The sequence below is a fragment of the Coenobita brevimanus genome, chromosome 46, assembly GCF_032717465.1.
Source record: "Coenobita brevimanus isolate Jiangsu-jjx chromosome 46, ASM3271746v2, whole genome shotgun sequence".
Lineage (NCBI taxonomy): Eukaryota > Metazoa > Arthropoda > Malacostraca > Decapoda > Coenobitidae > Coenobita > Coenobita brevimanus.
In genome coordinates this window covers 40,971,369-41,043,457 of record NC_136999.1, presented here as the reverse complement: position 1 = coordinate 41,043,457, position 72,089 = coordinate 40,971,369, and the positions used below count along the sequence as shown (strand labels likewise).

General features: G+C 41.9%; 1 protein-coding gene across 1 annotated transcript; it reads right to left on the bottom strand.

Moving 5' to 3' along the window:
* Positions 1-26,468: 26,468 nt before the first annotated feature.
* On the bottom strand, positions 26,469-48,680 carry LOC145398704 (glutamate receptor U1-like). The gene is made up of 4 exons (XM_080271506.1): positions 48,536-48,680; positions 46,260-46,350; positions 26,842-27,033; positions 26,469-26,510 (listed from the first exon to the last, which is right to left on the bottom strand). The coding sequence occupies exons 1-4, from the start codon at positions 48,631-48,633 to the stop codon at positions 26,469-26,471; spliced, it is 423 nt and encodes a 140-aa protein (XP_080127632.1). The 5' UTR covers positions 48,634-48,680.
* Positions 48,681-72,089: the final 23,409 nt, after the last annotated feature.

Genomic DNA, 72,089 nt, shown 5'->3' with positions numbered 1-72,089 from the left:
TTTGGCAATATGCTAATGATGGCATAGATACAGGAACTTGACATGAAGGAAGTTATATAATTCGCACTAGGTCCCTTGCCATGGTCGCTTGCTACAGCTGATGGCCTGCAAGGAAAACGGCCAAGTCTGTGCTTTCCAAGGAGTTACAAAAATGTATCTGCACAAGAAGTGATTCTCCATCATCTGCTTGCATAGTAGATGGAATGCCTGTTGTTCACATGATAAAAGGAGAGAAAATCTTTGGAGACATTGCATCTTTGGTTTTGTCAAAGGCCCTTCAAGAAGCATCAAACAGTGACTGATTAGATATTGTCTTTGATGCTTATAATGAAAACTCTATCAAAAATGCTGAGAGACAGTTACACCAATCTACATTAAGTAGCATAGAATGCAAAAACCATCAGTCCAAACAGCTTGTGGTACAATGGAGAAAATCTTACCTCCACAAGCAACAACACTTCTCTCATTCAGTTACTTGCCTTTGAATGGAAGCAGGAGAAACATGTCAACAGACTAAATGGCAAAATATTATTTGTCACATGCAATGATATCTGTCATCGCATAAGCGCCCAAAGTTGTGACAATGTGGCAGAGCTAAAGACAACCCAAGAAGAAGCTGACACATGTATCCTTTTACACTCAGCTCATGCAGCGACCTGTTGTTTCAAGACTTTTTTTTTTTTTTTTACGGCCTATCGACCATTGGGGCCGAAGCCCCTGGTCATTAAGGCCATATATATATGTATATACATTTACACATATATACATATATAGATACAAACATATATATCTATATATATATATACACACACACACACACTCACATCCATGCATATAAACATACACACCTTCATGCACACGTGCATATACAGGGTGATTCATAATTACGTGCATTAAATTGGAGGACGACCTCCTTGGATAATTTGAAACAACAATGTCTCTATGGTATAATGTCGAATTATACATAGTTTAGCTATTTCAGTACATTTAAGATGTTGTATTGATGAGCATGGAAGGTGAAGGGAAACCCACGTTGAATTTTGTACATGTGTCCATACAGATCTCGACAGTGTATTCGCCTTTGTGAGCTGCCCTTTGCTCCAGGCTAAAGAAAATGTTCAAAGTGGCTCACATGTGCCTCTAAGCAAGCCTGCACACGTCATACCATGCATTGCCTGACACATTGCAAAATGCCTGAGCTGTGTTTAATATGCTCGCACCCATCACGGACACGTCGCCACAAGTCCTCTCGTTAGCACCTCTGTCTCATACACTAGCATCTTTAAATGACCCCAGAGGTAGAAGTCCATAGGGTTCAGATCTGGATTGCGGGGTGGCCAGGGAATAGGGCTAGCATGTCCTATCCACCTGTTGGGGTAGGCAGTATCCAGATATTCCCCTGATGGTCGGGCAAAATGGGCTGGTGCTCCATCATGCATGAACCACATGCGACGTCGTACATCCAGTGGCACATCTTCAAATAGCACTGGCAGTGTCTCCTCAAGACACGTCACCTGTCAGCCGCTGTGGTAACAGATAGGGGCTGATAATGTAATCCCAGATAATGCCAGCCCATACGTTAATGAAAAATCTCACATGGTGTACCCTGCATACTGTTGTTTGAGGGATAGCGCCCCCCCATGTAGTATGTGTGTTGTGTGTATTAAAGATACCATCATGTGCAAATGTAACCTCATCTGTGAATAAAACAATACTGGTGTACTGAGGATCCCCAGCATGCTGTCATAAGTACCACTGACAGAATGCTATCCGTGCTGGATGATCATCAAGCTGCAACCCTTGCACCTTCTGGTGATGATATGGGTACTGGTGGTTTCTGTTCAAACACCTCAAGACTTTCGACTGAGACACACCCAATAGAGCTGCAAGCACTCATGTACTTGTATGTGGATTTGCCTGTACCAGGTCCAGGATTTCCTCATCTGTGGGTTCCATGTGTCGAGGTCTCCCACCATCCACTGCAATCTGATGGAAAGATCCCCCTTTCCCTCAACCTCCGATCAATAGCTGTGCATGTTCGGGGGTTTGGGTGCTGTTGGTTCGGATGCCATTCCACATAGTCATGCAGCCTGTGCAGCATTTCCACCAGCTGCCCCTAACATGAGGTGCATATCAGCATATTCGGCATCTGAGTACTCGCACATCCCTATGGTGGTGTCCACTCCGATCCAGCACCTGAACGTGACCTAGACACGTAAGAGAACAAACAGTACCGTAGTAGATACAATGAAGACGTGCCAATGTTAGGCAATACTACGTTACATTCTCATGTAAGTACCGACTAACGTAACATGTCTACAACAGGCACGTATGTAAAATGCATAAATCACACATTCGACAATGTAATCAGTAAATACCTGTAGTGCGCCATATCTCCCACACAGTAGCGATATGTCCGGCCTGCGCTGCTGCTATGATGCAAGTGTTGTGGGGTGCAAACAAGCCAGGCCAATTAACCTCCCCTTCCCCACCCCATCCTCATACTACCCTCCCGAACCCCACCCTGACCGTAACTACCTTTACCTCATGCGGTTGTACACAGTCCTTGTAACATAAGAGCTGTTTGTTCGTCTGCAGCATGCTGTACTCAAGACGTGTGGACAATATCTATGGAAGTCTATCCGGGTTGCCCATCACCCACCCTCATCAATACAACATCTTAAATGTACTGTAATAGCCAAACTATGTACAATTCGACATTTTAACATATAGACATTGTTGTTTAAAATTATCCAAGGAGGTCGTCCTCCAGTTTAATGTACGTAATTATGAATCACCCTGTATCCATATATATATATATATATATATATATATATATATATATATATATATATATATATATATATATATATAATCTCATCTCATCACCTGTTTGAGTGTCCACTGCAAGACCAACCTATCCCAACCGAACCGGGGACGATACAGCCAATGTATTTCTACCAAGTGTAAGAGTATTGTAGTGTTGGAGTGGCTTTGGATGCGTGTGTAGTCTATGAACTAAGTGTTATCGGCCCGTGCAAGCCGACTGGGTGCAAGCATACTTGATAGTATGAGACACTGGTTCAACCACAGCACCCCTGATGTCCACCAATGCAGCACGTGACCAGAAGAATGCTCCCAAAATTTATTATCCCTGCGGGGCGCGAACCCTCGTTCTTCAGTGTAAGAAAACGCACACTTTACAACTGTACCACGGAGGCTCCATATATATATATATATATATATATATATATATATATATATATATATATATATATATATATATATATATATATATATATATATATATATATACATATATACATACATATATATATATATATATATATATATATATATATCTCTATCTATATACCTAGGCTGCTTCCCCCAAGGAAAGGGAGGTAGCCGAGACAGGACGACTCACTCTCCATTTACTCATCCATTCAAACACATTCATTTGCATCTTAGCCCCAAAGGGGAGAACGGACAGATCCTCATATATATATATATTCCATTATATTCCATTATATATATAGTTTTTAACCTTACATTATTTATAAGCAATAATGCCTTATCTAATGACCCTAAAACTAATCACTTAACAGACAAATTGCTAACCTATACTAAATCCAAAAGTCACAAAAAACTAAGCCTACACTAATGGTAAAAACACCTTGACCAAGAGAACACCATCGACTGCAGATGTATAATGCCTTCCTACATTACATACCTGCACTCATCACCTGGTGACTGTCAGTCGAGGCGCAAACTAATATAGGGGACATCAATATATGAAAGGCAACCAGACAAGTCAAGAACATTTCCATATACGTCACCTGTCGGCCTTAGTTAGAACAAGTTAAACAAAATGGTATAATGTATTTCCATAATACATGCAAAAAGTGAAGTACCTCACCCAACAGACCACAATCGACTGCAAGTGCCCAATACCTTTCTGTATTGCACACTAGCACTCATCAGCTGGTGACTGTCAGTCGAGGAACGGGGTTTAATGTAGGGGACATCAATATTAGAAATAGATCAGTGGGAGGAGGAACTATTCCAAATATATCAACTGTCAACCCTAATTAATAGTACAATATATACATAGTTAAAGTCGATAAAAACCATAACCATACAGTAAAAATGTCACATCACTCTGATCACTCCGGTCTTTCTCAAGAAAGCCATCAATTTATCTGTCATAACAATGTCCTCATAACCCAGGATTGTGGAAAAGGTGAAAGGGACACCTGCTGCGCTGCAGTAATTTATAAGTGAAGTGCGTTCACGAATTAATCACCGATACTGCAGGATGATATGACTAACAGATTACACCGCATTACAGACGTAACAGTGCGGTGGGAATCGTTTTTCCATATAAGGTTTCATATGCGTTAATATGGTGGCATTAAGCCGTAAACGTGCCAACACTTTTTCTTCAAGGCAACTGGGGGGTTGGCAGTGTCCCAGTCGCCCAGGTATGGCTTACATGTTGGAGTATTTAGGCTGGTCCACTGACCTTGCCACAGAAGATTAATTGATTTCTTTCCTAGAGAGAGACTCGACCGTAGATCATGAGGAACATCCCAAGTCTTCTCGAGCTCTAGAGCCGACTTTGCAAGTAAGTCAGCCTGCTCATTGCTGTAGACAGGACAATGACCAGGCACCCAGATCAGTGTGAATGACTTCTTGCATCAATGTAACTGATTAACGATGCGGCCCTGGATCTCGTGCGAGTCCGTAGTGCAAGATGCAATTGCCTGAAGGGTTAATTTTGAATCTGAAAATATGACAAATGAGTCATGCCAAGAATTTAGAGCATAGTCTATGGCTCTGTCAATAACAAATAGTTCAGAGGTAAACACAGATGTATGAGTTGGCAACTGATACCTGAGGGCACATTCAGTCGACCACACAGTAGCACCCACACATTCACTCGACCTGAAGCCATCGGTGTACAATTGGTGGGACCCCAAGTGACGAGCGATGATATTACGAAACAAGTGGTGGACATCCGCCTCCGGCACCTTGGTCTTAGGTGATGGGAGCCATGATACACCAACAGTAAAGCCGGGTGGCTCCAAGACACTATATTTTTAAACACCAACTTGTCACAGTCACTGAGGTCCACACCAAGCTCCTGAATCAGTAACCGGAGGGGAACGGCAAGTGGCCGACGCACTCCCCACATAAGATGGTGGTATTGACGCAGGGGGGTACAGGCCACATTGCTGATATTATTTTTCCTTGATGTTCTTAAGCCATATGAAAATGCCAGATGGTCAGAGCGAATACAAAGGGGAGGCACATTCGCCTCCACTTCCATATGAACGACACAGGTACACTGGACGGCTCCAAGACACATTCACAAACATTTATTCAGCAACACATCCAATCTTTACAACGTGGCATCGGATGCCAAGCCATACACCTGTGCACCATAGTTTAGCTCTGATTGAATAAGGGACTTATACACCATTAATAAAGATTTTCTGTCGGAACTCCATGTAGTACCCACTAGGTTCTTGAGGACATTTAACGGTTTATCACAACAAGCAAGCAAATTATTGACATGAATTTTAAAGTTCAAAAGATGATCAAAATGTATTCTCAAAAACTTGACAGAATTTTGAAAAGGTACTGCCTGATTATCCAATGTCAAGCACAAATTAGGTACATTACGATTAGTGAAAACTACAGTGGCACACTTATGGATGGCAGAATATCATTGATTATAATACTAAATAAAGTGGGACTAAGCACACTTCCCCGTGGCACCCCGTTTTCATGGATAAATATATCCTATGTTACGTTATGAGGCAATTTCACAAAGTCCTGTCCCTCAAAAAATTAGAACTAAAAATAGGCATATTTCCTCTTAAACCATAAGCATAGAGCTTCATTAGTATACCGTGTCGCCACGTCATGTCGTATGCTTTATGGATGTCCAAGAACACCCCTATCATGAATTCTTTATTGGCAAATGCCTCTGCAATACAATGCTCCAGCTTTATTAAATGATCTAGTGAACTTCTGTATTTACGGAAGCCACACTGTTGATCATTTAACAAATTCTTCGACTCTAAAACAAAAAGAAACCTATTATTAACCATTCGGTCCATGACCTTACATAGACAAGAAGTTAACATAATAGGTCGAAATAAAATGGGATTCATAGGACGACCAGCCTCTTTGGGTATTGGTATGATGTGCACAAAGTGCCATGAGTTTGGGAACGTTCGAGAAGCCCAATTCTCATTGTATAATGCTAACATCTTAATCAGGTTGTCCTGATTAAGATGCTGGATCATACCATCTGTGATGGTGTCATGTCCAGGACTGGTGTCTTTACAGGATCTAAGGGCTAGGATTAGTTCATCAAGCATAAACTTTTGGTTGTGCGGGAAGTCTGCGTCTTCTGTGGCAAAGTCTAATATCTGTAGCTCAACCATGCGTTTATGATGTTGGAAACGTGGGTCATAATTGGCTGAGCTACTTACATGAGAAAAACTCCTGGCAAGGATGTTAGCAACGTCCATGGGATCGTCATAGATGGTGCTGTTCACCTGCAGGGTGGTCACAGGGATGTTTGGGCGTTTATTATTTAATATTTTAATAGTGGACCAGACTTTAGTGAATGGAGTTGATCAATTCACTGTGGACACAAAGGACCACCAGGAGTCACGTTTCGCCCTTCTGATTATTCTCCTTGCCTCAGCCCTTGCCTGTATGTATGAAATAAAATTTTCCTCCATAGGCTTACTATCAAATATCCTGTATCTCCTACTGCGTTTCCTTAATGCTTGTCGGCAATCCGGCGTCCAACAATGTGCTCTATGCCTCGCATGAGCTGTACAAGTCTTGGGAGTAGCAGCCTCAGTCGTGTGTATTATGGAATTACCTACATTTTTTACTTTAACATGGTAATGGCAACATGGAATGTAAGAGGTGCGAATGATGAGGTGAAAGAGAGAGAGATTGTCCATGTGCTTGAGGGTGCAAAAGTGGATGTATGTGGAATAACTGAAACAAAATGGAGAGGAGAAAGTGTGAGGGAATGGGAGTATGGATGGGGTATATGTCCAGGAGTAGGTGAGAATGAGAGGGCAAAAGAAGGAGTATGTATAGTTGTGAGTAAAAGATGGAAGAAGAGCATAAGAGAGTATGGATCAGTTGGGTCAAGGATTGTGTGGGTAAGGTTGAAAGTTGGAATACAAATGTGGGCGATTGTGTGTGTGTGTATGCACCAACGCAAGATCGTGCAAGCAGAGTGAGAGAAGAGTTCTGGACAAATGTGGAAGTGTGCATCGAAAAGTTTGGAAGGAATGAGATGGTTTTTGATCGGTGATATGAATGGTAAAGTAGGGAATGTGAAGGTGGATGGAATAGTTGGTGAGTGGGATATGCCTGCTGAGATAGATGAGAATGGCAGTGAATTAGTGGACATTTGTGCTGGGAGGGGGTTGGTGATAGCCAATACTCTTCAGGCATAAAATGATCCACAGGTATACATAGCGAGTGATGAGAAGGATGGGTGGTGAACTGAATGAAAGGAAGGCAATGATTGATTATGTGTGTGTGCATGAAAGGATGCAAAGATGTGTAGTGGATGCAAGAGCTTATAGAGGCTGGGGGAGTAGACTTTCTGACCACTACTTGGTGGTAGCCAGAATCAAGATCCAAATAAGATTTAGAAATAGAAGGGAAGGACGGGAAGAAGGAGTATTTGCAAGGAGGGTGGAAAGGTTACAAGAGGAGAAAAAGGCAGAGTATAAGAGAGAAGTGGAGGAACGATTGGGCAAATATGAATTGGAGCAGATGGGGGACGTGGAAGGTGTGTGCAGGATATTTACAGAAGAAATATGTGCAGCGTGTGATGTGGTGTGTGGGAGGAAAGAAGACGGAGGGGTGTGCAAGGAACAGCGTGGTGGACTGATGAGGTGAGACAGGCTGTGGCACAAAAGAAGAAAGTATACAATGAATGGATGAGGAATAGGGTCGTGGAAGAAGTTGAGAGGTGGAAGAGAGAGTTATATGTAGAAAGAAAGAGAGAGGTGAAAAGATTAGTACGAGAGAGTAAGAAGAGAGTGGATGAGGAATTTGGAAGGAATTTGAGTGTAAAATGGAGGGACTGTAAGAAAATGTTCTGGAAAGAGGTGAAGAGAGTAAGACAGGGTGGAAGTTAGGTTAGCAGGAGAGTGAAAGTTAAAAATGGTAGATTACTAGTGGAGAAGGGAGAAAAATTGAGGAGATGGAGAGAACACATTAAGGAATTGTTGAACATACAGGATGGAAGTAATGAGAGTATAAGTGGCTGGGGAATGGCTGGAAGAAGGAGGGAGGTGTGAAGACAGGAAGAAATCAGTAGGACAGAAGCTGTGGAAGCAGTGAAGAAAGTTAAATTGGGGGAAAGCCCCAGGAATTAATGGAGTGTGTGGTGAAATGCTGAAGCATGGGGGAGAGATAGTTGTAGCATGGATGTGGAAGATGTGCAGATTGGCCTGGGAGGAAGGTAGAGTCCCGGAGGATTGGAAGTCAGGTATAATTATTCCCTTGTACAAAGGAAAAAGGAAAAAAAGAAATGTGTGGTAATCATAGGGGCATTTGTCTTCTTAGTATAATAGGAAAAGTGTATGGTAGGATACTTATTGACAGAGTTAGAGAAAGAATAGAGGAATTAGTTGGAGAAGAACAGGGAGGCTTTAGGAAGCGAAGAGGTTGTGTAGATCAGATATTCATTCTTAGATCTTTAGTGGAAAATTTTCTAGAGCAGGGAAAGAAGTTGTATGCAGCTTTCATGGATTTGGAGAAAGCATATGACAGGGTCGATAGACAAGGATTGTGGAAAGTATTAAGAATATATGGAGTAGATGGGAAGCTGTTGAATGCTGTGAAGAGTATGTATGATGGTGCTAAGCTGCAGTGCGTGTGGATGGTGAACTGGGTGAATTTTTCTCTTTGAAGGTTGGGTTGAAACAGGGATGTGCCATGTCTCCATGGTTGTTTAATCTGTACATGGATGGGGTAATAAAAGAGGTACAAGGTAGGGTAGTAGATGTTGGAGTGGCCCTGGTGAGAGAGGGTAGTTTGGAAACTCCCTGTACTGTTGTTTGCAGATGATACTGTGTTGTTGAGTGAAGACGAAGGGGAGCTGTAAGGCTTGTTGAATGAGTTTGGGAGAGTGTGTAAGAAACGGAATCTAAAGCTGAATGTAAGGAAGAGTAAAGTGATGGTCTTTGAGAGAGGTGAAGTCAGTGAATGTACAGCGAGGTTGGATGGTGAGGAATTGGAAAATGTGAGTACGTTTAAGTACTTGGGTAGTGTGATGAGTAAGGATGGAAGTTTGGAGGATGAAGTGCTTGAAAGGGCACAACAAGAAAGAAAGGTTGCTGGTTCCTTGAAAGCAGTGATAAGAAACAGGGAAGTGAGCATGGAAGTGAAGTGTTACTACATGACAGTATTGTGATGCCAACTCTAACGTATGGAAGTAAAGCTTGGACATTACTGGAAGGACATAAGTCAAGAGTGAGAGCAGTGGAAATGAATTATTTAAGAGGAGCCTATGGAGTCACATGGAGAGACAGGCTGACAAATGAGGATATAATGGAGCGTTGAGGTGTGGATGTGATAGGAAGTGTTATGAAGAACACACTGAGGTAGTTTGGCCATGTGGAGAGGATGGAGGGTGAAAGACTGACGAAGAGAGTGTATGTGAGTGAGGTGGAGGGGGGAAGAGGGAGGGGGAGACCGAGGATGAGATGGAGGGATGGGGTGGAGAGGTATATGAGAGAGGGGGGTGTGAGTTGGGAGCAGGGCAGTGAAATGGCGGGGGACAGGGCGACGTGCAGACGATTTGTTTGTGGCCACCCCAAACGGGGTTGAGGCGTCTGGCAATAGAAAGATAGATAGATCTATGGTCTCTCCAGATATATCTAAATTGGCGATCCTTGAGAAGGATCCCCAATCTGTTTTCTTATAGTTAAATTTTGGAGGTAGAGGGTCTGAAACAATGTCGCATTTATAAGAAAGACAGATGGGTAAATGATCACTTCCCAAGGAGTCGTCTTAAGGAAACCACAAGAAATCTTGATGTAGACGTTGGGAGGCCAGAGATAAGTCAATGGCTGAAAAGTTACCTGTACGATCATCTACACAAGTCGCTCTACCATCGATCAGAAGACAGAGGTTGGACTGTAGTATTAGGTCGGCTACTTGCTCTACATGACCATCGATCCTCAAGCTGCCCCACTGATAGTGATGGGCGTTAAAGTCACCCAAGACTAACTTGTTCCCCGGGAGATGTTCAAATAGTGAGTTCAAAGCATCATTATCAATGGGGCCATGTGGTGAACGTTACAGAGAGCAAATAGACGGATACGTGTTATTAAATTTTATCCTGCACATGACAGCTTCCAGAGTAGAATTTAAAATCACTTCTGTTTGTGGGTATGATTTGTGTGTTTATATGGCAGCTCCGTGACCTTCATATCTTCTATACGAGTGGTAGTGTTTGAGCTGAGGAGGATCAGGATAATCCACCAAGCACATCTCCTGTAAACAAGTAATGTCTGGCCTGAGTATAGAAAGCAAGATTGCTATATTATATAGCTAATTACCAAGAGTCCCACAGTTTCATTGTAACACAGTGAATGCGACGGTTTAAGATCTGTGTCGGAGGCCAGTGTGCTTTGTCTTTTTATGCCACCCGCCAGCAGGCGAGCGACTATCGGGGGACCTATCCCGGTGCTTATTGACCTCCATATTTTCATTAATAACTAGGCTCCCAGATTCCACTGAGGAAGAGCTTCCCTCGCTGGGCCAGGAGCAGGAAGAACATGAGGACGTGACTTTTTGGTGAGGGTGGTCATATTAATCTTAATAGACTTGTCTGACTTCGGTTTAGGCCCGACTGATGGAAAGGCAGCAGCAGCCTGAGAATGTGTTGAATCCTTAGGGATGTCAGTGAAAGAGTTGAAGCAGACAGGAGGCTGAGATGGAGAAGTACAGTGAGTGGCAGGAGAGAGGAGGACAAGGTCAGTTTGCATCTCGAAAGAGCACATCACAGGACGAGGCATTACCGCCGAAGCATAGGACATATTCGGCGTGGGAGTTGCATGCAACTCCTTCACCTTTTTCCTAGCTTTGTAGTAGGAAATACTCTCAGTTGCCTTCACAGTCCAGACCTCCTTCTCCTCCTTCCACTTGGGACAGTCCATGGAGGAAGTGGAGTGAGTACCCTTGCAGTGAAAGCAGCATACTGTCTCGGATGTGCAACGTTCTGCATCATGACACCTGGTTTGCACACTTGCCGCACACTGGCTGGGAAGCCCAACAAGTCTTATCACTATGCCCATACAGCTGGATTTTCAAGCATCGTAGAGGGTTAGGGATGCACGGCCTTACCTGAACAATATCGTATCCAACTTTGACATGACTAGGATGAGAAACTTTGCCAAACGTTAAGATAATAGTTGCCGTCTTCGTCCTTGTGCCTTCCAAGTAACGAGTAATGAATCTAGCATCAATTACGTCTTGCTGCGCCAATTCACGTTCGATTTCGTCCTCGCTCATCACCATGAGATTCCTGCAAGTGACAACACCCTTGCATGAATTCACAGAGACTGGGATTTTAGGCTCGACATCGTAACTGTGGAATTTATAGAGTTTCAGCAAATCTTTCACCTGTGATGAGTTAACAGTTTTGACCAGATCTCCGTTCGCAAGTTTTTTTACTTGTTCCACCTCTCCCACATAGTTGTCAATCACGTTCTTGATAAAGAAGGGATTGAGACTGGACAGTGGAGTGGAACCAAGAGCACGAATTGTCACATAGGTGGCATTCCCTACGGCAACATCAAGTGGGGATCGAGTCTGGCATCCGTCAGTCTGGGGGCTGCCAGTCCAGTCAATCCTGTTGTTGGCAGGAGCGGAGGCAGCAGGGGCGTCCGCCATAATAACCACTTCCCCCTCACGAGGAAAGTGGGAAGAAAGAGAAAAACGAGAAAGGGACAGAGTATCCAGAGAAGACACACCTAGTCTGAGATTCCCCTCTCAAACCACTCTCGGGAGGTCGTGCCTGTGTGTAACTCACACCCCAGAGCGATCAGTGGGGGGTAGACTCCAGAGGCGAGTAAGCCAAGGCAATCTCAGGAAACAGATATAGACAACTATATCTCTAAAGGGCTGGGAGGAAAATTAGGACTAGCTAATCTAACTTTTATTAGCCCTATGTACAAAATTAATGCTGGTGAGGCAGCCCTGCAAAGTTAGAGGAGAAAGCAGATGAAAAAACTCAGCACCCTCCGCAACCATGCATAAAAGTCTTCAAGACAATTATCATCGTTTCAGATTATACAGATGTGTTCCTTTTGCTGCTAGCCTTCGACAAAGACATTCCTATCTCACTTTATTGGAAAAGTGGAACCCAGGCTAGAGTGAAAAACACAGAGGTACAGAAAATCTCTAGGATTCTAGGTGAATCTGCTTGTGAGGCAATTATTGGAATGGAAAATTTTACCAGATGTGACTCAGTCAGCACATTTGCTGGAGGTGAGAAGCTGAGTGCCTTTAAAATGCTGAAAGATGACATTCAGCTACAGAAAATATTCTGTGATCATGGGAAATAATGGACTGTATCCGAATCTCTGAGAGACAGGCTAGTTTCATTCATCTGTAGGCTATATCACAAATTGCAACGGAAATAGTTAATGAACTGCGCTATAGGCTGTTTGGATCCAAAAAAGGACATAATGAGCAACACCGTCTACCATCCCCCAGTAATGTTTTGCAAAACACATTTTTCATGCAAATTTTCAGACAGCTATCTGGAGATGTCCGGGACAATACCCACAAGTACCAACACCCAGTTCATATGGCTGGGAGGTGAAAATCATCTGAGAACAAGAAAAACTCACAGTAATTGTCTTGCAAAGCACCCAGTTGTAGCTGTTGAAGTGTTCGGAACTCTGCAGATTTAACATGTGAGAAAAAGCCAACTGATGAAGGTGCTGACAGAAAAGATGAATGTGATAATGCTTATGATGATGATGATTATGAAGAGGATGACTAGAAAAAACTGTTGATCATCAACATTCTCCAGATATTAGTCTTTCCAACAATGAGTGTATTCCCAAAATCCAATAATTTCAACAGGATTTATGTCTTCATTTTCAACAGAATATGTTTGTATCATAAAGAAAAAAGAAACTGTATACTTTGTTTTATATTCTATCACCATTGTATCAATTCATCAGACTGTGGTAAATATTTACAGATTGATTTGACGTAATTCTGTGCATTAGGGGTATCTCCGTTGATGAGCTTTGTTGAAGGTAAAATACCGATTCCAAATTGCTATCACGCAAAAATGTGATCATCAGATATCTATCTTTCAGAATATGCCTATTAGAATTGGCCACCTTGAATGGTACCGATTGCTCTAAGTTGGGGTACTTGGTTCATGGGCAACTTTCAGACCTCATTTTCTTAGATACCACCAATTGCCAATACTTGCTGGGGCCATCAGTTGTCTTCCACTGTCACTCCAGTAGTCTGTTGTGCAAATGAAGAAGGTCCCACTGACTCCAGTAGCTTTTAGTCGCAGGGCTGAATCAGGAAATCTCTTCTCAAGATGGTCGCACTGTACTCCGTTGCAGCTACTCTAGCACTAGATGTAAATATGTATCATCAATCTGCATCCTCTTCAGGTCTTCTTCGGCTGACACTGGCTCTTTCACTGCAGTGCGGTTGCATTTTTTGCTAAGATCTTCATTACTACTACACTGCTCGCAAACTGGGTCTCCAGTCCAATGACTCAGGCTGTTAGCTTTGTCATGTACCCACCCAGGATGGGTGCTGCAATTCATAGTTGTACTGGTCCAGTTTCTCGGGCCAACTTGCCACTTGTCTTCCTGCAGCCTTCTTATCCTCCTTTTTCTTCTCTGGACATTCAGAACTGAAGTGTCCCACTTCACCTCATGCTGAAAAACTTTTTGTTACAATTGCAGATTTCTTTGCACTGTTCCGTAACTGTTCTTGGTCCTTCTTCAGTTTGTAATAATCCTCCTTCCTATGTCCTGAGCTTTCACAGAACTATCAACCTCCTCTGGTCTTCTGTTCCCTCCTCCACTTGTAGCAGTGGAGGAGGGAACATCTATTCTGGCCTCGTGCAACCAGCAACTTCCACCAATTTCATCACTTCACATACCTGCCCCTTTCTTGCCTTGCATCCTGCACTACATCCTACCTGCAAACTGGATGTACTGGACCTGATGTAGGACTCAAATTACAGAGCCCTGGCTAGTGCTTCTTGCATGCTTCTTGGTAGGGGTTGCTTTACTTGCACTTTCAACTCTGCGCAATCCACACCATCGATGAACTGGTCCCTCAGAAGAATAGCCACAAGGTTAGGTGCAGCTCCAGGGTATGCCTTGTGTGCCATACTCTCCAGATAATGAGCAAGCTGCTGATGGGATTCTCCTTGAGCCTTTACACGGGTGCAAAATCTTGTTCTGTATACCTCAGTCTGGTACATGGACCTGTATCTGTGCTCCAGCACTTCTAATTGGAACTGATATCTGTTCCCATCCCCCACTGATATCTGGCCAAGAATCGCCTTTGTCGCACCCTTGAGGCATTTAGGAAGCTTCTTTGCCCTCAACCTATCATCTCAACCATTCGGATCAGCAAGTAACTCAAACTGCACATGGTAGGCATCCCAAGATAGTTCACAATCATATTCCTGAGGTTTCTTTTTAATTGGATCCCCATTATAGTCATCCATTTCACTGGTTTGGGGCCTAAAAACTGGGGCCTCATAATTACAGCAAGTCCAGGACTCAAAACTCCTACATTCTGATTATACATCTCTGTAATGCTACCTTTAGGTGCTTCGGATCATCAAGATTCCCCATACACTGTCCATTTCTTTATTTGCTTCCTGTACACTATGCTGAGGTTCAGCAGTACAAGATTTCTCTATGGCTTCATTTCTTTCACAAATTAACTTCAACTGGTCATCTAAAAGCTGTCACGCTTTTGCTGCTGAAACTATGGGTATACTTCCTCCTTCAACTGTTGCTGTTTTTCCTTTACTTCCCCCTTGAAAGCGTCATGCTGTCCCTGCATCCTCAGTTGTAACTCCTCCTGTTGCTCATGTAATGACTCTTGAAGCCTTTCATATCATTTCTGTTTTTCACTTTTGCCTGTAGTTGTTCTCTGAGTTCTTTCCTGAGCTCTTTCTGTTCTTCATTTTGTGCCTGTGGCTGTTCACTTTGTGCTTGTAGTTGTTCACAGAGTTCTTTCTTTCCTTCAATTTGTGTTTGTAGTAACTTCATGGCTGCAGCCGGAGATGCCTCCTCCTGCTTAGCATGGCTTGTTGTCTGCACTCCTTCTGGCTCCATGTCGAAGATTTGACTCTCTGCAGCAATTTTCTATCTCAACTCCTGACACCACTTGTTATATCCTCGTCCCACACTGCCACAGGCTCCAACAGCAGTAGTTCAGTATAGGAAGGACACTGTCCAGTCAATCGTTCTTTGTAGGGTTAACCTTTCAATGTACACAAGATAAACTCAAGTGTCGAACCAACACAGGCTTCTGACATTCATTGTCTTTATTACGTGCTGCTGTTACAAGGTGGAGTGATAATGTTTTTGTCTGCCTCTGTGTGTGTGTGTGTGTGTGTGTGTGTGTGTGTGTGTGTGTGTGTGTGTGTGTGTGTGTGTGTGTTCCCATTATAGCTTGAGCCATCAACACAAAACCTTCATGGTATCAAGATATAGCCAAAATCTTGGCTAAGTTCGAAAATGCACACTCGGAGTCAAGGTCAAGGTCACGAAAATGGCTGCTAAAGGTAAACTAGTTTTTATCGCCCACCAATAGCACCTTTATGTCTCATGAACGGCTTGAGCTATCAACATACAACCTTCAGGGTATCAAGATATGGCCAAAATCTTGGACAGTTTCGAAAATGGGCACTCGGGGTCAATGTCAGGGTCACTAAAATGGCTACCAATGTCAACTAATTTTTATCACCTGCCTTTATCACCATTATACCTAATGAACAGATTGAGCTATCGACATGAAACCCTCAGGGTATCAAGATATGGCCAAGACCTTGGACGAGTTCGAAAATGGGTACTTGGGGTCAAGGTCAGGGTCACCAAAATGGCTGCCGAAGGTCAACTGTTTTTTATTGCCCACCTTTAGCACCATTATATCTCATGAACGGCTTGAGTTATGAGCATGAAACCTTCAGGGTATCAAGATATGGTCAAACTCTTGGGCTTAGCGAAGATCATATTCTGGCAGGCAATTAGCATTCGGCTCCCACATGCTTTTCTTTCAGTTTCCAAGGAATTACCATGTGTGCTTCACAGCTCCAGAGCTACTGTACACCAACTTCACAAGACCACAAGTAAAACTGACTGAACTTCCTTTATTCTCTTCCTCATCCTTTTATAACCTTCTTCGCTACTCAATTGTTCTAGGTGCTCCAAGCGACAACAGTTCCATGTTGGAGACATCCAAAATATTTCAGAGCTCTCATACATTACATAGCACTTAAAAGTACATCATCATACAAACTGAAATTAAATTACATAATTTAACAAACAATCATCCAAGTACAACATTATAGAGAAAAAAATAATGCATAACCTTATAAAATAGCTCTGCTTTCAACAGCAGGCTACCTGGCAACTCTGCCTGGCAGCTCGATATGCACGAACCATCGGGAGCTTTCTAGTGTCACCTACCTAGCAGTCCTGCTTCTTAACCCTCCACGTCACGACGAAGTATGGATACGTCACCACGTTTTGTCACGCTGACACCTGACGATGTACCCATACGTTTTGCAATTGCAAGGTCCGTTATTTGCACATTTTAAAATCTTGCACGTGATTTTTGGTATGTAGGCGCAGGACACCTTCCACAATCCGCCACCAGGGGGGGACACTCCCGACCCCGCGTGACCCGTTCGCTCCCATGTCTCAGTCACTCACCTGTTAGCAGTGACCCTGAATAGACATGGTGCACCGAGTTCTCTTTGACATTGATTTTCAAGCTGCTCTGGATGCCTTCATAGGTGACAGTGATTCCCCACTTGATGACAACGTGGCAGACAAGGATTACGTGCTTCATGAGGACGAAACAAGCAGCAGTGATGAGGAAGTACCGTCTCCAAGGAAGCGGCATTACATGACGTATCATAAAGCTAGATTAGGCCTGCCTGGACCAAAACCACGTGCACACACCTCTCTCCAGCCCCGAGAGGAAAGGGAGGGCGAGGAAGAGGACGAGGACGAGAACGGAGCCATGGGATGTGGTGCTACCTCGTGGCTCGGGAGAGAAAGGATTTTGCCACAGGGAGCTGAAGAGACGGCGAGGAGGAGAATCAGGCATGGGCCTAGTGTTTTGTACGGGGAAGGCGGGAGTAGTGTGGTGGTAATGAGTGGTGAAAGTGAAAGTGGTGCGGCGGGAGTGAGCGGTGAAAGTGAAAGTCGTGGTGTGAGGGAGGCAGCGTGAGCACGTGGTGTGAGGTAGCGGAGAGGCAAGGAGAGCTGCTCCCTAGCACATGTTTCACCCCACAATATTCCCGCTCTTCCTCCCCACAGCCCCGTGATGTGGGGAAAGGACGGAAAGGGAAGGGAAAGTGGAAAGGAAAAGGGAGAGGGAAAAGGAGTGCGAGTGGGGAAGGGCGCCGCTCTCCATCTACCCAACCTCCTCCATCACCCTCTCCTCCCCACCCCGACGAAGGTGACGATGGGGACGAGGCTGGAGACGGTAGTGTGTCATGGGACTGGGAAGATGGGAGTAATTTCACTCCCATCATTCACTAAGGAGTGGCGGTCTGGCTGCATGGCTCCAGGAATCCATGCCAGCTCCACCAGGGTGGATTACTTCCACCTGTTCTTTGGGGAGGAGTTTGTCGAGCAGATTGTGGAATAGAGTAACACCTTTGCAAGCAGCCAGCACCGTGAAAGCAAGCGTGAAGGTAGGAGAAGCAGACACTCCCTCCAGTATGATTACCCAGTTAACATAAGTGAGATGTTTATCTTTCTAGCCCTGGTTCTTTTGATGGGTATTGTACGGAAAAGACAAATTCCGGCATACTGGTCTACGGACCCTATAACCAGCACACCTTTCTTTGGGAAAGTATTGGGCCGGAATCGATTTCAGCAAATTCTCAGCCGCCTCCGCCTTTATGATGCCGATGACCCTGCTAATGCTAAAACACGGATAGAATGAGGAAAATAAGGCTTGTATTTGATCATCTGTGGGAAAAGTTCCGCTCATCCTTCTATCCTTATCGAGACCTTGTCATAGATGAGAGTCTTGTGTTGTGGTGAGGCAATATTTCTTTTCGCCAGTACATACCCAGCAAGAAACACCGTTTTGGGTTCAAGATCTTTGTAATGTGTGACCGTAAGACTGGTTATGTGCAAGTCATAGCCTTGTACACGGGCGCACAGACAGACATAATAGAAGATTGAAGTATTGGACTCTCAGGGGTCATGGTAAAGACAATGATAGAGGAGCACCTTCATCGTGGTCACGTGCTGTGCCTGGACAACTGGTACACTAGTCCCCTTCTCACACGGTACATACACCTGCATGACACCGGAGTCTGTGGTACAGTAAAGACAAACTGTCGGCATATGGTCAAGGTTGGGAGGAAACTTAACAAGAATGAGGTGGTTTTTTTCAAGGCAAATAACACCCTCACCTCCCTGTGGAACCATAACAGGGAAGTTTCCTCCTATTGACGGTACACCGCCCCCTCACGCACCGCACAGACTCTGTGGATTACTGCAGTGAGAGGAGGCACCATGTCTGGAAACCTAAGCCGGTATTGGGCTACAATATCAACATGAGGCAAATGGATCAGTCCGACTCCATGATTTTCAGTGTGGAGTGTGCCATGACCACGATGAAGTGGTACAATAAGCTCTTCTTCCACTTGCTTGGTATCACGGTCCTGAACTGCCACTACCTCCATGCCTTAACAACAGGAACCTCAGAGACCTTCGAGGGGTTTGTGAGGGAGCTGTCCCGCGAAATCATCGCAAAATATGCAGAGGACAGGCCCCACCACTGCCACCGCCCCGCCACTGCTGCACAGACTCCTCTACGCCTCATCACATGCCACTTCCCCAGCACCATACCTCCTCAACCGAACCGCCCTAGACCCCAGCAGCAGTGTCACGTCTGTAGTAGTTACCGAGTGAGAGAAACCACATAACCCCTAATGTGCGGCCATCGACAGCCGACCCCCCCCGGGTGGCGGCATTCGATCGCGGTCTGAGTACCTGTAGAATAATATTAGCCAAAAATCAGAGATTAACCCTAGAACATTATACTTGGTATGGCAGATAGTACTTACATTCAGCTTTCTCCAGAGACAGGTGTTGAGCCTTCATGGACTACCCAAGGACTTGTGGAGACTTGCAAAGTTGGGTAACAAAATCTTCACTTTCACACCTCCAGCAACCTGGTTTCCCCTCTACCACAGCCTCATTCTGTCACAGTTAACTTTATACTGCAACGTACAGGTAGTTTGGAATCCATATTTGTACAATAAGCACTAAAAATAAGGCTAAAATCAACGAAGCGTACGGCCGACATGCAGTGCGGTGGCGGTCTTCCCGTCACTGAACAAACATTTCCATTTTCACAGCTAAAATCACGTATACTACATTATTTTCAATCATATTACTTCCCAAAAGATCACCGCAGTGCACTTTTTATTCTGCCTTATGCCCGTCACTTTATTCTCGTTCCTGTCGGCCGCTCGCACTGACTCGGAAGAGCTAGAACTCGCCATAATGTCACTTTGAAAGCCTGCGGTAAACTGACGCTAAACATGGGCAAACCGTGCGAAAAAAAGCTAGTGTTACAACTGGGGAAACAAGCGTTTCCTATTAGCATAAACTGCTTGTGAGAGGAGAGCGCAGATTTACAGTTCTGAGCAGTCAGAGCGCTGCCATGTATCACAGCCAGGCTCGCCGGGCCGTGGTGGGGGGGGAGGGGGGAAAAACGCGATACTTGGCAACAACGGAGGTCAGTAGTACAAAGGTAAAGTATGCTAATTGTAGCTAAAGGGTGGTGGTACTGATAGACAATACCAGCTGGAACATCCTTGCCCGCGTTTATTCAAAATTTACTCGAATCGCAAACGTGACGCTCCGCCGTTATGTCCTTTTTGGCAAGCGGTGCAAACATGACGCCCCGCGTTTTAGGGGTTAAAGAAAAGACAGGAGGTACGAGTGTGTGGACTGCAACATTGGCTTGTGCGTTGAGCCTTGCTTCAAAGAATACCACACGTTAGTGCATTACTGATACTGTGTGTGCTTGCTATATGACGCTCTAAGTGCTGTAAATATGCGATAATCTGACACTCACTATAATAGTAAGGTCTGCAAGTGATAACAGTAATATTAGGTGAAAACTGGTATAGTGTAAGTGGAAATGTATAATATAAGTGGAAAAATAAATTGTAAGTTGAAACAGTAGTCATCGCGAGATTGCTGAATATGTAAATATGAGATAATTTGACGCTCACTATAATAGTAATGCCTGTAAATATGTGATAACAATTACATAAAGTGGCAACGGGTGTAATGTTAGTTGGAAAATATAATGTAAGAAAAAAAATAGAATATAAGTTGAAACAACAGTAGCTGGTGTGCTCACTATGTAACTATGCGCTAACATTACACTAAATATAATCTTAAGGCCTGAAAATATGCAATAACAGCTATATAAAGTGGAAACGGGTACAGTGTTAGTGGGAAAGTGTTATGTAAGTGGAAAAATAGAATGTAAGTTGAAACAACGGGCACAGCTGGAGCGCTCACTGTGTAACTATATGCTAATATTACGCTGAATACAATCGTAAGGGCTGAAAATATGTGATAACAGTTATATAAAGTTGAAACTGGTATAATGTTGTTGGAAAACTATTATGCAATTTGAGAAAATGAAATGTATGTTGAAAGAACAATGTTAGCGAATCATCACTGACAAATTGGGACGATTTAGCAAGGTTTGCCCAATGGAACAATGCTTATTTCACCTTCATTTTTGTATAAAAACCAATATACTCTTGTACTACATGTTTTATTGTTTGTAATAAATAAATATCTACAGTACATATTCTGAATGGTTTCCCGTACTTAGCCCTACCATAGAAAACGTGACAGCCGCAGAGCACCTCCATAGAACACGGTACCAGGTGTAACGAAGGTATACCAGTGTAGGCCACTTATAGATCCCAGTGACCATTTTCTTGGTGATTTTCTATTGTTTCTCACCAAAAGCAGAGCTTTGAGCAAAAAAAAAAAATAATTTTCCAAATCTGCCAGGATTCGGGGGGGGGGGGGTCAGTGGTGGAAAATCTACTGGGATGCGGCGGGTTAGAAACATGTTTAGAGTGTTTTTTCACAGTGGAAATTTTTAATAGAGACCGCATATACAGGAAATTGTAAATGAACGAACGAACGCATTTTAGCCCTGCACTCCAACAGGATCACGGAAAATTATTGTTCTGAAGTTGAAAAGAGAGAGAGAGAGAGAGAGAGAGAGTTAAGAACTAAAATGCTTTCAAATGTTCACAGTAGTAGTTTATTTTGTTCACACACAGTCATACAGATCGAACTTTGAATTTGCCCTGCGACCTTGACTTCTGACTGCTTGTTCTCAAAACCGAATTCTTTCGTTCTTACCTGACCCTTAATACTTCGATTGTGTTTAGTTTCAATCAGACCAGACATGTTTTAGCTGGCCTTTATTTGTAACCTTGGCACTCACCCTTTCCCTGCGACTGAGACGTTTGACATATTATTAATCTATTGATTTTTTCTCCTTATCTGCAAGCATGCCACAGAAATTCGATAAAAGGCTGATTATGTTGACTTTGCTCTGCGACCTTGGCCTTTGACTGATTGTTATAAAAATTAAATCATTTCATTCTTGAATTTCCCCAACCCCTCCTCCAAGTTCGGTCTGAGTAAAAACTGGCTAAGGTGATTTTGCCAACATTTAACATAGCCCTGTGACCTTGACATTTGATCTAGCGTACAGGAAAAAAATATAATAAAATATAGGTGTCCTCGAGAGCTGTCCCTAAACGCTTCCACAAAGTTTGGTGTAAACTAAAAACTGTTTGATATGTATTGTTTACACACACACACACACACACACACACACACACACACACACACACACACACACACACACACACACACACACACACACACACACACACACTCGCGTGCGAGCGGTTTAAGTCATAACACCCTCTCTCACTCTGTGAACATGGGTGCAGTGAGTCCAAACCTGTCAGAGAGAAATCTGCAGCCATGAAATTCCAGAAGTTGGTATCGAGATCAAAGACGACATGAGTACCAGGCCTCGCCAACCTGTTCAGGTCTGCAATTAATTTGCTATACGTGGAGGTGGTCACTCGCTCTGTGTCAAATAGGTCAGCAAGCTCACGGTACACCCCAGATTCCACAGTCTGAAGAGAAATAAACCTCAGAGCAGAACAGAAATTAGATTGTTTATTAATCAAACCATATCACTGTTGTCTATAATTCCAGTATATCGTGTAAGATGTTGCACTTTATCGCACTTAAGCTTTTTGTGTAATTAATGATTATGGGACGCACAATTTTGCTAAGCAGAGCACTGTTTACACTGACAAAGCTAAAGTAACTCAACAGATCTAGTCTGTTAACCATTTGTGTGCTTGGTGACTACAAGGTAGTTGAAAATGACGTCACTAATAAATTTGGTAGTTTTAGCACAAATCGCGTTTGGAACAGAAAATTATCATATGGAAATAACGTTGACAGTGCCCAGGTACTCTCCTGTCTCAGCTCCGCTGTTCACCAAATGTTCACTTGATCTTATCTATACCTCTACTTCCCACAGTCATTTTATCATCGCCACTTTGAAAACGTCTGTGGTACATGCAGGTCACTCAGTCGGCAAACACATTTGTTAATACGTTTATTGCGTTGTGCGTATTTCCCTCAAAGTGTTTGTCTCTGAAATATGCTGCATAAAATTCAGCAGAACAACAAGCCTTCTAGATTTTACTTACTTATCCTATCCCGTGATTAGTTAATGAATAAAGCTGCCGTGCTGTACTATGCTTATAACATAAAATGTTCAAATGCAATTTTGGGTTAATATTAGCATGCTTAAGCGAGCGCCTAAAAAAATGTTTATTTTTCTTAGTTTAATTCCGTTATTTTTCCTGTACTTACAGAACTATAAATCTTTCATCTTAATGTGGCCCAAATATTCTTCTTTTTGCAGCTTCTTTCATATCACACACTTTAGTAGCAGAGAGAAGCAGGTCTAGTACATTCTGTCCCTTGCCCATCTTCGTGGCCACATCATAATATAGATTTAATTTGTGTTACAACGAGACACTGGAGATGGAGAGATGACAGTTTTAGGTCATAATAGAGGAATATTAATTCAGGCAATCTTTACTTTTACAGCTCCTTCTCTTCGGCGGATTTCCTCCTCATCATCACCTTGTTTCTATCCCGTGTGGGATGCTTTGATGCCACAAAAAAAAAAAAAAAAAAAAAAAAAAAAACACGTTTTCAGCAACCTTCAACATTAAATAAACGATTCACAGGATAAAAAAAAAGCTGGTGAAAAAGAAAAAAAAGAAAAAAACAGTGGAGAACGTAAAGCAAATACTTAACAGGATCTCTATCAGTCTGTCCATCGATGTCAGCACACTGAAATCCCGGAGAGGGATGGTAACAAATGAATCGCCTCTGTCCCTCTGTCCTCTGCCACTCATACACCCCCTCTCGTGTACCGTTCCACTCCTCTTACTACTCTATCTCATCACAAATAATACATATGTATGTATGTATATACTTTTTGTATGTGCACGCGTTTAGGCACAGGCATAACAACCCGTTCCGTGAGGCCCAGCAGTCCTCCCACGTATCATACATACACTTCCACGTCACCACTTCGGCGCTAAGCACCCATCGTTGATACTGAATACATAGTAGGGCTGTCTCTTACAGGACTGGTGTAGTGGTATTAGCGTTTTTTTTTTTTTCTTTTACTTGGCGAGTCTTATGGTAGACCAGTAAAGTCTGCTTAGCGAAAATACAAAACGAGTATGGTTCTACGATCTTTCCTTGGCACTGCTTCATGATTAGCATCATATCTTAATGTTAACCTATTGTTGTAACTCAATAATTAAGGTAGGAAAAGAGGAATTTTAGGCCAAGTTAAAGTAAAAAAGAGTATAGATGTTATTGATATTGCTCTTCCAGTCCCATGCTCATCCGGTGTGGGATCTTCAAACAAGCTTGCCATCGCCTCCCTGTCATAGTTTATAATTGTTTTCGCAAGAAAGTTAAGGAAAAAAGTGTGCAGAATGTTTTGAAGTCTCGAAATAATCCTACAAAAAAGCAAATCTTAGTTACTAGAGGAACAATTGCCATAGCTTGTTACTGTTTCTTCAGGAAGCAAACGGAAAGGAACAGTCTTGTCACATCTCTAATTCTTCCTAGAAATAGAAATCAAAGTTACGACACCAAATCGGTCGTGAATACGCTCGAGTATCTAAGCCCTGGACGTAAACTAAGTGTGGACTACAAAAACCTTCCACTTTACCCTTTTTACTCTAACTTGGGCTAAAACTTAAATCTCTCCATCTTGGATACTGACTTCTAACAATAGATTAACACTTGAACATGATGCTAGTCACAAAAAAGTGCATGGAACGGATTTAAAGGTGAAACATTGTTTTATTCCGCAACTGAGCTACGTAGAATAAACTGTAAAAGAACGGAATTCTTGACCAGGATAAGATAAAGGATAATAGACTCCATACATAAGAACTGGGTTTTCACAAGGCCTTTTTTCGTAGAGGGTTCAAACATTATGGAACCGCAAGAAAAACACTGGAAGATCACAAACGGCATTATGGTCAGTTAAGTCGGCAGATGCTTATTTTGCCTACTGAAAGGGATGGAGGGGGGGAGGGAAACAGGGAGGGCACTGGATATGAAAACAAGTCCTAATAAACAAATATGATAAGTAACATTGAAATACTACTTTCCCATTCCATAAATTATACATTGAAGAAGTCCAGTGAACAGGTCTGCAATACTAACTTCTGATTTTTTTTTTTTTTCTGTGAGTGCATATATTGATTTTCGCCGTGTCAGTATAGAGGTGGTCTACTGTCCCAGTGGAAGCGGGTACTAATCCCGGCTGGGACAGGGAACGATTTAAAGGATTTAAATTTCGCTAAGCAGACTTTAGTGATCTACCATAAGACTCGCCAAGTAAAAAAAAAAAAAAAAAAAAAAAAAAAACGCCAATACCACTACACCAGTCCTGTAAGAAACAGGCCTACTATGTGTTCCGTATCGACGGTGGGTGCTTAGCGCCGAAGTGGTTGCGTGGAAGTGTATGATACGTGGGAGGACTGCCGGGCCTCACAGAACGGGCTGTTATGCCTGCGCCCAGACTCGTGCACATACAAAGAGTATAAACACACATACATACATACATGCATACATTTTGTGATGAGATAGAGTAGTAGGAGGAGTGGTACGGTATATGAGAGAGGGGTGTGTGAGTGGCAGAGGACAGAGTGACAGAGGCGATTCATTTGTTACCATCCCTCTCCGGGATTTCAGTGTGCTGACATCGATGGACAGACTGATAGAGATCCTGGTAAGTATTTGCTTTACGTTCTCCACTGTTTTTGTGGTTTTCTCTTTTTCACCAGCTTGTTTTTATCCTGTGAATGGTTGATTTATCGTTGAAGGTTGCTGAAAACGTGTTTTTTTTGTGTGTGTGTGTCAGATATTAGGTTAGCCTCATCTAACCTAACCAGTGAGTTTATTGCGTATTCATACTGCACTACTTCGCCTTGCACAACAAATGTCACCCATCCCTCACCAAAAACACTTCGTCCCCTTTATCTTTTGCAGGGACTGATGTGGTCTGTTTAATATCTAAAAACGCGTTTCCGACAATCTACGGCATCAAATCATCCCACACAGCATAAAAACAAGGTGATGATCAGGAGGAAACCCGCTGAAGAGAAGGAGCCCAAAAGTAAAATTTGCCTGAATTAATTTTCTCTACTTTGGCCTAAAACTGTCATCTCTCCATCTCCAGTTCTCCACTGATTAGTTGTAACAATAAATTAAAGCTGCATTATGATGCTGGTCAAGAAGTGCTAGGGACAGAATGTACTAGACCTGCTTCTCTCTGCTACTAAACTGTGTGATGTAAGCTAAAGAAAGGAGACTATTTGAACTAAGATAAGGTAAAAGGACTATTACAGTGTCAATATCTATAGTTTAACTGTTGACTGTAAATAAAATGGAGTGGTCCTTACTTTAAATAATAGCATTTCTGGGACGTAAGCCATGATAAGTATTTTGATATTAGGATCGTTAATGACATCTCTGAGGGTCTGGTAGGGATGACTGATGTGTCTGACAGCCAGAAGAGACATGAGGTTACCAACGTAGCTTTGTGTTAACACCAACATCATCAGCATCCACACCCCTTGCACCACGCGTTCCCACCACCACCACCACCCAGACGGGTTAAGCACATCTGTTTAAAACAAAAGCGATTAATTCAATGATGTCTAAAGGAGGCATAGTAAAAAAAAAAGGGGGGGGGGGAAGTTTCAATATGGGCATTCACGCTACCTTCTTGGAGGAGGATGCGAATACAGTTGAGTATGTTGGTCTCTTGTCTGGGTGGGTGGTTAGTGTGTGGAGGAAGGCAAGAAGGAAGGAGTAGCATAGCAGTGATCACAGCCAGCAGTGCCGCCCCCACAGCCATCCACACTACCGGTGACAGAGGCAACAGGAAGCCCCACGGGTCCACCTCAGGGCGACCACGGGCAGCGAAAATTTTATTATGCGTCATAAACACAACAGGACTGCAGTGGAAATACTTTTTCTTCATGTCTATGAGGCCATGTGGCCCACCACTGATATCAGCCTCCTGGAACAGAGAAGAGTTATTGAAGAAAAGTGTAGTTAGCTGAACAAACAGGCTGGTCCATGTGTAATGCTCCACTTCCACTCAGCAGGGTGATATATCGTGTGTTTTGGGGATGGCCTAATGAACATTATCAGTATCTACCCTCCATCATTTATTAATTTCCTACTCTTACTTCCACAACCATGCGCACACTAGCCGAATGAGTCGTTCTCGCAACATATAAAGAAGGAAACGTGAGTTTATTGGTGCGCAATTTACGGGTCCCCTTTAATTTTATTGAAATATTCCTTTTCTTTAATAAAACGGCCGGATGAAAACAAATATAAAGTTCAAAACATGATCATTAGTACTTACTCTGTTTATCAGGAATTGACATTAAAAAATACAGTATTATTTTGTGTATAGTGTACTGTGTAAGCATCGACATTTTTGCGTGTTCTGGTGACTGATAGAGAAAACTTTTGTCAATTTAGCAAGTGTACCTTTGAATGAAAGAAAACTGAATATCGGGTTAAAGTGATAGTTAAAACAGTCTCTTTCCTTATACCTATTCTCTTTATCTATAGCCTGACGCCCTAATCCCGCAAAGGGTAGCCGCAGACATAACGCCCCCAAGTCGCTCTGTCACCCACCATTTGACTGCCCTCCCTCCAACTCACTCGCCCTTCCTTCATATACCTCTCAACTCCATCCCTCCACCTCATCCTTTTTCTCCCCCTCCCTCTCCCTCCCTTCACTTCACCTACATACACCCTCTTAGTCAGTCTTTTATTCTCCATTCTCTTCACATGTCCAAACCACCTCAGTGTATTTCTCTTTCATTATGTGCAATGCCAAAAAATTGTATCCTCGCTTGGAGGTTAATAGTTTTGAAATCATATGTTCACCTCTATAATAATTATACGCAGGTATTAAATATAGCAATGTTGCATCACAACGGCAGGAAATGCCTATGATAACACATAGTATACATAAGTCACATGGCAACTGGGATCTTCAGGGCTACCAACATGTGTCACAAGGACTCAGTCGTGTTTAGGATCACATTGTTAGTTTTTCAGTTTGTTTACCACAAAGTTGTTCCGATACTTTGTTTTAGGCACTGTACACTTGACAAAAGTCCCGTCGCCTCTCCTACTTCCTTCCCCAAGGGCTTTAAAATTCAGTCTGGTGATTTACAGCAACTGACACTGATTAATTTGTTTGGCCATAGATCAGTGTCATCAATGTCATTTGCTTCAGATTCAGGAAACTAATTTCCAAAGATCATAAGCAGAAAAACAGGAGAGATGACACGTCTTTAGTTGATGGTACTCTGTTGTTAGTACATCAAGAAAACAGTTAACTCAATTTGACCTCAGTATACCCGTTGTCCATGCTAAGTTCTTGGAAGAGTTACACGGACTCCCTTAGGTACATGTCAGTCTTTGAACAACCTGCCAGACACACAGATCGAACAAAAAAGAACACTTAAGAGAATGCAGTACACACGGCCAACAGCTGGTCTATGGGCCGATAATAGTAATTTGGTCTGTGATCTTAACCTCCAACAAATTACTCTCAGAATAAAATAACTTCATGCTTGCCCTAAGCCTTAACCCTTCCAATAACTTTGGTTCAAATCAGAGCAAGATTGTTTGATCTGACTTTGCCCGGTGACCTTTCCCTTTGACCTTGACCTTGACTGTTTTCAAAATAGATCTGTTTGTCCGTGTGTTAACCTCGTCCCTTCCACAACGTTTTGTACAAATCAGATGAAAACTGTAAGTTGACTTTGCCATGTGATTCTGACCTTAAACCTATTAAGCTAAAAAAAAAAAAAAAAAATCAACCTCTTAGATGATTGTCAACTCATCCACCGATTTTGATCCAAAACAGATCAACATTTCTTTGGTTGTTTTGTTCACACACACACACACACACACACACACACACACACACACACACACACACACACACACACACACACACACACACAAAAGCAAGCAAGCAGTCTGATAGATCAGAGCTGTGATACTGCGAAGACAACCCAGGTGAATGAAGCGATGCAAACCTACAAAAATGATGTGGAAACTATGTATGCTGAAATGGTGAAAGTAAATAAAAGAAAGACTTAGAAACAAGAGTTGAAGAAATAATCATTGAAAAGGATGTGAAAAAAAAAATCTAAAACAATCCAAAATTGGTCAAAGATTCAGCAGATATCATCAAATCTATAGTAATCTATGGTTTAGATGAGGAAGAAATAAAAATAAAAAAAAAGATTTCGAGAGACAAAAAGGAGATGGCAAATATAATGAGCATATTGAAGGAAGTATCACAGGAAATCTGTAATAAAGGCATAGACGAACACAAAAGGCTAGGGTAATATGAGAGGAATAAGTCAAGGCCCCTGAAAGTAACCTTCCAGAGTGTAAACACTGTGGAGATACTAAAAAATGCAAACAAACAATTTATGGAAAAAGAGGAATTCAAAAACTTATGAATAAAAAGATGCCTAACTCAAGAGGACCTGGGATTATTAAAAGAGAAGAGGGAGGCAAAAACAAAGAACGAGGAAGAGAAGAATACATTTTTTTACAAAGTAAATGGATTGCAGGTACGAAAGTGGTACATGACCAGAAAAGAATAAAAAGGAAGAAGGTAGTAGACCAAAGTCATGACAAGTATGTAAACTACATGATTAAGTTGATGTACTCAAATGTAGATGGAATGGTATCTAATTATTAGAGATGAATGATATCAAAGAAAAGGAACCACATATTACTTGCCTAACTGAAACAAAATTAACACTAAAGATATCAAACGATACCCTAAACCTAGAGGAATACAATATATGGAGAAGAGATAGGAACTTAAGAAAACGAGCGAATTATAATATTAACGATGAAAAATCTACAAGTCAAAGAAATAGAACTAGATATACCCTCACAAGAAGAACTGATTGCAGTAGAGATTAATACGTCTGAAGGGAAAGTAACTGGCAAAATTTATGCATGCCATCCAGATCAAACACTTGAGAAAGAGGCGAAAATGAAGTTTCACAGAGAGTACAATTCAGAGTTTATGAGCATTATTACACTGAATGGAGGAGAAATCTGGAAGAATAATATTATATTAACTGGACATTTCAATACAAATGCAAATTGGTTTTCTCTAGATATAAAAAGTCAGGAAAGCTTTTGGGACCAAAAGCTCCTGGATCTTGTGCAGGAGTTTTTCCTAACTCAACATGTAAAGGAAAACACCAGAAAAAGAGGACTGGCTGTACCATCAGTACTACAGTAGATCTTATAATTTACAAGACAAGAAAATGATACTAACAATATAATATATCACTCTCCATTCAGCAAAAGCGACCATGCAGTATTAAATTGCAACTTCAGGATTGAATATGACATAGTTAACAGTAATGAATGGGCAACTATCATGACCTAAAGAAATAATTCCTAGAAACAGATTGGGAAAAAGAGCTTAGAGGACAAGATTTAAAGGTTATAGAAAATTCTGTGAGCTTTATGAAAATGGGAGTCCAAAATTATATCCCACAGCACAAAGAGGCAGAAATGAAAATAAATTGTTTAATAAAGAATGTAAGAACTCAAAAGAAAAAAGAGACGTGTTGTGGAATAGATACAGAAGACAATAGTGAGAGCGCATATAATAACTATAAACAGGCAAGAAACGATTATACAAGAATAAGGGGAGAAGCCCAAAGACAGTTTGAGGAAATCATTATAAACAGAAGAAGTGGTCAATGGATGCTAATTTACAGCTACATCCGAACCAAAATCAAAGTAAATGATAAAATACAATCCATTACAAAAGAGGGGATCATCTATACACAAGAGAAAGATACTTGTGAAGCACTAAATGAAAATTTCTAATCAGTTTTTACAGAAGAAAACAATTTTGAGAGGGATGATATGGAACATGCATGCCCACACATATTACCAGATATACAAATATCAGAAAAAAGAAATACAGGAGGAGTTAAGTAAATTAGACAAAGGAAAAGCAATTGATCCTGACGAAATATCATGTTGAGTGCTACATGAATGTGCAAAGGAGTTAAGTAGACCAATTACTTTAATATTCAAGCAATCCTTGGGTCAAGGTAAACTACCTGATATTTGGAAGAAAGCAAACATTGTTCCCTTATTCAAGAAAGGGAACAGACAAAATCTACTCAACTACCAACCAGTAACACAAACCAATGTTGTAAGACACTGGAAATCCTGATAAGTTTGGGTAAACCATCTAGAAGAACATAATATGATAATAGAATGGCAGTTTGGTTTCAGAAAGAGAAAATCATGTGTTACTAATCTATTCAGCTACTAATACAGAGTTGCAGAAATATTACAGAAAAGAGAAGGGTGGGTGGACAGTATCTATCTAGATTTCAAGAAATCATTTCACAAAGTACCACATCAAAGACTTTTAAGGTAACTGTACCATCAAGGAGGAATCCGAGGTAGACTGTACTGATGGATGCAAGACTTTCTTAGAGAAAGGGAAATGAAAACAGTACTAAGGGGAAATTTCTTATCACTGAGGGAATTGACTAGCGGAGTTCCACAGGGCTCAGTGCTGGCACCAATTATGTTTCTAGTATATAAAAATGACATAGATAGTCTGTTTATCTATTGCCAGACGCCTCAATCTCGTAAGAGGTGGCTACAACCATATCGCCTCCACGTCGCCCTGTTCCCCGGCATTTCACTGCCCTGCTCCCAACTCACACCCCCCTCTCTCATATACCTCTCCACTCCATCCCTTCACCTCATCCTCGGCCTCCCCCTCCCCCTCCCCCCTCCACCTCACTCATATACATTCTTCATCGTCAGTCTCTTTCCATCCATCCTCTCCACATGACCAAATCACCTCTGTGTGTTCCTCCTAACGCTTCCTATCACATCCACATCCACACCACAATGCTCCTTTAAATCCTCATTTGTCAGCCTGTCTCTCTATGTGACTCCACAGCCTCCACTTAAATAACTCATTTCCGCTGCTTTCACTCTTGACTTGTGTCCTTCCAACAACGTTGAAGCTTCACTTCCACGCGTTAGAGTTGGTATCACAGTGCTATTATATAGTAACTTTTTCACTTCCATGCTCACTTCCCTGTTTCTTATAACTGCTTTCAAGGAACAAGCAACCTTTCTTCCTTGTTATACCCTTTCAAGCACTTCACCCTCCAAACTGCCATCCTTACTCATCACACTACCCAAGTACTTAACTATTATCTCTCCCTCATGCTTCAGCATTTCACAACACACTCCATCAATTCCTGAGGCTTTCTCCAAAATGACTTTCTTCATTGCTTCCACAACTTTTATCCTACTGATTTCTCCTGTCTTCTCACCTCCCTCCTTCTCCCATCAATTCTCCAGCCACTTATACTTGCATTACTTCCATTCTGTATGTACAACAATCCCAGAAGTGTTCTCTCCATCTGCTCACTTTTTCGCCCTTCTCCACTAGTAATCTACCATTTTTATCTTTCACTCCCTTGCTAACTTCACTGCCACCCTGTCTTACTCTCTTCACCTCTTTCCAGAACATTTTCTTACAGTCTCTCCACTTTACACTCAAATTCCTTCCAAATTCCTCATCCACTCTCTTCTTACTCTCTCTAACTAATCTTTTCACCTCTCTCTTCCTTTCTACATATAACTCTTTCCTCCGCCTCTCAACTTCTCCCACGCCCGTATTTCTCAGCCATTCATTGTATGCTTTCTTTTGTGCCACAGCCTGTCTCATCTCTTCATTCCACCATGCTGTTCCTTGCACCCCCTTCCATCTTCTCTTCACCCCACACACATATCACATGCTGCACATATTTATTCTGTGAATATCTTGCACACACCTTCCACATCCCCCATCTACGCCATCCCCCATCTACGCCAATTCATTTTTATCCAATCGTTCCTCCACTTCTCTCTTATATTCTGTCTTTTTCTCATCCTCTTGTAGCCTTTCCACTCTCCTTGCAACTACTCCTTCCTCCCGTCCTACCCTTCTTCTATTTCTCCATCTTACTTGGATCTTGATTCTGGCCTCCACCAAGTAGTGGTCAGAAAGTCCACTCCTCCAATGTCTATAAGGTCTTGAATCCATTACACATCTTCGCATCCTTTCATCAACACACACATAATCAGTCATTGCCTTCCTTTCCTTCAGTTCACCACCCACCCTTCTCATCACTCGCCATGTATACCTGTGGATGATTTTGTGCCTGAAGAGGGTATTGGGTATCACCAATCCCCTCCCAGCACAAATGTCCACTAACACACTGCCATTCTCATCTATCTCAGCAGGCACACCCCACTCACCAACTATTCCATCCACCTTCACATTCCCTACTTTACCATTCATATCACCAATCAAAAACACTCTCATTCCTTCCAAACTTTTCCCTGCACACTTCCACATTTGTCCAGAACTCTTCTCTCACTCTGCTTGCACGATCTTGCGTTGGTGCATACACGCACACAATTGCCCACATTTGTATTCCAACTTTCAATCTTACCCACACAATCCTTGAGCCAACTGATCCATACTCTCTTATGTTCTTCTTCCATCTTTTACTCACAGCAATACACACTCTTTTTTTTGCCCTCTCATTCTCACCTACCCTTGCACATAGGTAGTAACACTGGAAATGAAAGCTATCTAAATATGTTTGGTGATGATGCAAAAATACAATGGAGAATTACTGACACAGACTCTTGTAAAGACATACAAGAAGAATTAAGTAAACTTCATGAATGGAGTAATACATGGCAAATGGAATTCGATGTGAAGTGTCATGTAATCAAGCTTGGTAAAAGTGGAAAAAGACTTGATTGGGATTATAAGTTTCGAAATAAAACCTTACACATATCAGAGAAAGAGAAGGAGCTAGGTTTGGTTATCAATAACAGACTATCTCCGGCTGACCACATCAGTGAGAAGGTTCGGAACTTGTATACACTGCTTGCAATGAATAGCATTCACATACATAAATGAAGACATGCTGAGAAAGATATCATTCATCAGACCACCCCTGGAGCATCCATCAGTAGTCTGGAATCCTCATCTCAAGAAACATATAGATAAGATTGAAAAAGTTCAGTGGGCTGTTACAAGATGGGTATCAAGCTTAAGGGATCTAGGCTACAAAGAAAGACTAGAAAAACTGAATCGCCAGCACTACAGGAGAGAAGGAAAAGGGAAGACATGTTTATGCTACCTGTATATAAACGCATATCATGGAAGGAGAAAATAGTCATAAATGAGTATTTAACCTATGGTGAAGCATCAGCGAGAGGACATTGCAAAAAACTGCATTAAAAGAGAGGCTATAAGGACGTAAGGAAATTTAGTTTCCCAATTATGGCAACTGATTAGTGGAATACACTACCGAATGAAACAGTGTGTACCAAAACAATTTAAGGATATGTGTGATAAAAATGGTTTAATACACTGGACAGTATGAGCTTCATTCATTCCTGTAAAAATGCAATTAGGTATGAACAATTAGGTAAGAACAGATTTAACTTTGACTGCCGTGTGGGACTGACCCTTGACTTATTATAATCGTTACTGAAACCCTTCGTTCCTGCCTGACCATTACCCATTCCACCAAATTTGATTTTAATCATACCAGTAACGTTTGAGTTGACCTTGCCCTGCCACCTTGGCATTTGACCTTTTCCAGTGACCTTGAACTTTGTTCTGAAAACCAAATCCTTTTATATTTGCCTTATTGTCAATCCCATTACAGCAAATGATTGAAATAAGAAGAAAACTGTTTAATTTCGCTTTGTTCTATGACCTCGGCTTTTGACTCATTGTTTTAAAAAACAATGGGTTGACTCCTTGCCTACCCCTCAACCCTACCAGTAAATCTGATTAAATTCAGATCAGAAGTGTCTGAGTTATTTTACTAAGAAACTCACACATGGGCCGGACTTTGACCTCGCTCAGCGACCTTGAGCTTTGACATCTGAGGGCTGATCGAGGAAAACGAACTTACATTTGAACGCAGTTACTAAAAGGGTCCCCATGAAACTTAACAATACTGAATACCTGGCTGTAGCTAAGACCAGGTAACTCAGCTGTCACTTGAGCATTGAAGACGTTTTTATTTTTTAAAACTCAGGACTATCTCCGATAACTCCAATGCAGTTAGCTCGTTTATTTCTACGTATTTTAATTAATCTATATTTTATTGTCTACTTTCATTGTCTCCTCATTGTCGTGTTCTGACTTGGTGTCCAACGACACAAGACCCTAGCAGTTACCTTGCCACTTATATTTTGGTCAATCAAGCAATCAGTCATTCAGTTAAGTAAAGTTAAAAGTTCTCATCCAAGATTCGATAGTAGAGTAAGGGTCAAAGTCAGTAGTGTTGTATTAACAGCAATTTTGTCCTGGTGCCGTGAAGCCCCCACAAGATGCGTGACAAACCAAGTTTAATCATGGCTGAATAATAAAAGTACTGTAAGAGGAACAAAGAGAATTTCTCAGGGGTTGAAGAGATATACTTACAAATGATAACATAATGTAATGAAGGTGCATTGGCCTGTTTATAATAAAAGAAAAAAGTAAGAAAGAAAAGTATGGAAAAGAGAAAATTTATGCCAGGTGACCCAGGTATGAAGACTTGCTCCACTGGAAGGGAAGCCAGGCTGTGACCATTACTTTACATACTGTTCTGTAAAAATGTAGAAAAAGTGTGAAAAACCCATTGTAAGGTAAGTATCATGACTGTTGCTAGGAATGTATTTGGAATAATAATGGCTGCAAGAGTACTGTAAGTCTGGATGTCACTTACCATAACAATTGTTACGAGCGAGCGAGCAATGTTTACTTTCAGTTAAATTTGTAAATGACGCTGGCTGACAAAATTTAAAAAGTGTTATGGTTCTAGTATATTTTGAGATGATTGAAAGCAACATGAACCTGTAAATTTCGAAGATGATATCCAATCTTATCTAGCACGTCCAACTTTCAAAAACCAATATACCATAAGAAAATCTGCACTTACGTGGGAAAATCCGATCCGACTCCTATTACAGAAATAGATACACCTTATAAAGGCACACTTCAGCTAGATCTTGTGGCAGCTATATCATTTTCAGTTAAGTACTTGAATCACAAAATATTTAGGAACTCAAAATGAATCAGTCATAGCCAAAGTCAGATAAAATTTTCCCATGATGAAGACCATTTTTTTTTTGGGGGGGGGACACCAATGCATACACCGGTTAGCATATATTTGCCATTATTCCATTTCAGATTTTCTTTACTGCTACAAAATGCCTTAATCTATGTTGGTATGCAATGGAGTGCTGTAACTGTATGAATGCATCAGACACTTCCTGCTATTTCTGCTGGCTCTTTACACCTGAAAGCCTGAAGAAATCAATTACAGGGAATGTTAAAGCCGCTTACAAACATTACTTCAAATGTCCTTATGGTAATCCAAACAAGAAGTGGGTATCCCATATAGCATGCAAGCCTTGTGTAAACCACATGAATTAATGAATGCCATCAGGGATGCCTTTTGCCATACCAGTGAGTTGGCATGAACCATGGATCACTGTACAGTACTGACTGTTACTTTCTCTCACTAACACCAAAGGAGAATCAGTGAAAACCTGGTCCAAGAACATGTATCCTAACATACCCTCTGTTCTTTTAGGCCAGTACCCCATGGCCTGAGCTTCCAGTTCCAAACCTTCCATTAACTATCACAAGTGAATGAGAACCTTGTGAGGAAGATAGCTGCATGGGTGACAACTTTCAAAAAGATTTAGAGAGCAAGGAGCCGCACTTCCTGTCAGGTGGAGCTGCATGACCTTATAAGAGACCTTAACATGCACAAGGAGAAATTGAACTCTTTGGATCTTGACTCAAGCAATGGAGCCTGCTACAAGATGGAGTTTGTACCACCACATTCTGTAATAGACATGCAGAACTCTCGATGTACTTCAAGATGGATGATATGTTTTGATACTGTTATGATGCCATGTCGGTAATACAACGCCTCTGTAAGCATCATCCTTATCAAAGAGGAGAATGGCGGTTGTTCGTAGACTGTTGGAAGAATTCACTGAAGGCAGTCCTTCTCGATAACAGAAATGAGCTTCCTTTTGTTCCAAATCCTCCCCGTGGGCAGACACCTTGTCGTGGTGGGGGGGCTTGTGTGCCCCTATGACCCCACAAGCCTGCCCGCAGATGTAACGACATCTGGCTGGGTCTCCATGCAGGTAGGGTTGTAGGTGAGGGGTTTGACTAAGCACTGCCCGAAACGTAGATTACCCTTATGGGTCATCAGTGCTGCTCTCCAGAGGGGTTGCCTTGGTGCCTTCCTGAGTTCGTTGGTTAGGTGTCTGTGCTGGGGGGGTGTTGCGGAGGGGGGTCTTTGCACTGGTGGGAGCAAACTTTCACATGATGGGGTGTCCTTTTGGAGTCACCCTTTGTGGACGAGGTACCCTGCTACCATCAGACTGCGCTTGGTCCCCTCACTCCGTGGTAGGTGGTTTCCCTTGTCTCCAGGTGCCATTTAACCTGTCACAAATGTACATATGGATAAATTTGACACTTCTTTAACCACTCGTGTTGTCGGGGACCAGCTGCACAAGTCCCCATCACCTGGTCACTCTCTGGCTGGCAACCCTATACCCTCCGGGTCACCTGCCAAACCTGTGAATCCAGATGTCCCTTCTATCGAGCTGTTGCCTGGCATCTTTGTGAAACACTCTTATACAAAATTGATAGTACTCAAAACGGCTGATGGTACTTCCTTCCGGAACCTGAACTGTTTTCAGATTCACAGTGTTTCAGTTATTGCATGTGGATTTACCCTCGAGGTCTCCTTGCAGGGCAATGATTCTCTGTTGCTAGAGGCCACGAATGAAGAAAGTTCACACATCTAGTCCTTTACTATGGTCGCTGGTTATCCAGTGTCTGCCTCTCGTCACATGGTCATAAATCAGTCCCATGGGGTTGTGTATTCTCGTGACTTGGTCTCTTATTCTGATTCTTCTCTCCTGGAGGGGCTGGCTTCTCAGGGAGTTGTAGCAGTACAGAGAATTATGAAGAAGGTTGATGAGGTTTTAACACCCACGCCCACTCTTATCTTGACATTTGATCGCCTTACTTTGAGAGAGGTTGTCACTGCTGCATAGTGGAAGCTTATGGTTAAACCTTATGTTCCCTGACCCAGAAGGTGCTTATTATTGTCAAAGGTTAGGTACGCCATTCTTGCCAGCTGGAAGCGTCTGGCCTTCCTGAGATCAGTGGAAATTGTGGTGGTGTTTCGCATGGTATGGTTGATTGTTCTCAACCCTGTAAATGTCTGAACTGTGAAGGAGCGCATGTGGCCTACTGAAGGGATTGCAATGTGTATAAGTTTGAGTATGAGACTGTTTCTGTCTGAACGAAGGAGAAAATTTCTTTTTCTGTGGCAAAGGCTAGGGTAAGGGAGAGGTTAATTCGCCCTGTGGTTACCTTTGCTGCTGTCTGTCTCACTAAAGCTACCTGGGAGGTGTGCATGCCATCACACAATATCCCATTAACCTCTTGAGGTTTTACTTCCTGGCCTTCTCAGCCGGAAGGTTCTACTGAGAAGTGCAGCCTGAAAGCAGCTGTGCTTCCTCTAGGGAGGCACCTCCTGTCTCAGAGGGTATCCTTTCTGGGGTGGTGTTTCCTTCATCTGGAAGTGCCTCCCCCATCCCAGCTCCTTCTGTGGAAAATGTCTGTGTTGACACTACACCCTGTCTTGACACATCCAGAACTCCCAGTGTCTCTCCCGTGTATGGTTAGCATCGCCGTGGCTCCTCAGAGAGCTCAGAGATGGAAGCACTGCTACCAAATATCTTTGCAGTGGAGCCCACTACTCCTACTCAGGATGCTCAGGGATTGGGGTGAATGCAGGCTGGGGATGGCATTTCACTGATGTCCCAGCCACCACCAGACAAGGGTTCCCAGGTCATTGATGTGCCTGCCCAACTGCATTAGGCCTTGCCCTCTCAGGGTTCCAGTACTGTAGGCTGTGCTACCGATTGTGCTTCTCATGGGGGCACTGCCTCTCCTACTCCAGCTAGGGGAGCTTGTGATCCCCCTACCAAGCCATCTCTTGCTCCGTCACAGAAGATCATTGTCTGGCCCCCTTCTTCTTGCTCCAGCTTATCTTCAGCCGGGTGGCACACTGTGCACCATAACGGTTCCAAGCCAAGTCGTGTTCCACCTCAGAGAAAGAGTATTGCAAGATTTTCCTCTAGCTCATAATGACGTTTGCCTATGGATGTTCGATATAGGGTGCAGGTTCCTGGTGCTGGGCAGTCTCTTACCAAGGGCCTTCCTAAGCATCAGTCTAAATCCATTTGCTTTTCAGGAGGTGTGCAGTCCCTCACTTAATCATCATCCCTCTACTATGGGTTCTATCATCCACTGGAATTGTCAGGGTTTACATGGTAACTATGAGGAACTGTGTCATCTTGTTTCTCAATTCACTCCTCTATGCATGTACATGTTTCGTGATGCTCTTCCTTCCGGTCCTTCTGGTTACCATGCTTTTTATTCTGATTCTGTGCTGAGCCAAGGTCATCATGGGGGTGCTGCTGTCTTCCTTTGTCAGGATATTCCACAGTCATCTGGACATCTCCACTCGCCTGCAGACTGTTGCCGTCTGGATGTTTTTACGTAGGCAGTATACAGTTCGCAGCCTTTATCTTCCTCCTAGTGCTACTGTTTAATGGGAGGATCTGTAATGCCTTGTTCATGGCCTTCCTTCTCCCATTCTGTTACTAGGAGATATGAATGGTCACCATCCACAATGGGGTAGCAGTGAAACAAACTCTCGGGGTATTATGTTGCCCTCCTTAGTGGAGGGTGAAGAGTTGGACATCTTAAACTCCAATAAGATGGCTTATTTCCACAGCCAGACTGGAACTTTTACTGCTACTGATTTGTCGCTATGTATAGCTGATGCTGTTTCAGATTTTACCTGGGATGTGTAGCCAAACCTGTATGGCAGCAACCATTTTCCGTTACTCCTGACTGTTAATGCAGGTGGACCTTAGCCAAGTCTTCCTCTCTGGTGTCTGGTTAAGGCTGATTGGCCACATTTCAGGGATTTAAGATCCATTTCCTTTTCTGTCGATGAGTTTGGCTGTCTTACTGAAGTGGTGTCATTTTTCACTAACGTGTTGGACTCAGCAGTCCTATTATCTATTCCAAGAACAAAGGGTCAGTTTCCTATATGTTCGGTTCCTTGGTGGAACCCTGATTGCAGTTCCACAGTGAAAGGCAAACGAGTCACCTTCTCTCAACTTCATCACTGTGGGGATCCTCTGTATTTGGTAGCTTATCAGAAGGCACGAGGTCATTCAAGACGGCTTTTAAAGGAGGCCAGGCATTCATCCTGGAAAGGTTATGTTTCCTCCATGAGTTTGAGGACTTCCATCACTCAGGTGGGGGGAGGCGGTGGTTGAATCGGTAGAGAGGCGGCCTGCAGTCCTGATGGACCCAGGTTCGAATCCAGGCTGGGGTAGGGGAAAGTTTAAGATTTGAATTTCATAAAAAGCAGACTTTCCTGATCTACCAGATGACCCGCCAACATGTCGCAAAAATACCCCCGCTAATACCAATACACCAGTCCTGTATGAGACAACCCTAGCATGTATTCAATATGGACGGTGGGTGTTAGCGCCGAAGTGGTGACATGTGGAGGTGTAGGAGGACTACTGGGCCTTGGGATAGGCTACTGCCCCCAAGATATAGGGCCTAAAGCCTTTGCCCAGAGTCGGACACATAAAAAAAAAAAATAAATAAAAATAAAAGGTGTTGGATCAGGTAAGGAAAATTTAGGGAAAAGTTACTGTTCCCTCCCCTCCTGTTCTATCTGCAGCTGGTGGAACTGTGGCTGATCCTTCTGCTGTTGCAGAGTTGTTTGTTGATCATTTTGCCAGCATGTCACAGAAGGATGCAGATTCCACTTTCGCTTGTCAATATCGACGCCTAGAGTCTCGTGGTGTTAGTTTTGCGCCTTCTGGGGGAGAGTCCTATAAGTGTTCCCTTTTCATTTTCTGAACTCCACGCGGCTTTATTGCAGTGCGATGATTCCTGTCCTGGTTATGATGATATTACTTATGCCTTTTTATGTCACTTGTCTGATGAGTCTCTTTGTTTTTTTTGTTTTCACGACAGTATTTACAGTAATGAGATCTGATGTTCTGGAGAGTTTCCAGCTTGTTGGGATTATCCCCAACCAAGTAAAGACCACCTACAGGCGACGAATTATTGGCCTATTTCTCTTACGTCTTACATATGTAATGTTATGGAAAAGATGGTCAGTGTTAGGCTTGTGTGGTTTTTGTAGAGAGGTGACTTCTTATCACCTGCCCAGTATGGTTTTCGAAAAATGTGATCTTCTTCTGGTGCACTACTGTCCTTGGAATCTTCTGTCAGTGAGGCTTTCTCCACTAAGCAACACCAGGTCACAGTCTTCTTCGATCTGGAGAAGGCATATGACACTGCCTGGCGTCATGGCATTTTACTTTCTCTTCATGAGTTTGGTCTTTGTGGGTGCTTGCCAATTTTTATTCAGCAGTTTATACCTAACCCTTTTTTAAGGGTCCGAGTGGGAGGGGTGCTTTACTTTGTAATGCCCGTGCACTAGAAGACTGAGTACCACAGGGGAGTATCCATAGTGTTTCTCTGTTTGCTATAGCCATTAACAGCATAAACAGTGTACTTCCTAACAATGTACAAAGCTTACTATATGACGATGACCTCTCAACTTTCTTTACTGCATCTAAAATGTCTCTGATAGTGAAGTTGCATCTGGCTCTTAATAGAATTTCTGACTGGGGAGAGTATCGCAGTTTCGTTTTTCTTTAACCAAGACAGTGGTTATGCATTTTTGCCTTCTTCAAGGGGTTCATCTAGACCCTGACTTGTATCTTTATGGTTGGAGAATATCCTGTGTGGAGGAGACGTGGTTTCTGGGTCTTTTGATTGATAGATGACTAACCTGGGTTCCTTATATTCATTTTGTTAAGATTGCATGTCTAAAAGCTTTGAGTCTTTTGAGGGTTTTGGTTCATACCTCTTGGGGTGCTGACCGATAGACCATGCTTCCTCTTATTCTTTCTAAACTTGAATATGTGTGTGAGGTCTACTCTTCAGCAACATGTGCCTGTTTCACATTGTTCAATTCTCTGCATCATGCTGGAGTACTTCTGGCAACTGGGGCATTCAGATCATCCCCGATGTTAAGTTTGTTGGTGGATGCTGGTGTACCCCACTTGGATTTGCAATGTCAGTTGCTGACAATGAGGTGTTGGTACCGTTTTCACTGCATTCCAGTCTCAGTTTCTTGTGTCATAGTTTCTAGTTTCCCAAAGCCCTTTGTGTACAGGGTCCAGTCTGTTATGTTAGCTCTCTCTCTTCTGAGACTGGCAGTTTGTCCACATCAGATCCCAAGGGTGGGTTCCTGGCTACTCCCTTGTATGACATTTTGTAGGTCTGTTGTTGAAAAAAAGGGCTCATTTCCCTCTCAGGTGTCTCTCTCTCCCTTTCTAGAACATCTCTCCACTCATGAGGGTTCTGTCCCTGTCTATAATGACGGGTCTAAGACTGATACTGGAATAGGATTTGGTGTTGTCTTCCCTTCCTTTAGTAGAGGTGATAGCCTTCCTGGCATTACATCATCGTATACTGCGGAACTGACTGCAATTTTATATGGTTTCAAAATCATTTTTTACTCTCCCCCAATCCATTTTTGCGATTTTTAGTGACTCACATAGTGCTCTGTCTGCACTGGAGTCTTCTAATGCATCCCTTCCATTGGTTTTATCAATTTTAGAGTGGCTTTTTCTTCTTGGCCGTCGTGGCCGCCATGTGGACTTCTGTTGGGTTCCCGCACATGTTGATGTGGTGGGCAATGAAAGGGCAGATACATTAGCTAAAATTGCATCTTCTCAACAGCCCCCAACCGACTACCTGCCTCCTGCTTCTGATGTAACACCTTATGTGTAGTAGGCAAATCGTACGTGTTGGCATAGACACTGGGATGGTGTTGCTCATAATAAACTAAAAGAAATTTTTCAGAGAATGGTTGTGCCAAGGCTTCTCCCCTCCATGTCTCGGCTAGTGGAGGTGGCTCTTTCTAGGTTTCGCATTGGGCACTCTCAACTTACACATGGGCTCCTCATGAGTGGTGAGACTCAACCGTACTGTGATGATTGCCTTGTTCCCCTTGTTGTCTGTCACATGCTGGTCGAGTGTCCGAGTTTGAGAGACCTATGTCAGAGATTCCTCCATAAGCATGAGGGGGCAGATGGTGCCTAATGTCTCTCCTCGATGCTTGGTGGACCCTCTAGCGATTTTACTGATATTTTAAGTTTACTTCAGGAGGTAGGCCTCCTTCTACTTTTATAAGTAATTTTTATTTTATAAATTAATCTTTTATTATTTTCAGTGTTTCATTCCTACTAACAGATATTCTAATTTTGAATATGCATTTTTTATTTGCTGTGTCTTTTACCTTGTTCTCCTGTGGCATATGATCTTTGCAGTTGCACTGCCAGATACAATCAGTCAATCAGTCAGTCTTTTACCCCAACCCTCTAACTATCGTCCAGCTCCTTTAACATTCTTTGTCTCAAAAATTTTCAGGTCTATTCTTAAGAGAAAAATTTTAAAGCATCTTTCCTATCACAACCTTCTTTCTGATCATCAGTATGGGTTCCGTCAGGGACGCTCCACTGGCGATCATCTCACCTACCTTTCAGCCTCCTGGTCATCCTCCTTTCGGGACCTGGGCGAATGCTTTGCTATTGCACTTGATATCTCAAAGGTTTTCGATCGAGTCTGGCATAAATCTTTAATTTCCAAACTGCCCTCTTACGTTTTCTATCCTTCTATTTGTGCCGCGATGTATAGCGTCCTTTCTGGTCGCTCTATAGCCGCTGTTGTAGACGGCAATCGTTCTTCTCCTAGATCTATCAACAGTAGTGTTCCTTAGGGTTCTGTTCTATCACCAGCTCTCTTCCTGTTATTCATCAATGACCTTTTAAGCTGTACATCTATCCCTATCCACTCGAACGCTGATGATTCCATCATTCACCTTTCCATTCAGTTGCCGCAAAGTCCATCTCAGCAGTTACTTCAAGAAGCAAGGGATGAGGCAATGTCATACGTAATGTCTGACTTGGCTCGTATCTCTGGCGGGGGTAAATATAATCTTTCTGTTTTTAAAGAATCAAAGACTCAATTTGTACACCTAACAACCTGACAAAATCTTCCACAGGAGTACCCACTAATGTTTAATAATATTCAACTCAATCCTGCATCATCCTTGAACATCCTTCGGGTTTCATTCAGTCAGGCTTATATTGGAAAAATCATATTACATCTTTTGTAAAATCTGCTTCCAAGAGACTAGGTGTGCTAAGCCGACTCTGTACCTTCTTTACCCCTGCATAGTTGTTGACTTTATACACGGGCTTTATTCGTTCCATAGTATAATACAACTCTTATGTGTGGGGAAGCTCCCCACATACAGCTCTTCTTAATAGGGTGTAGTTAAAGGCTTTTCATGTCATTAACTCTCCTCCTCTTACTGGCTCCCTTCAACCTCTGTCTCTTCACCGCACTGTTGCATCTTCATATGTTTTCTGTCTCTACTTCAATGGTCACTGCTCCTCTGAACTTTCTTCTTGCATTCCTCTACCTCTACGATGGGCGTGTAGCGCCCCTCTAGCAACAAACTCTCACTTCTTTTCTGTGCAACTCTCAAATTCAAGAGTTAACCATTACTCCCAATCCTTCATGTATGCAACAGGTCAACTCTGGAACTGTCTCCCTCTATCTGTATTTCCTACTTCCTATGATCTCCAGTCTTTCAAACGCAATGTGTCCAGGCATCTCGAAATGAACGGATCTTGAATTTGGCTCTCTTTTGTATTGTTTTTGTTTTCTTGGAAGAAACGGTTTATGGGTTCTTGGCCTTTGATTTCTTCTTCCTTGCACTAAAAAAAAAAAAAAAAAAAAATGCGAATGAACATGAAAGTTATGAAACTGAGTACTTTGTTGACTGCTTTTGACCACAAAATACATCAGTGGAACATCTGTGGGGGCCTGAAGGTGATCTGCTTGCTTCTAGGAATTCAGCAAGGTTAAACAAAGCACATGTGTTTTCTTTGTTTATGGAACCGCCGAGCAGATGCTAACATTACACACAAAAAGACTGGCCAGTGCGACCGAAAGATATGGCTGAAAGGTTCAGCTATCTTCACAGACCTTTTGTTGACCCTGAAAAGGCATTCATGCCTCCACTTCCTTTGAAACAATGTTTGGTGAAGAACTTTGTGAAGGCTATGATCAAGATGGTGTTAGCTTCCACTACTTGTGTGTGTGTGTCGGGGGGGGGGGTGTATCTGAATATTTTTCATTCCAAGACATTTTTCATTGTTCAGCTACTATCATGAAGTAATATATCAGAGAGAAATTGTGAAAACATGGAGCTCGCTCGCTCGTCATGATTTCACAAAGCACACTTAACTGGTAAATAAGGAACTGGATGTTTATTGAATAACCTATGTATGGTATTTATAGATCTGGAAAAATTACACGACATGGCGAATAGGCAGTAACTGTGCAGTATATTAACTATTACTGAGTTGATGAACATTACTAAACTTGGAGGAGTTTTTATTGTGACTATGAATGTCTATATTTGGTGTGAAACAGTATTAATCAGTTCCATACATCACGTACTTTGAGAGGTCAAGGGTCCTGAGGCTAGGTCACTGTAGTCAAGATTTTTAACATGTGGGTTACTGATCTCCATCTCTCGTGACACTAGATATAGTGCCCTTCATCTCATAGGGTTTCTAGTTGAATGTGAACAACGAATCATTTTCACCCCATCTTGCCTTTTAGGCTACTATACTGTTACCTCCGAAAGTTCCGTTCCCCTTCCTGCCTTTCTGTAACTTATAACAATGTATTAGTTAGGGTAATTAATACTAATTGTTGATTAAAACTAACTGTTGAGCAAACCAGACAAACTTTGGTGACTTTATGCAATTTCACCTAAACTACTTAATAATTATGAGTTATTGAACTGAAGGGGGAGAAGCGGAAATTTTGATGGCAATAATACCAAAAGATTATTTTCTCATTTGTATTGGCTTATACTAATATGTTGAAACACTAACCTCCCTGAATACTTGGCCTAACATACCAGACCAGGAGCCGTCCTTCGACCGCGTGCCCCACTCTCTGTCATCTGGCCTCACGTACGAGTACCTGAAGTTATTTTGTTGTGAACGGAAGATCTCTTTAATTTACTACATACAATAAATCTAAAGGAGATGTTTCGTATGTATTGGAGGAGAGAAAATTAAATAATTCCGTTAAGTTTCTATGAAAGTAGACAGTCTTGTTTAAGAGTACTAGTAGATGAGTGTTTGGATGCCACCACACCAAGGCCGGAATCAGGCTTATTCTGACGTGAATTGTCTGATTATGTACGTTAGGAGTAATGCTGGAATTAGAACATCTCTTATCACTGGATCACATTCTGACCATAATGTTTCTGTATGTTATGTGCATCATGTCTAACAGTGAAAATGGGTTCGTCAGAATGTGACACAGTGAAACCAGGTGCTCTTATTCCAGCGTTACTCCTAAGGTACATCATCGGACAATTCAAGTCAGAGTATCTGTGCTTCCGGCCTTGGTGTAGCGGCGCCCTTTGAGTTACTGGTGCCATATCTTTAGTGGAGTGGGACAGGTATTTGTGATATCGCCATGGCTGTTCAGTATGGTATAGTGAAGGTTATCAGTCTAAGGAGATGTGCCTCCAAAGTGTTAAAAGCTAAACAAATTCACCCTTATTTTCCTTAGGAGGTACTGAACACAGGTAATGGTGAGAATGATGTGGTCATATGTGGTCAGTGTGTTACATCGACACCAGAGGACCTCCATTTCACCAAGGCACATGCAGGAGAGAGAGAGAGAGAGAGAGAGAGAGAGAGAGAGAGAAAGAGAGAGAGAGAGAGAGAGAGAGAGAGGGGGGGGGGGAAGGGCAGGTTCAGAAGCTGCTTAACACAAGAAATCAGGAGCCCTTATGTTTTCCTTGGTCATCCATCTACTGATCGTGTACAACAAGGGTGACTGACCCTATCAAGGGTGCACTAAACTGCCTTATGATTTGGCTACGTAAAGACTGTGCTTGAGGTGAACCGGTTTTCAATCACTGACTTTCAGTGAGGAGGATTACAAATGAAACTGAAAAACCCTATCGCCAGAATGTCTTCTGTTTAGGAATACCACATGACCCTCTGGCCGTGTTGCATTGTGTGGATTATTTCCCCGCTGTTGTCAAAGGGAAGGTGTGGCTCGTACATCTGGACAAATTGGCAGTCTATACGTCACACTGTCAAATGATTGGAGATGCTCCAAGTGATGATAATAGAAACACTTTTTTATGACGGACCTATCATAAAGATGACTCAGTACCTCGAATTCCCAAACTGTTTCCTCTCCCAGCCGGTGTTCGATCTCAAGTTTTTATTTATTTATTTATTGTCAACCTGCCATTGCCCCATCATATGATCAGAATAGGCTAAAAAGTCAGACTTTAGATAACTATTTTAAAAATTCTGTGTAGTCCATTCATTATATTTTTGGATCACATCCAGGTACGGCAATGTTATGTTTTTAAAGGGTATGGTTCAGACTGCAAAAGCATAATAATATATGAATGACAATTTTCAGCAGAACCGTAAATCCTGTATACATTAATGGAAATGTAGCTATATCCGTAAATGTTTCCTACTTTCAGGAGACAAAAGATCAGAAAAACAGATAAATCCATTCCTAAATTCTCTAGATTGTCTTGAATCCGGGTGACGCCTTTATTTAGTTTTTTTTTTTTTTCTTGCTGCAGCCTCAAAATATTATACAAGTAAAGAAACTCCTCTGATGCTGAACAGGCTTCTAAAGGGTAGATCTGACACTTCTAGTTTAAAACGTCTAGCCTAAGCGTAATAAAGTCGTCAGCAGAGGACAAAAGTAAGAAAGAACTAGAAAACATTCAGAGAGTGCTTAACTCCGCCAATGGCATTGCAGGATCTGGATCCGCCCCAAAATGTACGCAATTCTTTCTTTGTCCAAGGCCCACTCGTCCACTAAATTTCACTGAAATTCACTGAGTACTTTTTGAGTTATTATATGGACAAACAAACAAAAAAATCCTGGATCCAGATGATGATCCGGTTCACCATCAAAATCTAATTGATTGTTCCTTGGGCCATTCCCTACCCCTCCAAAAAATTTCAGCAAAATACGTTCGTAATTTTTTGAGTGATCCTGCTAACATACAAACAGACGAATAAACCAACGCCGGTAAAAACATAACCTCCTTGGCAGAGGAAATAACATAATTCCTGGACTCAATGGGTTAAACTAGACTACCAGTGTGACCTACGTGAAATTAATCCTTTTTGCGAGGAAGTCCACAACATTATGTACGGGTCCCGTAAAGGTGAGCCGCTTACCCCCCGGCGCTGTGGGGTCGTCCACCATCACTGCTACTTGTGTCGGAAACTCTTCTTGTGATACCACCAGATGAGGCCGATGAGGGAGCCTAGGATGGAATGGTACCTTTAGCTTTCCCAGTTGGATTTTAGTGCTTCATGGTATAATGGAATCAAAATATAGAGAGCATATTCTTATTCATCTTTTACATTAACTTGGGCCAGATCTTCGACACTTTTCAGCTTATTCTATGTAGTCCAGTGGCAATGTAAGACCACACTGTGGCTCTGCATCCTTTCCATAGCACTTCTTCGTGACTAGTGCCATACTTAAATGCTAACATTTTGGTACAACTCGGCAGTCAAGATGGAGAGATGGCATTTTTTGGCCAAGTTAGAGCAAAATGAGTATACTCAACACACCTGTATGAGGAAAGAATAGGAAATACTACTTGGATGTGGACTGTGTCTATAAGCTTGGGTATGGTCTCCTTTAACAATTTTAGACTGAGTGAATCCCAGTCACTAACTATTTACACACAATCCATCTACCCTACACTAATTTCTTCACACTTCACAAAGTCCAGTGACTTCGAAGGACACGAAAAGGAAATGTCGAAGTTATGTGGATTCAAATTTAAGACACTTTTCCAGAGACAATGGACAAAGCCTCTGAAAAAAGTGCATATCTTATACTGATAATTCGAAGGACATAATCTGCACATTAGAAACCGTCCTCACTTTATAAGCACTTAACGTTTAGCTCATAGGCACTACATCTTAAAAGAGGTCATTGTACAGGGTGTCCCAAGAAATGTCTGCCAAACTTCAGGAAGATATTTTAGGGGTGAATTTGAATCGAAAATTCTGTATCAACATGAGTCCACTTCGCAACCATAATGGAGCTAGTTTTTTTTTTTTCTCTCTCTCTCTCAGGAAGGAGGAGTCAACGGTTAGAAGCCTACAAAAGTGTTTCCTTTGAGAGAGTAAAAGAGAGCTAAATTCGACATCCGTTCATTTCAAGATCCTTGGACATAATGCGTTTAAAAGACTTGAGGTAATAAGCAGACATGTACAGAGTTAACTTGTTGCATACATGAAGGACTGGGAATACTGGTTAGCTTGTGCATAAGAAAACTGGACAGAAAAGGGGTGAGTTTCCTACTAGATGGGTGCTACATACCCGTCGTAGTGGTGGAGGGATGCGAGCAGACAGTTCAGAGGACCTGTGCCCACTGAAGTAACGATAGAAATTAGATAAAGACGCAACAGCGCAGCAAAAAAACAGAAGCTGAAAGGAGTCAATAAGAGAACGAGAGTAAATGATACGAAAATTCATTGACTGATTATATTATGAGTAAATAATCAAAGAGACCATTCCACCGATATGGTTGATCAATAATAATTGTGGGTGTATAATGGTGGGATAGTTGCAGTGCCAAGACGCGCTTGGAGGGTGTCCCTGCAGCTGTCCTGGCAGGGTGCCCCAAGGCCACTACCACAGCCACTGGTAAGCTGGTGGGCTAGGGGTCCCAGATCCATTGCCTGGACCTGGGACTGTGCAGTGAGTGGGACCTGTGCTGTGTCTGTCCCCCTTTATTAATACTGAAGATGACAAAACAAAATAAGTTTCAAAGCAAGCCTGAGGACAGTAAATCACCCATGGGGTTGAGGGTGGGTTCATGGAATGTGGGAAGTTTGAGGGGAAGAGCAGGGGAAGTCGTTGAGGCATTCAGTAGGAGATGGGTGGATGTGGCATGTTTGCAGGAAGTCCGGTACAGGGGTGGATCAGCCAGAAAGATTGTTGGGAAGGACTGTTGCTATAAGTTGTTTTGACAGGGGGGACAGATGGATATGGAGGTGTTGGTGTGATGGTTGCGGAGAAATGGGTGGAATATGTTATGAATGTTTTGAGAGTAAGCAATAGGATATTGGTAGTGAAAATTCTGTTGGGAAGAAAGATAGCTGCGATTATATCGGCATATGCTCCACAGCCAGGATTGGATGAATCAGAGAAAGATACATTTTGGGATGATTTAATACGTGTAGTGGGGGGTATGCGGGATGATGAGATAGTGATTTTGGGAGGGGACTTAAATGGTCATGTAGGTGAAGCAGCACAAGGTTATGAAGGAGTGCATGGGGGATGTGCGTATGGTCTAAGGAATGCAGAAGGGGAAAGGATACTCGAGTTTGGGGAGGCAACGGACATGATTGTGTGCAGCACATATTTTAGGAAAAGAGACAGTAGGTTAATTACGTATGAGTCTGGGGGAAATAGGAGTCAGATAGATTATTTTCTGGTTAGGAAGGCCGATAGGAGGTTAGTGAGGGATGTTAAAGTTATAGGAAGTGAGGAGTGTGTGCAGCAGCACAAACTACTGATTTGTGATATGGTGCTTAAAGAACAAGTGATGAAAAAGAGGACTTATGTACCTAGGAGGAAAATATGGAAGCTGAAAAACCAAGTAGTAAGAGATGCCTTCTATAGCGAGTTGAGGAGAGTGATGGCTGAACAAGGAGCTGTAGACAGAGGCGTTAATGAACAGTACAGAGCCCTCAAGAACAATTTCTTGAGAGTTACTGATGTAACATGCGGCTGGATAAGAGGACCACCAAGATATAAAGTAACTTGGTGGTGGGATGAGGGTGTAGGAGCTGCAATTAAGGAGAAAAGAAGGCTTTTCCGGGAATGGAAGAAGGGTGGTAGCAAAGAGGAATATTTGGCTGCCAAGCGTAGGACTAAAAGAGAGGTATACAGGGCAAAGTCTGAGTCACAGAGACAATTACTTGATAACCTAAATCATTGGGAAAGTAAAAATATATTTAGGGTGGCAGGTCAGGTGAAGAGGGATAATCGGGATATCATAGGTGAGCAGTGTGTGAAGAATGATGAAGGAAGGGTAGTGGTGAACAGCGAGGATATAAAAGATGCATGGAGAGAGCATTATAATCGGTTGTTGAATGAGGAGTTTGACTGGGACAGGGAATGTTTGGAGCCAGCAGATCCAGTGTCTGGCCCTTGGCCTTTGATTGATACTGCTACTGTGAGTGAGGCAATAGGCATGATAAGGGTGGGGAAGGCAGCAGGTGTGTCTGGGTTGACTGCCGAAATGTTGAAGGCCTCAGGCGACATAGGGGTGAGTTTAGTCACTGACCTGATAAACAGGATTATTTATGAGTGTGTTGTCCCAGATGATTGGCTGAAGAGTGTAATTGTAAATGTTTATAAAGGGAAGGGTGATGCCCTGGAAAGAGGAAATTATAGAGATATAAAGCTTTTAGATCAGATAATGAAGGTAATGGAGAGAGTTTTAGAAGGTATGATTAGAGAAAGAGTGAATATTGATGAGATGCAGTTTGGGTTTATGCCAGGTAGGGGGACCACTGATGCCATATTCATTGTTCGACAGCTTCAGGAAAAATATATTGGTAGGAGAAGGGATCTTTATTTTGTTTTTGTTGATATGGAAAAGGCTTTTGACAGAGTCCCTAGAGAGGTGGTGAAGTGGGCAATGAGAAAACTTGGCTTGGAGGAGTGGCTGGTTAGGGTGGTTATGGCCATGTACGTGGGTGCTCACACCCAGGTGAGAGTAAATGGAGATTTGAGTGATGAGTTTTCCGTGAATGTTGGTGTGCATCAGGGGTCAGTCTTGAGTCCCATGTTGTTTATCATGGTACTTGAAGCCCTTTCACGTGACTTTAGAAACGGACTCCCACGGGAGTTGTTGTATGCTGATGATTTGGTGTTGATTGCAGAGAATGAAAGGGAGGCTGAGGAAAGGTTTAAGAAGTGGAGAGATGGTATGGGGCAAAAGGGTTTAAGGGTAAATGCAGATAAAACAAAAGTGATTATATCTAGGGTTGGTGGCGGTACTGTCAAAGACGAGGGAGAGTGGCCATGTGCAGTTTGCTACAAGGGCGTGGGAAGTAATTCCATCTTGTGCGGTGTGTGTGATAAATGGGTGCATAAGAGATGTAGTGGTATCAGAGGTAGACTGCGAGATAATGCTGATTTTATGTGTACGGTGTGCCGGGGTGAGCAGGTGGAGATTGTCAGACGTGAAAGGATTGAACTTGCTGGTGAATCTCTTGAGTGTGTGGAAGAGTTTTCTTATTTGGGAGACATGTTGTGTGCTGGAGGTGGGGCTGGAGCTAGCTCTGTGGCTAGGGTGAGAAGTGGTTGGAAGAAGTTCAGGGAGCTCTTGCCTCTCCTAACATTGAGAGGGCTCTCCCTACGTGCTAAGGGGTCTTTGTATGCAGCATGTGTTAGGAGTGTAATGCTGTATGGCAGTGAGACCTGGGCAGTGAAGGAGGAAGATATTCGCCGGCTCAGACGTACAGAAATGACAATGTTTAGGTGGGTGTGCAGTGCGTCCCTGCGTCCAAGGCCTGGAGGGGCTGGGTTTACAATGGAAGAGTTGAGAGGTAGGAAGGGACTGGAGTGTATTGGTGTTGTGATGAGGAGAGGTAGATTGAGGTGGTTTGGACATGTGGAGAGGATGGGGGATGATAATTGGGTGAGGAAGGTGAGAAGTGTTAATATTGGGGGTGGGGTTATGAGGGGTAGACCGAGAAAGACATGGGACGAGGTCATTAAGTGTGACCTTAGGGTTAAGGGACTGAACAGGGAGGCTGCAATGGATCGTGCAGCGTGGAGAGCCGCCATTAGGTGACCAAGGCCGACACATGCAAGCATTTTGGAGCCTTTAAAAACGAAAACGAAAACGAAACTCACATCGGCTGACAATTCAGTCCACATTGATATAGCGTTTTCTACTAACTCTAGAAGAAATTGAAATTTGACAGACATTTCCTAGGACACCCTGTATATACTGCAGAAGGTCATGATAACTTTTTTTTTTTTTTTTTTTAACTTAAGGTGACCTACCCTGCCCAAACCTAACAGATTAACCTAACTGATCAATAAGCTAACATAACCTAGTTCTAAGAAAACAAGCCTAGCCTAACCTAGATTTTCCTGGATGAGAAAAGGTGCAACAATGGTACACAGAATGGAAATTATTAACAGTATAGATGAAAGTGTCCGAGTATTATCCTCTCTGTTTCTGAATTATATTTTATCCTGTGCTCTAGAATTCGAGGGTGGTACATGGCTTTATCTGTTTGTTTGTACCCTCTAATTAACAAAAACGGTACATTACTGCACAACAGTTTTTTAATCAATGTACCTAAAATGAGCTAACTTAAAGAATGCGTAAAAATAAAACGGGTGCAATAGGCCTCCAGTTACCCAAAATGTGAAGTAATACATGTCTGTATTTGTGAGGAGTAGACTGTAGCACCAGTCGAGCAGGGCAGTACTCCCGAGGTGGATGGAAAGCTGATGACAGGGAGTGCTGGAGCTCCCGTTTCATCAGCCCTCAAGACTAGCTCCTGACCATCCCCCTTTCCTGAACTTTTTCAGTGTCTCAGTTACACAGAGAGTAGGCCAGCATGCTCTCCAGTACAAATTTCTCTAACTATCTTCACCAAACTACATGCACAGTACACACTACACTTCCTGTTCAAAACTCACCAAAATGGCGTCAATTCACCCAGCCTCGGAGTCCCCAGGGGGGGGGACCATAAATGCCCCCGCCATCTGCCCCTCTCCCGGTGACGACTCTAGGTGCCTGGAACCACTGTCTGACTCTCTTCTTCATTTTTGCAACATTCGCGGCCTTTCATCTAACTTTCGCTCTGTTGAGCACCACCTCTCCTCCTCTAAACCTCACCTTCTTTTTCTAATGGAGACTCAGCTGTCTGAGGCAACTGACAGCAAACCCTTTTCTGTATCCTCCTACTTTCTCTATACTCATTTCAAAGCCAAAGGTGGCTGTTGTGTATACATACGCAACGACTTATCTTGCTCTCGTGTTCCTGAACTTGATTCTTCTGAATTCTCCACTCTCTGGCTTCGGCTTTCCTGTCATTCTCTGACTAAATATATCTGTGCTGTTTACTTATCCCCTAATTCTACTGACTATCAAAAATTCTTCGACTATCTTACTTCTACGATGGAACAAATTCTGTCCAGTTCTCCTTTCTCTGAAATCTCCATTCTCGGAGATTTCAATGTTCGCCACCACCTTTGGCTCTCCTCTCCTTTCACGGATCCACCTGGTGAACAAGCCTACATCTTTTCTATCCTTAATGACCTAGAGCAGCTTGCACAGCACCCTACCCGTATCCCTGACCGCCTTGGAGAGAGCTCCAACATACTTGACCTCTTCCTCACAACTAATCCTTTTGCTTATTATGTTAATCTTTTCTCTCCGTTGAGCTCCTCCGATCACAACCTTATTACCTTAACCTGTCCTATCACTCCGGTATGGCCTGTTGACCCTCCAGGGGAACGCCGTCTCTGGCATTTTGGAGCCGTGGACTGGGAGGCCCTCAGGCAGTACTTCTTTGATTTTCCCTGGAATGATTATTGCTTCCATGGCCGTGAGCCATCTGAGTGTGCCTTGCGCATTACGGAGGTTATTCTCTCGGGCATGGTAGCATACATTCCTTTCTCATATCCTTTGACTAACGCAAGAAAGCCTTGGTTTAATCACGCTTGTTCTAATGCTGTCCGCAACAAGGAGAAGGCCTACAAAAGGTACCGGAGCCAACCCACCCCTGAATCACATAATCTTTACGTTTCTGCCCGGAATCGTGCTAAGTCTGTTCTTCACTCTACTAAAAATAATTTCATCTATACTAAATGCTCTCAACTCTCCAACTCGAATTCTTCCCGCTCCTTCTGGCACCTTGCCAAAAATCTTTCTAACAACTTTACCTCATCATCCTTCCCTCCTCTTTTCTACTCTGATGGTTCTGTAGCTATTTCTTCTACTGATAAAGCAGATCTCTTCGCACAGACTTTCTCCTCCAATTCCACCTTAGACGATTCCGTTGCTGTTCCTCCATCACTTCCCCCCTGTGACTTCCTCATGGCTGACATTAAAATTTCTTCAGTTGATGTATTTTCTGCCATTACTGGCCTCAGTACTAACAAGGCATATGGGCCTGATGGGGTCCCTCCTGTTGTTCTCAAAAACTGTGCTTCTGTGCTTACACCCTGCCTAGGCAAACTATTTCGCCTTTGTCTGTCAACTTGTACCTTTCCTTCTTGCTGGAAGTTTGCTCTCATTCAGCCAGTCCCAAAGAAGGGTGACCACTCCCAACCCTCAAACTATCGTCCAATTGCTTTAACGTCCTGTATTTCAAAAGTTTTCGAGTCAATTCCTAATAGAAAAATTTTAAGGCATCTTTCCTATCACAACCTTCTTTCCGATCGTCAGTATGGGTTCCGTCAGGGACGCTCCACTGGCGATCTTCTCACCTACCTTTCAGACTCCTGGTCATCCTCCTTTCGGGACTTTGGCGAAAGCTTTGCCATTGCACTTGACATCTCAAAGGCTTTCGATCGAGTCTGGCATAAATCTTTAATTTCCAAACTGCCCTCCTACGGTTTCTATCCTTCTATCTGTGCCTTCATCGCTAGCTTCATTTCTGGTCGTTCTATAGCCGCTGTCGTAGACGGCCATCGTTCTTCTCCTAGATCTATCAACAGTGGTGTTCCTCAGGGCTCTGTCCTATCACCAACTCTCTTCCTTTTATTCATCAATGATCTTCTAAGCTGTACATCTAACCCTATCCACTCATACGCTGATGACTCCACCCTTCACCTTTCCATTCGGTTCCCGCAACGCCCATCTCAACAGTTACTTCAACAAACAAGAGATGAGGCTATGGCACACCTAATGTCTGACTTGGCTCATATCTCTGACTGGGGTAAAAATAATATGGTTGTCTTTAATGCATCTAAGACTCAGTTCTTACACCTATCAACCCGACAAAATCTTCCACAAGTATACCCACTAATGTTTAATAATATTCAGATTAATCCTGCATCATCCTTGAACATGCTTGGGGTTTCATTTACTCGGGACTTATCTTGGAAAGATCATATTACATCTCTTGTAAAATCTGCTTCCAAGAGATTGGGTGTGCTAAGCCGACTCCGCTCTTTCTTTACCCCTGCACAATTGTTGACTCTATACAGGGGTTTTATCCGCCCCTGTGTGGAGTACAACTCTCATGTGTGGGGAGGTTCCCCACATACAGCTCTTCTCAATAGGGTGGAATCAAAGGCTTTTCGTCTCATTAACTCTCCCCCTCTTACTGACTCCCTTCAACCTCTGTCTCTTCGCCGCACTGTTGCATCTTTATCTCTTTTCTATCGCTACTTTAATGGTCACTGCTCCTCTGAACTGTCTGCTTGCATTCCTCCACCTCTACGACGGGCGCGTAGCACCCGTCTGGCAGCAAACTCTCATCCCTTTTCTGTCCAACTCTCTAATGCAAGAGTTAACCGTTACTCCCAGTCTTTCATTTATACAACAAGTCAGCTCTGGAACTGTCTCCCTCTGTCTGTATTTCCTCCTGCCTATGATCTCCAGTCTTTCAAACGTAGTGTGTCCAGGCATCTCAAAATGATCGGATCTTGAATTTGGGTCTCTATTATATTTTGTTTTTCTCTTGGAGGGAACTGTTTCTGCGGGCTCATGGCCTTTGGTTCCTTCTTCCTCGCATAAAAAAAAAAAAAATATGATGCGGTGAATGCGGCAGGGCATATCTGTGGAGTTTCATGTCTCTGCACAGGGAGAGAGAGAGAGAGAGAGAGAGAGAGAGAGAGAGAGAGAGAGAGAAAGTTTGTTTGCCAGTCTGTCTGTCCTCTATGGAAATCAAGGGGGATGCATGTAGAACACTTTTAACAGTTCTGACAGATGTAATTTCTTACAATGAATTTAGACTTTTTAAACATGTACAGTACATTACATAAGCTCAAATGGCTCCTCTGATGCCCTAGATTATAGTTAATCGGAAATACTCAAGCCAGCTTAGTGGAAAGATGGCAGCCAAAAACCGTTGAATTTCTTCTCCAATCATATTATTAGCAACAGAGGGTCTGATGGGTAGGTAAACTGGTTGGTGGGATGAGTGGGCAGTGTTGGTGGGTGGGTGGGTAGTGAGAAAATACGTCCATGGTAGAAATAGGTCCATGGAGAATATAACCCTGGGGAAATGGGCCCAAGGATAAAATTGAAACCCGAGGGTCTTCCCTTGCAAGGAGTGGCCATCCAGTGTCCCACGTAATGCACGATCATAGGGTTTCACCCAGGCAACGCCGGGTACCTCTTGCAGGTATTTTTTTTTTTTTTTAAATCAATATGGATATCACCCAGTGACTTACAAGAGGAAAATTCTTGTTTTATAAATGAAGCCTAACCGTATATCAGTTAAAGCCTAATCGTTTATCATTTAATCTTAATCGTACTGCAGCTTTTTTTTTTTTTTTATGTGTCCGACTCTGGGCATAGGCTTCACAGCCTGCTCTCAAGGCCCAGTAGTCCTCCTACATACCATACACCTCTCTACATGTCACCACTTCGGCGCTAACACCCACCGTCCATATTGAATACATGCTAGGGCTGTCTCATACAGGACTGGTGTATTGGTATTAGCGGGGGTACTTTTATGACATGTCGGCGGGTCATCTGGTAGATCAGGAAAGTCTGCTCTTATGAAATTCAAATCCTTAAACTGTTCCCTGCCCCAGCCGGGATTCGAACCTGGGTCCATCAGGACCGCAGGCCGCCTCTCTACCGATTCAGCTTAATTGTATATTATTTGAAACCTAATCATACATCAGTTGAAGCCTACTCGTAAATCAGTTGATGCATAATTGTATACCAGTTTAAGCCTAATCATATATGAGTCAATGCCTAATAGTAAATCAGCTGATGCCTAATCGTATAACAGTTGAACTGTTTATCACTTGATGCCAATTCGTATATCAGTTGAAGCCCCATTATACATCAGTTGATGCTGAGTGGTATATCATTTGATGCCTAATCGCATATCAATTGTAGTCTAATCGTATATCAATTGAGGCCTAATCGTATATCAGTTGAGTCAGTTGATGCATAATGGCACACTTGTTGGCTCGTCATCGTATATTACCTGAGATTTAATCGTATATCACTGAAGTCTAATTGCATATCAACTGAAGGCTAATCGTATATCAGTATGCTTTAAGAGGTAAGGGGCCGAATGACAGCTGTGTTCACGATCTGGTGCCATGCTCATCTGTTTCTATTGTCCACAAAAAAATATCTGTTTGGTGATGAAGAGGGGATGGAGAACGAGAGACTGATCATGGAACGGGTGACCAAAGATGTGACTGGGGGATTGAATGGATATATATATGAAAGAGGGGGAAGTTGGACGGAGGGTAGGTAAATGGCAATGGACAGGGTGACGTAGAGGGTGATTTGTTTGTGGTTAACAGTCTCTGGATTAAGGCGTCCGGCAATAGATAGACGGGGAGTATAATGCTTTGTAAAGGTACATTGTTGCTCTGTGTAACTACATGATTGTGTAAGTAAATTATTACTCAACAGTAATAGATTAACTATTTTTTTGTGCAGGTAAAATTTAACTGGTAAAACAGAGTTTTGTAAGTAAAGTAATTCTTCATGTGGGTTGAATATTGCATTGGATAGGTAAATTTTCACTTTCTACAGGTATACATCATTTAGTTGACAAACCTGGGGATAAATCACTTACTTCATAAACTTTGAAGGGAAGAGATGGGTGGTGGGGGCAAGAACCAGGCCTCTGTCAGCAGTCCAGGTGGCCACTCGGTGTGGCAGAGTAGATGAATCACTGTACGGCAACGACGAGTACAGCTTCACTCTGGAAACATCAACAAAAGTAACGCCTTAAGAAATAAAATGAAGACTTGTATTATTAATAATAGCAACAACAGCAAAACATAGCAGCAAAGGCGACAGAATTGATGATGTTGATAATAAAGATACGCATTAGTTTCATATTCGGCTTCTTCACTCTTAGTTATTCTCTCCGAGTAGGCAACTCCCTTCTCCCTTTATCCACCACACACTTCTCGATTTTACCACGCACAGAAAAATCACATGAGCAGGCAAACCTCAGCACAGTTCATTTCCCACTCTAATGTCAACAGTACTTCCAAACATCTTTTTCTCTATGTATTCAGTCAGGCACCTTTGATCATTCTTACAAGTCTCACAATATCACGTGTACTTGTGTAGTTCTTTGTGGTTAAAATATTATAACAATTATTAATCCTAATAAACATCCTTCAGTCAATGTCCGTTGTCCGTCTTGCCTTCCACTCCAGAACAGCCTACTACATTATTATCACAGGGCATTGTGCACTACCTCACTTAAGTGCCCTATCACAAAATCATATAACTTTTGGGTGATCATTCCATTTATTTGATCCCCAAACCTGTCCTTCTCTTCACCTACCGTAGAACCAGATGTAGCCGCAGTGATCAGTACCACTTTCATTGATTTACGATTGAACTTGACATGATATACACCTTGATTATTTTTATGCTTTAGCAGTCTTCCATTACTCTTTATTATTCATCATTCTTTAATAAAGCAACTCCTTCATTCCACAAACGCATGCATGTAACTTACACACTTCACACCCTCCCACTATATATGATGAAATCATGATAGGTGAAGCTATTTTAGTGTTCCTATGAATATTACGCAATTATTGCATGTTTATAGTAGTTACTTCCTGACAGTTAGGAAGACTTCCATCCCCGCCCATGAGGCGTCTTCCTGGGGTCGTTTTTAACCCTCCGTTAATCCGGTGGGGTTTTCAAACACGGTTCGTTATGTGGGGTGTTACAACACCCCAATACAAAAATACATGTAGCGTTAGCAACATGTTAAATATACTCATACGCCGCTTCGGCATATCTCTGCAATCACTAATGAACAGATCGAATCCCTTGTAGCTGATGTTTATTAATTTAAAATAATAAAATACAATAAATTATAAAAATGGTAAAAAAGAAAACAACATCTGGATTCAAAACACTTTTGTTAGGTAAACAGCCACAGGATAATACATTTTATGTTTTTTTTTTTTTTAATCAGTATTATGATAAACAAAATGGGAAAATAAAATACAGTAAAATACAATACAATCTGTTCATTATGATTTACATCACATATGTAACTAAACATAAATGTCAGTATTGAAAATTAACAAAAAATTTTTACATAAACATATGTTGTATATTTTATTTAAAGCACACCAATACAATAATAGAGAAATGTATCACTCATCAAGAATAGCCACAGAATGTCCCAACAAAAATGAAATTGCAGGAAAAAACTATGTGAGCTCATTACAAAGCCATGGATGAGACACTGGTTTTGCCCAACATCCAAATCATTTCCGATCACTCTGATTCTCCACCTTATAGTGTATCTTGGCCCTCAGTGCATCTCACAATCACCTTGCTGTGATCACTGCAAACATGTTTACCTCAAGTGCTACACAATGTTTTCACCTTTCGGTCCTGTGACCTGGCACAAAATGCACATTGCTTTGTCCTCTGTGATGACTGTGGCTGGGAGGTTGTTGAAGATCCAACAGCTATAGGCAACGGTCTTCTAATTCCTGCTCTGAGATCTCTTTGGAGATGCGTGGTCTACAGTCTCCTCTTTAGACTGTCCTCAATAAGCACCAGACATACTTCCTGATGAATTAGCGGCGCCTCAGCTTATTCTGTGGGTTGTGAGCATATAGGACATACGAATTTACTGTGGAGATTTTGAGGAGAACGAAGAACATACAGTAGTTAGGGGTCAACGACGGCTGTTTCTGGAGGTGTCATACTTCCCTACCTTTGGTTGAATTGTAGAAAGTGATGATTTCAGGCTTCTTATCATCACCAGTTCTTGGGTCTATTTTGTCATCATGGTGCATGCTGCTCACGAGTACAACATTTTTCTTCTTGTTCTCTTACTCTTTGGTATGTATGAGACTAATGTAAGGTTCTCTCTAAATCCAAACATACTATCACAAGAAGGTCTACCCTTTGTCACCAAGAACTGCTGGGGAATTTCATGTCAGTTCTTTCAGAGTGTCCCCACGGCAGTCAATTTGTGGTCGTGAAGTAGTGATACGACTAGTGGAAAGGTAGTATACCAATTGTCAAATGTTACATTTCTGCCAGATCCGGAGATCTCAGAGATGAGCCTTGTGATCACGGCCTGAGGAGAACTGTATTTCTTGTCAGCCTTGTATGGCCAATCTGGCTGTATTCGAGCATATATCTCCATGTTAGATACATAGAAAGTTTTTGCATCAGAATGTGCATGTATTTTGATGCCATACTTGGCTGGTTTGCTGGGGATATATTTCCTGAAGGAACAGTGGCCTCTAAAGGCTTCAAGCATTTCATCTACAGTCAATGTTTCTGATGGAGTGTAGTTCTTTTTACAATTTTCTACAAATATCTCATATATTTGTCTGACTGGGGCAAGCTTATCCACTATCTTTCTTGCCTAGATTTTTTGTTTGTCATCAAATCTTAGACAACACAACAGAAAGCGAAAGCGATTCAGTGACATAGTCAGCCTGAATATCTTTATTCCAGTACCATCAGATTTCCATGTATCAGCAAGGTGTAGCCTGTTGGCGTGATAAGTACCAGCTAAAGTAAGTAGGCCAAGAAATGATTTCATTTCAACTATTTCAGCGTCTCGTGGTCTGTAGGGCTCAGCATACTTCCCTTTCTTCTCATTGATTGTCAAGTTAGTATACTCGAACAACAAATCAATTATTTCTGGAGTGATAAAGAGTGCCCAGAGGTCTATAGGTGAATAGGAATTTAGGGCTGGTCCTTTTGGCCCTGCATTAAATTTGATAACATTGTGAGCACGGGTACGACCTACTAAATTAGGGGCATTCTTCTTCCACCGTGTTGTTTTGTCTTTTCCCATCCATCCTTTACTTCTTGGCTTTTTCTTTTGGGGCTCCTCTGGTAGGCCCAGATTCATAACAGTCGGAGTCAGGAACATGCTCATCCTCTTCTATGACATCATTTTCACCTTCAGTATCGGAGACAGGAACATGCTCATCCCCTTCTACATCTTCTTCATCTTCTGATCTGCTTACAACCGCCTCCTCCAACATCTTTTGAATCCTTAGCCTCTCGGCTCCATCCATCTTGTGCCTGAAATGATGGATAATTTTTATCAAGTAGAAAGTTTCCATAAAAAAAATATATGAAATCATGCAATATTGTCTTAGCTAAACTCATAATTATATGACTGAACGAGTAATTCATTGTTAACATAGAGGACTGATATATATTCTCCATAACAAATCTACATAAATTCACTTCCCATTGAATCAGGCGAGTACTGGAATGGAGAGAAAATTTAATCAAGTTGCCACCCAGGAAATATGAACTCTAAAAATTTTGGGGGGCGCCAAAACACCCCACAGGAGTAACGTAGGGTTAAGGAAATCCCCTTGGCTTAGACATCAGCCACCAATCCATGAATTTTCTGTGTGATAGCAAGCTGTTCTTTGTTGTATTTTTTGAGCACTTTGGTGCTCAAAACACAGGCTTGCCGTAGCAAGCTGTTCTGAGTGTTTGTAATGAACCATGAACGGGTAAGTTGTTGGCATGCACTGCGTTAGTGCTCAATACACATCACACACAGATAGCCAGCTCCACTGGCTCAGGTACGAATGGTGGCTAAGTGGCCGCAGGCTAACCTCTGTGTCTCACGCACGCGCTCTGTGATGCCACGGCAATTCTCGTAACTCCTAAAGCGTTTTCTTTGTGCGTATTCTTAGAATTTCGCCCACTGCGTTCTTCACTGATTCTTCATACACTGCATTTCGCTTGCATTTATTCCTGAAACACCTATCTATTCCACTTTATGCTGGCAATGTCAGACTTCCATCGTTTCACCCTTTAGTAAAAAAATAGAATAGGTATGAAGCTCAGAAGTTGGATGTTATGAGCCGGCAGGGGACCAGTAGATTTACGGTGTGGCAGCCATCATTAGAGAGAGGAATATCAAGATAGCGGCACGGCTGTTGGCTGCCACGGTGACGACAGGTCTGGTGACGCTGGGCAGCGGACATTTGTTGAAGAAGGGGTGACACTCTTTAACCCTCTAAAAAAAAAAAAAAAAAAAAAAAAAAACTCAAAGTGACTAGTGTTTAATGAATTTTTGCATGTGACGTTTTTTGACGCATCCACAGGCGTGTGCAAAATTTGGTGGAAAACGACTGTGTGGGAGCAGCTGTGGGCTCCCCTCTCTCTCTCTCTCTCTCTCTCTCTCTCTCTCTTTCATGTGCTCATGCTCTCTGATGCCATACTGCTCTCACTGGAAATGGTCGACCTCGGGAATCACTGTCACCACGTGAACATGGATGCATTTGCTCAAGCTACTGTGTCAGAAAAAAAAAAGTGTAAAACAGAAAGATCTAAAGATAAATTTGAAAATTGCCTCAGTGATTAGCCACAAATTTGGCCTCCTAAGGGCAGTGCTGGCCATCCTGGCCTGGAGGCCCTAACAGTAGGGGCCTCAAAATGGCCTCGGAGGCCAATGCCACAATGTCTGTATTCTTCTCCATGCTAAGTTACCCCTGTACCCCAAGTTTAAGCTTCCTGGGGGCTCCGGTATGGCCGGCTGTAAAACTTACACAACATACAGCATACAGTGTCTGAGAATTTAGGAGTGTAGATTTATCAAAATTAATACAACTTGCATGAAATAGCAGTTCCGGCAAATCTAGCAGGAAGTGCTAAAAATGTCGACACATCAGGAAAATTCCTGTGCGAGGAATGACGGTACAGTTTCTTAATAAGTGCGACTTACTCAAAATTTCTGAGGGCTAAAGGAAGTTTTGTGAGTCTTGAGATTGATTATGTAGTAGTCGTAGCCTAAATGGAGTAAGTAGTGAGTAGATTTGTGAGGAAAGCAACTTCATTTCATTCATAGTCGATGACAGGAGAAGTTAAAGATGGATACTTGGTCTTGATCGTAGTTTTATTGTCTTCAAAGGGAAAGTTCAAGTTGAACACTGTGTGTATTACACAGGAGCGTATAATATGCTAGCTAAGTTCTCACTAGACCGCTCTTCTTTCTCTCTGTACAACCTCTTGCCCCTGTAGCTAGCCTCCTTCTGCCTGTCTAATTCCTCCTTTCTTGTCTAGGAGGGCTTGTGTCATGTGTACTGGACATGTGTGAAGTTTCTAGAAGCTGTGTGTCTGTGCACATCTCGCATTCCTTTACTGAAATCTTGCAGACACATTTCCTTTCCAACACCTAGCTTGATTTTCAAGTTTTTAAGATTACACATTTATGTTGTTATCTATTATGAGTTGCATTGGATAATGTAGATTCCTAACATCACTCGGTCACGCAAGCTGGAGAACCTACGACAGCTTGTACTAGTAACCAGCTATAATCCATTAATGCATAATATTGTTTATAATATTCTATAGACATAATATTCATGATAATATTGCACTGATGTAATAATATCCTAGAAAAAAAATACATCTTAAACATATTGTATATATAATGGAGCAAATGCACTATAGTTAACTGATTATAAAATATTGTAGAACACATTGTAAAATGTGTATGTTTAACATACACATACATATATGCAAAAAGTAGTCCAATGCCAAGATTATAGTAAGAGTTATTACTACGTTTGTATTTTATATAGATATAATGATACTGGTATAAGAATTGGATACTTGTATATTATGTAGTATTAATTCATGTGTCATCCTATAATTTTCTGCATTTTTTTTTTTTTGTATAAAATTGACACTATTTACAAACATATACACATTATTCAGTGGGTCACACTTGAATGTTCACTCTTCCTCCAGTATACTGTATACTGACTCCAAGTTTGCAATTCTTGCATGCATTCTGTGCATTGCCAACAGCACTACTGCAAATACAAAAGAGAAGATCATAAAGACAGTAGGTGCTGGGCTATACACATCATATGGGTTGAACATACTCAGACTCAATTCTTCTCAGGGCTTCATTGTTTCATTGATTAGTTGCATAGTTTCAAACTTAGGTGAAGTCAATACTTGTTCTCATGTTTAAATCCATCTTAGGTTGAGGGTGGAAATATTTGTGTGTATAATTGGGGATGGCATGGTGATTGACGGTAGATAAAGTGGACATGGATGGTGTAAGTACGGCACAGTTGTCTGGTGCTATGTATAATCCTGATGCTGAAGTATGAGATGGTGGTATATCTGGACAAATTATGTAAACTGATGTGCTATGAGTGAAGAAAAAATACTATGAATGTCCAATGCGCTGATGGTGTATAGGTTTATCTGGAGCAAATGTGGAGTTGCAATGGTAATAAATGTCGTGATTTCTTATGATAGCCATTTCACAAGGGACTGTTTCAGTAGGCTGAAACGTGAAAATGTATGCAGGGCAAAGGTGAACCGCATGTAAGGATGTGCGGCACTTTCGTTTAATCGTTGATTCACTGGCGAAAGTGACAGGGTGCCGTCTCTTGGAGACCATGATGAGTTCAGTGTCTGTGTCGATGTTGATGATGACCAAGGTGTTATTATTCTTAGAAGGGAAGGGGTATATTTGATAGACTGTGAACAGATCATCAGTTATGAATGGTACATGAACTACTACTGATGTTGGTTTAGGGTTGCTTCTAAATATGGATATTATATCATGAAATCCTTACCCCGGTACAAAGGCTTCAAATCATGTTTATGTATGCCTTGGCTAATTATGACGTAGATCATGAACTGAAAGTCAGTTGCTGTCTTGCCATTACCAGCATTTGCAGTTCCTTGCATAAGTGCCCTATAACGGACTCTAGTGTTATCTAACTGGAGTATTATTGTGTCAATATGTTCCGTAATGACTGAGAAGTGTTGGAAAAGTGTCATGTTTCCTTCCATGACATTTATTTTGTCCACACTTTGGTGAGTTATACTTTCTGTCTCTTTTAGATGTTTCACGATTGTCCTCATTGCTGTGTTTTGGCCGGCAACGAATTTGTTTTGATATGTTAGTACCTGAGCTATTTTATTAAATTTGTTGTTTATATCTTGAAGGTCTTCCTCTGTAGCCAATCCAAAGATGTACCCCAGAATTGCACCACCCAGGTCAAACAAACCGCGCCTTTGGCGAGTACGTGTGATGTTGTTTGTGTCAATCAATGCCTCCGTTCCATGAAATGAAAGATCTTGGATCATGATGAGCATTGATTTAGCCTGTTGTCTCTTCCTTCTCGCTAACTTCACGATTTCAGTCTTTTCCTTTGTGTTATGGCCTTCTGAAACATAGCCTCCTGTCATAAAGTCCAGGGTTCTCAGTGGTTTGGCAATATTTTCCAAGTAAGTAGGTAATTCGTATAAATAATCCAAACTGATTTCAGCACTCATGACATCTATTACAATTGACGTCGAGGCCGTGGGAGCTACGAGGCATCCTTGCCGTACTATATGTTAAGGGTCTAAATGAGCATATCTTCTTGTTTTGTAGAGGAGAATCCATGGTATAAGTCCTTTCAATGTTACCTACCGAAAAATATTAATTTCCTAATCCAGTCATGCTATGGTCGATGATAGTGATGATGTGCGTTACGGCTGGCTCATGAAGAACAATAACTTGCTTGTTGTTTCACATATAGAAGGAGTTTAAATCGATATCTAGATGATATAAATACTGTATTGTAGTATTTTTAGGAACAGCTGCACTTACGTTTTTTTGTTTGGTATGCGACCTTAATTAATTTTTGTAATTAATGTTGTCTTCTTGATTGGTTTCATGAGTAACGTTCGTTTTTTTGGTGGTTTCCGAGGTCGTATAATTGCTGGCTAATTCCCTTGGGACCCACTTTAAATGATCAACATGAATTTGTTTTTCTTAACCCACTTGACAGTGACCAAATTACAACTTTGTTTGCTGTTTTGTTAATTACTCTGTATGGGCCCTCATATTTCGGTGATAATTTATTGTCTCTCGTATGAATGATACCATAGACAATGTCTCCTAAGCTGTTAGGTGACTCTTTCGCCTTTTTATTGAATGCCTCCATCATTTCTTCCTTGCACATCGATAATTGTTTTTTCACTCTTTTGTGTATATCCTGGAATTCACGTAAACAGAGTTTAGGGTAATCATCGTAGTTGTATATGGACAGATTATCACCGAGAATTTCATACGGTAATTTTTTATGTTCCGTAGATAATGAAATGTGGTGTGTCTCCTGTAGACTTATTTATAGATCTATTAATTGATGCTTCTACTTTGGGAATACAATCATCCCAGCTTGCATAATTTTCATTGAGAATGTGTCATAGTACATCTAATACTTTTTTGTTTTGTCTCTCTACTAACCCATTGGATGCTGGGTGATAGGCTAAAACGTTAACCTTTTTAATATTCTTTCGTTTACATATTTCTTGTAAGGTATCAGAGTTAAATTCACCTCCAGGTTTTGAAGTGACATATGACATTATCTGTTAGTACTTTTGCTACTGTTTCAGCTGTCTTATCCTTAAATTGGGCTAAAATTACATATCGTGAAAAATGATCCCTTGCTACGAATAGGTAATGGTTATTATTGTATGATAACGGTAACTTGAGTAAGTCAACCGCGACAATGTCCCACGGTTGATATGGTACAGGGTGATTACCTATAGGTGCAGGTGTGATCGGGTAGCCTTTGTGTTTTGCACATGATTCGCATCTGTGTATATGATTGTTTTTATCTTATCGTCATGATGGCCCGTAGTATAACAGGTGGGCTTGTATAATTGTCCTATCTTTTCCAGGATGTCCTGCATGTGGACTATCGTGTATCGTTCGTAATACTTGGAGTATCATGTCATTAGGTACCACTAACTGTTTATTATTTCTTCGGCGTTTTGGTTGTCCTGGGTTGATCGTATATAAAGCATTATTGATTATTGTGAATTGTTCGAGTGGTATATGTAGCTTTCGTAACTGTATGTCGTCTCCACTTTCTAACTTGTATACAACTTTAGACCACGTTGGAATAAGTCTGTGTTTTCGCGATTTCATCATGGTTTGGGATGTTTCCTCTGATATCTAATGCCACGACATGAATTCTCGTCGGGTTCCTAGATAATGTATCAGCTACTAAATTTATTTTGCCTTGTATGTAGTGAATATGTACATTGTAGTTTTCGACTGTACAGTTCCATCTTGCTCTCCCTCCAGAAAGTTTTTCTTTGAACATACCCACTAGTAGTTTATGGTCGGTGAATAAGTGAATTTCGTAACCATATACCAAATCTTGAAACTTTTGTAATGCAAAGACCAAGGCAAGTGCCTATAAGTCTGTAGTGCAATCATTATTTACTCTGCACCTTTTATTTGTCTGCTGGCGAATGCAATTGGTTGATTCTTTCCTCTGTCTTCTTGCATCAATACAACCCCTAATCCTTTAACAGATGCATCTACTCAAATTATAAATGGTTTTGTGAAATCAGGATAAGCCAATCATGGTGCATCTGTAAGTTTATCTTTTAATTCATTAAATGCTTGTTTTTGTTCTTCTCCCCATTGGAATATAGCATCTTTTTTCGAGTAGCTGGAATAAAGGAAATGATATATGAGAGAATTGTTGGATAAAAGACCTATAATATCCTGCCAGACCTAAAAATTATCTAACTTCCTCTATATTAGTTGGTTCAGGGAAGTCCCTCTCTGCTTGTATTTTGTCATTGGATGTACGGATTCCTTCTGCATTCAGTTTGTGGCCTAAGATTTTTATTTCCTTATAGCAAAATTTGCAGTTAGATATTTTTAAACCAGCATCACCAAGCTTTTGTAGGAGTTGATCTAATTTCTGGAGACGTTCTTTTATGTCATTAGTTGCAATAATTATATCATCAAGATAGACGAATATTCCTTTTCCTAGGATTCCAGACAATACATAATTCATCAAGCGTTGAAAAGTGCCAGGTGCTGTCCTCAACCCCACTGGCATTCGCTTGTACTGAAATGTCCTGTATTTGTGAAGAAATCAGCGTGACTCCTTATCTAATAGTATTTGATAATAACCATTAAGCAAATCGATTGTGGAAAATACATTATCATCTGGTCCAATATTTTGCAAGACGTCACTTAGCAATGGCATTGGAAACCGGTCAGAGACTTTGTGATTATTCAGTTTACAATAAACTACCACCGCACGCATTTCTCTGTTTCGTTTGGGCACGAAAAATAATGGGGCATTCCGCGGGGAGACTGATGGCTCAGTAATACCAAGTTTTAGCATTTCGTCAACATACTGGTTCGCAACTGTATGTTGTGATTGTGGGACTCTATAAGCAAGTATAAAAATAGGTTGTGTGTCTAGGTGCACGTTAATCTTGTGTTTAATCAGGTTAGTACACCCTAATTGTTCTCCAGGTAATGCTACTGTTTGGCGATGTTTTTCCAATTAATTTAACAGATCAGTTTCTTCATTAAATTGTCCTGAGTGATTCAAATTTCTTTTATGTTTTCTCTATCCGTAGATTTTATCTTACCTGTCGTTCCAGCTGAAACTATCTCCATTACAGGGGCAGAACATTTTTCTACGCAAACTATACAAGTCCTCTTTTTCAACTGTACCTCTCCATTCATGTGATTAATTAGGAACACCTGAGGTTGCCCATCATCATCCACCTGACATAATGCGTTTTCTACTGACAATCCTTTCATTTTACATAATTCCTCAAAGAGAAGAACAATACTATTCTTCAATTTGCTCTTTATGGTAACTTTAATGTATGAGTTAGGAGGAACAACTAAATCATTGGTGAGATGGGCGGGAAAAACTGATGAATCAACACTCTTACCTCGGTCTCTAGTCCGGGAGGCAGTGGGGGTAGTGTGAGTGGATCTATACCCTCGTCTGTTTGTGCATTTCTGTTTAAGGTTTTAATATTTCTATTTTTTTTTGGTTCTCCACTATTGATCGATTAGAAATCTGATGGTAATTCTTCTATGAATTCATTATTAAAGTCTATCCCATTCATTTGTGGGAGTAAAGTTATTTTCTCTGTTCTCATTGATCTTAAGCCTAGCAACATATTAGCTTTTATTGTTAAGGTTTCAACAATATAGAAAAATGCAGAGATTGTCTTGTTGTCTCTGTGAAACTGATATTTAACTGTATCATGCCTTTTACTGTAATTTGTTTGTCATCTACTGCATTTAAGTCTAAATCAGATTCTTCCACAAAAGTTACTTTCTTCTTATTTCTAAAAATCCTATCTATTTCTTGTGGTATTAAATTCACTGGAGATCCTGTATCCAGGAACAAAGAAACGTTTTGACCTTCACATACAGCTGGTATCAATATACACTCACTTCCCAAAATGCCTCCTATGTGAATTTTAGACTTGGCTTTCTCTACGATTGGTCGTTTTTTGTCGTGACCTGGCCTTCTTCCGATTTAAATATCGAAATAATTTTTTTCTACTGTCTTACAATTGGAGGTTCAATGACCTTGAGACCTGTCATGTCTACAGTATGGGTCACACCCTTGCACCTTTTGTTTATCTTCTTTTGTTTTGATAAAGTATTCATCCTTTTTATGCCCCGGGTTCACACAGTAATAACATAGAGTGGACCTATCCCCCGAATGTGATCCTCGAGATGACCTCCCATATTTAGTGGTATCTGTGGCGAGGCTTCTGCTCGGACTGTGCGCAAACTTATGTGACTGCCTGTGGCCTGGTGTTTGAGATCACTGCCTCAAAGTGTGTGGTTGTTTGTTCTGTCTGTTTTCGGGTCGCGACCGATTTTGTTCTTTGCTTGGGGTAGCTGTAGCTGTTTTTACATGGCTCATACAGTGTCCGTCATTCCCATTCTAGTAGAATTTGCCTGTGTTTTGGTCACCCCTGCTTTTCTATAATTCACCTCTACCTCATTCATAAATCTAGTAAGCACATTCTTGGGGTGTAAGAAATTGCTTTAGTGATCTTATGGAGCCTATCATGTAATTTACACAAGGCAGCTACATAACCAATGATGTCTACGACAAGTACTGGTGACATCTTTCCATCACCTGTTATCCAGTTTTGAGTTTTCTAAAGTATCTCATAATGTTCTCTTAATTGTGGAAACATCTGCTGATATTTCACTTAATACATAACTTGTTGTATGTTCTCATAAGAGATCGACAATCTTATGTAATTGTGGGATTATACCTGGCAAAACGTTAACACCTCCAGAGAATTTCTGCGGGAATTCTGCTTTAAACTCATCATATGTCTTAGCTCGAAGTAGCTTATCTGATCTAAGCAAATCACCTGCTGGACATATCTCTTGGTTAATCCCGGAGGAAAATATTGCTATTTTCTCCTGTTCACCTGTTACATATCTCTTATCATAATAGTTGTTCCCATTGGTTGATGAGTGACATTACATCAGTGTGGTCTTTTTCTGTGCCTGAGAATTCTGGGATGTTCTTATCCTCATGATAAACATAAACATGAGGTGTTTGGGTTGTTGCAATGCCTTCGTTATTCATTTTAGTTGTTTGTTTTGTTGGGTTCACTTGGAGTTCTTTATTGTTGTGTAAAGGAATAGTGG

Excerpts from the sequence above, each read along its gene's own strand:
- LOC145398704 (XM_080271506.1), bottom strand. The coding sequence starts at position 48,633 with ATGGTGGACGACCCCACAGCGCCGGGGGGTAAGCGGCTCACCTTTACG. Across the intron at positions 46,351-48,535 it reads GCAAAAAGGATTAATTTCAC|GTACTCGTACGTGAGGCCAG; the intron begins GTAGGTCACACT and ends AAATAACTTCAG. Across the intron at positions 26,511-26,841 it reads TGGGGGCGGCACTGCTGGCT|ACACATCAGTCATCCCTACC; the intron begins GTGATCACTGCT and ends TCTGGCTGTCAG.